We start from the raw sequence: 69,661 nt of genomic DNA, 5'->3' as shown, positions 1-69,661 counted from the left end.
CCTGAACATGCAGACAGGCACCAGGAACATGTCACTGTTGGAGCCCTCTGCCTGCGCCGTGCTGGAGCCATCGAAATTCCACTCGGGGACATCTGCGGGGCAAGAGGTGGGAGTGAGCTCGGGAAAAGGCCCTCATTCGGATTGTGCCGAGTGCTGGTGGCTCAGATCCAGGATGGAGCACCCAAGGGGTGCCGAGTTCCATGGGATGTCAGCCACAAAGGTTTTCCTGCACATCCCCAGAGCCCCTGGGTGCTTCCTGAGCATCAGCGTGCTCTCCCCACCCCAGCACCACCAGGCACGGGCAGGATCAGTCCCAGCCACTCCACCTCCCTCTGCCAAACCCCATCCAGATGCCGACACGTCTCCATGCCTGTTTGCCTGGGGGAAAGGGGCGAGGAGCTCATCCTCCCCTTCCCACCCAGCACTAATAGCAGAGATTAGCGGGTTAAGCAAACCGGAGGGACGCAGGTTGGATATTCACCCACCAGACAGCTGCAACAGGTATCACTGGTGCCACACAACCAGGGAGAGCCCGTCGCGGCTCCCACCGCCCGAAGCACCCCACAACTTTTCCCAGGTGATTCTCAGGGCCCTTCACACACCACGCATCACCCGAGGGACGAGCAGCCGCGTTACCTTCGATGCTCTTGGGCTCCTTATCGAGGGTCCTGCTCTTGCAGCGCACACCCTCGCCGCTGCCGTCGATCCAGACGTAGGTGACCTGCACCCTCCCATCCTGGGGCAGCCTCATGTACTGCTCCCGCACCAGCTTGTTCAGCCTGGAGCTGTGCGACACCGACATGGCGACGGCCCTGCGGGGGCGCACAGGTGAGTGCCACATCACCCCCGGCCCATCATCCCCAGGGGTGTGTTACAAACCAACCTCCCAGCCCACAGCGAGCCACCCCGGCTCCCCCCTCTGCCTCCCCCAGCGGGATTCGAACCCGCGACCCCGCGCTCACCGGCCCCGGCTCCCCCCCTCTGCCTCCCCGGCGGGATTCGAACCCGCGACCCCGCGCTCACCGGGCCCAGCGCTGCCCGCGCTCGCTCCGCCCGCGCTTTAAAGGCACCCGCGGCCCGGGGGCGGCGCGGAGGCGGCTCCGCCCCGGGGCGGCAGCGCCGGGCCCCGGCCCCCACCTCCGGGACACCCACTGAGCGCGTTTAGTATCGTTTTCTTTTCTTTTCTTTTTAAAAACGACAGCTATCTCACGGCTAAAGCATCGCTTTATTTGTTTAAAGTTGTGAGTTATTGGCCAAATAATTTATTGTTTATTTAAAGAAACAGGTATTGCTCATTGAAAATTTTATCACCACCTCCGGTCCCCTCTCTGCGTGTGTCATCCGTTTTGTCCCCTTGTTTGTGCAGGGTTGCCCTCGTACACGCGTGCAGGTGTTTTTCTCCCAGCGCTGCTAAGTCGGTGCCAGGGGGGGAGCTGGGGAGGCTGGTGGGTTGTGCTCCCCCAGCACCCCAAAAGCTGGCTGGGACCATGTGGATGTGTGATGGAAGGGATCTGGGTGCCTGGGTGATCCTGGGGACATCAATGGCAACGAGATCCCTGGGACAGGGACAGCCCAATCCGTCGGGACAGGGACAGCCAGATTCCGGGACAGGGACAGACAGATTCCCCCTACCATTATCTCTCTCCCCCCATCCTGCCCTGGCCATCCCAGGAACGACCCCTTCTCCCTTCCCACCTGGCTTCAGCCCCACTGTGGCTGCAGGGCTGGGTTTGCCCCGAAGGCTTTCCTTGGAGAGGAAGGGAGGAAGGGCTGAGAGCTGCTGGGAAAACACCGCAATCTCCTACTTCAGCCCTTCCCATCTATAAACCGCCGTGTTAAAGCACAATTTTAAAGCACCAGAGCGTGGTAGAGTCTCTTTAAACCCCCAAACCATCCGCGCTCAGCACAGGCTCTGCCGTGATTTACAGTCAGCTAAAAATCCTCAGCCAACAGGTGTGAATTTGAGTCGATTATTTCAATATAGCAGCAATTTCCAGCTGTTGAGCCGAACGCAGATCCAATTAGGTGAATTAAACGCATCGCTGCCTTCCCGGTTTTCCACGGATCCTGCGGGAGAGGCTCCCACGTGTCGGGGCAGACAGACCCCAAACGTGCCAGGGCACAACCAGCACAGCCAGGGCACAGCCAGCATGGGCACAACCAGAAAGGGCACAGTTAACATGGGCACAGCCAGCATGGGCACAACAGCACGGGCACAGCCAGAAAGGGCACAGTTAACATGGGCACAGCCAACACGGGCACAACCAGAAAGGGCACAGCCAACGTGGGCACAACTAACATGGGCACAGCTAACATGGGCACAGCCCGTGCTGGCACCTCCGGGGTTATCTCAAACACTCCCGGATTTTTTTCTGGGAGGAAGGCAAGATTCCAAACAACCCCCCCAAGCAAACCCGGCGGGGTGAGCGCGCCTCGACTCCCCAGCCTCGGGTTTCAAGCAGTTTTCCGACGTTACAAAAGGAAAAACAGGCTTTAAGGCATGACTGGGCTCTAAATCAGTTGGGGTTTTGCTAATTCCCCCGGTTCTTAAGACAGCCTCATGTTTGTGGCTGCCTGACTCACCGCCAGGAATGTTTTTTCTGCAAAACACCAAGGCAGCTAAAAAAAACCTGCTTCACGGCTGGCTGCCCCCCACAGGACATCTCCTCCCCGGGCGCTGACCCAAGACATCAGCGCTGTTTTTCTTCTGAAGGTGTTTTGGTCCCGCAGGCAGATAAAGAATCGTGAAGAAACCTGAAAGCCCTTGGGATTGCACAAGAACCAGGAAACGAGATTGGCAGCGGCAGAAGCAAAACTCAATGAGCGATTCGGGTGACATCAGTGGCAGCGGGCTGCGGGCGGGCCGGACGTCACCCAGCCCTCGGCCCGTGGGTGCTGCCCGAGCAGAGCCTGGGCACGGGATTGGCACACGGGCAGGTGCCCAAGGTCCCGGAGCCACGCAGGTCTGCCCCGTGTCCTTGTCGCCGCCCCGGTGACATTCAGGCTCTCCTGCGACTGCAGCTGGGGGTGCAGCTCGAAAGCAGCCGCCTCCCTCTGCGGGGTATTTTAGGGACACATCCACGAACGTGGCTGCAGAGCTCAGCATTTCCTCATTCTTGTTTGGAAATCGTCCCAGGGCGGGAGGAAGCGCACCCCTGGCTGTGCAGCCCTTTCCCGGAGGCCTTGCAACAGCGAGCAGCACCGAGGGGCACCGAGCCGGGGAGGCGCCAGCAGCTCCGGGTCCTCGGCTCCCTGTCCCATCACCATCTCCATCATCTCCATCATCTCCATCATCTCCATCCCGCCCGCGGGACCGGCCTCAGGGCTGGAGAAGCAGCGGCTGATGCTGAGCAGAGAGCTCAGAGATGGATCTGCATCCCTTGGGAAGGACACAAACCCCACCGAGGAGAGCGGAGCTCCATCATGCAGAGGCAGCAGGGGTGTGCTCAGTGTGATAGGAGGGTTCTGCCGAGACCCTGCACCTTCCTGACTCAGCTGGGTGGGGAGAGGCTCATTTTATCCCTCTGGGTTCCCTCCTGGATGTGCCCACCTGTGCACCAACACCCCGGAGATTGAGGGAGCTCAAACCCAGGGAGAAAGGGAACAAAATCCAGGCTGAGTTAACCCAATAACCTGGATTGGGAAGCTCCTCTGTGAGCAGCTGGAATCACTGAGCACCAAAACACCCAAAAGGGGAAGGCAGAACAAACACCAATAATCCCTCACCTGGTCAGAGCCCGCCTGCCCCAGGAGGGCAAACATGGTGGGTTTGTGGTGTTTGGGGACAGTGGGGACAGCAACAGCCTGAGAGGGCACAGGGGTGGAATCACAGAATTCCTAAGGCTGGAAAATGTCACTGAGCCCAGCTGTTATCCCAGCACTGCCAAGGCCACCACTGCCCCAGGTCTCCAAGTGCCACCCCCGAGGCAGCTCACCAAATACACACAATGATTTCACACCAAAAAGGATTTTGGCAAGCAGGAAAAAACATTTCTGCCATGTAAGGCTGGGCACCTGCTTAGTCAGTTTTTCCTGGGATCAAGCCTCACTTCCCCAAGCCTAATTCCAGCCATTTCCATAGCGACAACCCTGTAACACCAACAACAGCAGCACCACTCACACCTGGCTCCTGAGGCTCTGCAGTAACATTTCCCCAAACAAGCCCCGGCTCTGCAATCAGCGGGCTCCTGCCTGCTCCCCTCCTCGCCAGGTACAGTAAATATTAACCACCAGCAGCTCCCAGAACCTGCCACTGGCCCGAGGTCGGAGCCCGGGCAGGAAAGGGAGCAGGAGTGTCCTTGGAGAAGGAAAAGGTCATAGATTAAACCTCCCGAGGACTTTGTGAAGCCCGGTCAGAGCTGCAGCAGAGGGGTTTCCCCACATGGAGCACAGCAGGGAGAGGAGCTGCAAATTCTGCTGTGCTGCTCCAGCCCGGACCAAGCATCACCCCTGGTGCCACCTGGGATGTCACCCCGTGCCACCTGGGATGTCACCCCGTGCCCACAGGGATGCAGCAGGGCTGCTCCTCTTCCAGGGTCTTGTCTTGGATCAGTCTGGAGACCCAGCCTAGGGAGACCTGGCCAAGCCCTAAATTCTTCTTCCAGTTTTTATCTCTCTGACTTTGAGAGATACTTACACTGCATTTATCAAACTGAAAAGAACCTTTCCTCAGGGGTGCTTAAAATCCTTTCTGCTCCTTGCCTTATAATAAACTAGATTTAGCCCTAACCTTCTCTCCTGTATAGCATTTTGCAGACCTACTGCATATATGTAGCTTTTAAACCAAATTTGCAAAGATCCTGCTTTCCAATTTTCTCCAGAAAGCACTCCTAATGCTTTAAGGGAGTCACTTCCTACATTTCCTTCTTTACAGCTTTGTCAGCCTGAGCATTTTCCAGCCTTGCCAAAGTGCACCAGAGATATTTCTTGCTTTGATAGGATAGTAAGAAATCATTAAGAAATTTCTCAGATTGAAAATCTTCAGTAACACGGTATGTTTTACCATAAAGGGGTTAAACACGGAATAAATTACTTCTTGGGGTGGATTTTACACCTTCCCCTGGTGCTGCAGCAGAAGGCTGGACCCAGAGGACTGGGCCTTGGCTATAAGATCCCTCCATACACTTGCCCAAGAAGATCCCTGGCACAAAGCAGGGATTTTGTGATGGAGAATTCGGGTTTTACTCTAAACCACCCTCCAGGGTACAGGACGCTGCTCAGAACTGAGGGAGTCCCTCCCTGGTTGTTGAACCCCCACAGCACCTCCCAGAGCCTCTGCAGAGAGCATTCCCTCCCCGGGATCGGTGTGACCAACCCGGGCTGGCTTTTGTCCTGCCAAACAGCTCGGGGGGGAGATTAGAGGGAAGGCAAAGAGCAGCGTGGGCAGGAGGAGCCCGGCACAAACACCATAAAGGGATTAGAGGGGCTGGGGGGGAATTGTGCTGTGTGCACAGCGCTGGGAGAGAGGGGATTCCTGCAGTGGGGGACCCCGGGGGCTGGGGGGGACGGTGGTGCCCCAGTAGGGATGGGATGGGATGGGATGGGATGGGATGGGATGGGATGGGGTGGGATGGGATGGGATGGGATGGGATGGGATGGGATGGGATGGGATGGGATGGGATGGGATGGGATGGGATGGGATGGGATGGGATGGGATGGGATGGGATGGGATGGGATGGGATGGGAGGGGATGGGATGGGATGGGATGGGATGGGATGGGATGGGAGGGGATGGGATGGGGATGGGAGGGGATGGGATGGGATGGGATGGGGATGGGAGGGGATGGGATGGGGATGGGAGGGGATGGGATGGGATGGGATGGGATGGGATGGGATGGGATGGGATGGGATGGGATGGGATGGGATGGGATGGGAGGGGATGGGGATGGGAGGGGATGGGATGGGATGGGCTGGGGCAGGGGGTGGCCAAGGTGGGTCAGAGGCACTCTGAGGGGTCCAGCAGAGACCACCCAGTGCCACGAGGGCTGTGCTGGCACCCCCTGTCCCCAGTACACAGCCACTTCTACACTTTCCTGCAAAACTCCTGAACTGACAGTTTTCCTGTACAATTAAACACATTTAGGCAACAGCAAATCTCCTCAGAGTTGCACCCAAAGCTTTGCCTTCATTCAGATAGTGCTGCCATACCTTTTTCTGGGCACACATATAAAAATACATATATATGTGACATTAAATGCATATATATGGTGTATAAATACATATACATGGCATATAATTACATATATATGTATGACATATAATTACATATATATATGAATATAAGTACACATATATATGACATAAATAAATGTAGATGTGACATATAAGGCATATAAGTTAACATATATATGACACATAAATCCATACATATATGACATTTAAATACATATATACGGCACATAAATACATATACATATGACAAATACATATATATGACCTATAAATACATATATATATGACATTTAAATCCACATATATATGGCATATAAATACATGTATATTGCATATAATTACATATATATGTATGGCATATAATTACATATATATATATGAATATAAGTACACATATATATGCCATAAATACATATATATGACATTTAAATACATATATATGGTATATAAATACATATACATATGACAAATACATATACATTACATATAAATGCATATATATGATCTATAAATATATATATGGCATATAAATACACATATATATGATCTATAAATACATATATATATGCATATACACATCATTATTTATGTTATACTTGAATATGCCTGGCAAAACCACAGTCCCAAGCCAAGCAGCGCCCAGCACCAACCCTGTAAAGCTGAAACCCTCCCACCCAGGCAGGACTGGGAGCTCTGCTCCCTGCAGGGATTCCCCTGCAGCCTCAGGTCTGTGTGAGCTCCAGAGCAGGCCAGGCTCCCTCCAGCACAGAGCTGCTTTAGGGCTGTTTGCAGAAAGCTCTTATAAATCATTTTCACAGAACCTCAGAACCAGTGAGGTTGGAAAAGGCTCTGAGCCTCCTTTTCTCCAGGCTGAACATTTTGGGGGTTATTTTCAGCTTCAGGGGTGTGTTACATTTGTAAGGGTGAGGCTTTTCTGCTTCAAGGCAGCAGAAAGGGCTCAGCAGAGCTGCCCTGAGCAGCCCACAGACAGAACAAACCCCAAACAGCTTCCCCCTGACAGGCTCCCATCTGAATTTACTCTGTAATCCTGTGACGCTCACTTCAGGCTGCAGGGAAATAAACTGGGGGAAAAGCAGGGGGCACGTGGCACATCCCTGATCCCAGGAAACCAAAGTGCCAGGGACAATCTCCAGCCAAAGAGCTGATTGCCAGGGCAGGAAGGGCAGCACAGGAACGCAAACCCACTGGGCAGGTGAGCAGCTGGGCTGAATTTCACCCAAACCCCCCCGGGATCACCCACGGCCAGCAGGACAAGCTGGGCACAAAGCTGGGCACAAAGCTGGGCACAAAGCTGGGCACAAAGCCCCAGGGCAGCAGGCAGAGGGACCAGGGCACCCCAGGGCAGCCAAAGGGACCCATTTCCCTGGGATCTCTGCAGAGGAGGCCCCAGCTGGCTCTGACTCATGGGGGAACTCCCTTCTCATCTCTTCTGACACAGAAACCACGAGCTGGAGCTCCTCACACTGGAGCAGGAGCTCTGTCCCACACAGCTCTGGGCTTCAGGGAGAGGACCAGTGACAGAAGGAGAGGAAAGCTGCACCAGGGAAGATTGAGTGTCACAGACATCTTTTATGGAAAATCCTTTCCTCAGGATTTTTCCTCCTGAGAAGCCTCAGGAACAAAATGTAAACAATGATTATCTGCTGCTGTGGAATGCAACAGGTGCATCTGGGATTGGTCTCATGTGGTTGTTTCTAATTAATGGCCAATCACAGTCAGCTGGCTCAGACAGAGAGCCCAAGACACAAACCTTTGTTATCATTCTTTCCTTTCTATTCTCAGCTACCCTTCTGATGAAACTTTTCCTTCTATTCTTTTAGTATAGTTTTAATGTAATATATATAATAAAATAATAAATCAAGCCTTCTGAAACATGGAGTCAGATCCTCATCTCTTCCCTCATCCTAAGACCCCAAGACCCCTGCGAACACTGTCACAATTGAAGTTGGATATTAAGGAAAAAAATTCATTTAAAAGCTTGTAAAGCACTGGCACAGGCTGCCCCAGGAGCTGATGGAGTCACCCATCCCTGGCAGTGCCCACAGAAATGTGAGAATCTGCTCTGCAGGCTCAGTGGTGAACAGTGGTGGTGCTGGGCTCACAGTTGGACTTGATGATCTTAAAGGTCTTTTCCAGCCTGAATGATTCCATAATTCTGTGTTTTCTGCCCTGTCACATCCTTCCCCAGCTCCAGCCAGAACCCTGGGGTGCAAACTTCAACCAGCAGCATTCATTTCAGCAAAACTGAATATCAAAAGTCTCAGTGCACCAAAGCTCCCACAGCAGCAGAGTGCTCAGAGCAGAGCCTAAACAAGCAACGAGCCACCAAAAAGATCAACTCCTTTTAAAGTAAATACAATTATCAGCAACTGGTGCACCCGGGCAGCCGCAGCCTCCTTGCCCAGCTGGTTTCCCAGCCCGTATCCTGTTTGGCAACCCCATTTTGCAGCCTTACACAAATGCAAAGCTTTTTCACTTCCCTCCCTGCCCTGGCTGCTGCCAGCAGGGCCTCCAAGGCAGCCCCACTGTGTTTGTCCCAGTCAGGAGGGGATTTTTCTGAAGAAAACAGGAGGAGGCTCCTCGCTGGTGGTTTTTGTTTTCTCAGTGCTTACCCAAATCCTGTGCTTTCCTCAGCAATGTCTTCTCCTTGCAATCACATGATTTCAGGAGCTGGGACTTTTAAATGGTCAAAAAGTGAATTAAGCACTTTGAAGGCAACTTTAGAGCTTGCAGGGTTTGGCCTTTGCTACACAGGACAAGGCTGCCCTGAAGAGGGGCCACGTCTGAGGCCTCTGGTGCAGCTGGGTGGGAATTTTGGGGCAAGAAGGTTTGTTTTCTAGGGAAAACCCCCTTACTGCCAGCTTATTGCAGGCCTCCTCCCAAAGGAAAGGTAAATCCTGGCAGGTTCCTGCAGGGCAAAGCAGCCAGATGTGCTTCAGCACTCAGGGCTTGAACCTCAGAGGCTGTAACTCAATCCAGATCCTATAGGTAGAACCAGAAGTTCCCCTTGGGGGGGCTTTAATGTGAATTTAAACCAAATCAGAGCCCTAGAAATTCCTTTGTTCTGGATGAAAGAGCTCTCTAAGCACTTCATTTTGGCCCTGTTTAATTCCTTTTGCTCTCCAGCAGGGCATCCCCATCCATGCTGGTTCCCCTCCCTTTCCCAGCTGAGGTTAAGCTGACCCAGGTTTGGGGGTGTTCACAGGGGTCTCAGGTTGAGAGATGAGGATCTGACTCCATGTTTCAGAAGGCTGATTTATTATTTTATGATATATATTACATTAAAACTATACTAAAAGAATAGAAGAAAGGATTTCATCAGAAGGCTGGCTAAGAATAGAACAGGAAAGAATGATAAGGCTTGTGTCTTCGACAGAGAGTCTGAGCCAGCTGACTGTGATTGGTCATTAATTAGAAACAACCACATGAGACCAATCACAGATGCACCTGTTGCATTCCACAGCAGCAGATAACCATTGTTTACATTTTGTTCCTGAGGTCTCTCAGCTTCTCAGGAGGAAAAATCCTAAGGAAAGGATTTTCCATAAAAGATGTCCATAAAAACCCAGGTTTGCTTTCCTGCCACAGCCACTGCAGAGTTATCTCCCCCTGGATGCTCATCCTGAGCCCCCAACACAATTCCCTCTGGACAGCACCGAGCCCCAATTGCAGCTTCTGCCCCTGCCCAAAATCCTGGGGTGCTCTCCCAGCACTGGCTGAGGTGAGCTGCTGCTGCAGCCCCCCATCCTCATCCTCACCTCAGCCTCACCTGCCCCTCCTGTGCTGCCCAGCAAGAGCAGGGACATCACTGACCGTGTGCATTTACCCTGGCACAGTGGCCAGCCCATGGGCACAATGTCACCGTCACCAGCCCATGGGCACAGGTGTCACTGTCACCAGCCCATGGGCACAGGTGTCACTGTCACCAGCCCATGGGCACAATGTCACTGTCACCTCAGGGCATGTGGGATCTCCCTGCTGGTCCCCAGCCAGTGGCACAGTGGGGACAGCCCTGCCCTGACACAGCCCCAGCTGGCACAGCTGTGTCCCTCTTGGCCTGGGAAGGCTGTGGGGGCTTCAGCATCCCTGGCTCTGGTTCTGCACATGGCAGGGGGGAGGAGAAGGACACAGCTCCTCATTTAACCAGTAAAGAATGCTCAGGGTGTCCTGGCTGCAGTGACCAGGCTGGGTGGTGGCAGTGAGGGGACAGAGGTACCCTGAACAGGGAACAGCCCCATGTGCAGCCCCAGGCCCTCCTCATCCTCCCAGGGCCAGGCAGGAGGAAGAGGAGGCTGCCCCAGGGGAGCCCCCTGGGAGGGCTTGGTCAAAATCTTGGAAGGGGCAACAGGTACCCCATCACTCCCCACTGCAGAAAGGCAAAGCAACCCCGAGTTTGGCCCTCACCAGGCAGGTCCCAGTGCTTCCAGCAAGGCTCCAGCAGCACCCTGGGGCTGCCAGGGCTGCTCCCAGCTCAGCTGGGGTCACCTCTGTGCCATGGTCCAGCAGTGGGATGGGACCAGCACCCCCAGCCCTGAGCGCAGGAGAAACCCCATGTGCATTCAGGATGGGGATGAGCTCCAGCAGAGGGCACAGGGACACCCAGGGAAGGTGCAGGAGGAGGTTTGCAGCTGTAATTTCCTGCTGGAACCCTGAGCTCTGGCTCTAGGATCTGCTCCTAATTCCCCACCAGCAGCGAGAATCTGCATTAACAAAGAATGGGCTGGTCATGCTCCTTACAAGCACAAATCCATCTCAGAAAGTCATAAGGAAATCACCTTAAATCCCTGCAAGCTCAAAACCATTTTCCTCTAAGGAATAGGGACCATATTCCCAAAAACTCCTTTAAACCAAACATGTCTGGAATGGAAGGATTTTCTTGCTCCAACTGAGGAGAAACAACAGGGTTTGGAGGGTGCTTAGGGTGGGTTTGGGGGGAAACTGAGGCACGAGGATGGGCCCTTGCCAGCTGGCTGGAGGAGGTGCAGGAGGAGATAAAGAGTGATAAAGTTCTGGAATGTTCTGCCCAGGGAGGTGGTGGAGTCCCCATCCCTGGGTGTGTTTAACAAAGCCTGGATGTGGCACTGGGGGCCCGGGTTGAGTTGAGGGGTTGGGGCTGGGCTGGACTCGATCTTTAAGGTTTGTTCCAACCCAGTGATTCTGTGGGAAAGCAGGAGTTTCTTTGACATCCCCTGGGTTCCAATCTCACTGGTTTTCTTGGCTCATCATCTTTCAGTTGGCTGGGCTTGGAAAGGCTGGTACCCCCTTGGGGCAGGGAGGTGCTGGGCCAAATGAACATTGTGACCTTCTGGGGGTAAACTGAGGTGCAAAGCAGCCACTGATCACCCCACTTCCAGCAGAAATGGATTTGGGATGGTTTATGCTGGTTTTGGGGGGACTGACCCCAACAGGGCCACAAGGCAGCTCAGCATGGAGCTGAGCACAGCCCAGTGGGGCAGATTTCTATGAATATGGAAGGTTTAAACTGAAATTTGTGCCTGGGCCATCCAAGGACACCTTTTCACAGAAACCCATCTGTAAATATTTATCCTGCTCCCAGTTCCATCAGTGAGCTGCCCTGGAGGTGCTGGCAGACTCCGGAGGCCTCGTGCCAGGACAGGAGCTTTAAGAATTGCTTTTGTTTGTGCTCAGAGCAGGAAAAGCCACCAAGGTCCTGCTTGCTGGGTCACAGGGGTTGTGGCCTTTTCAGTTTCCAGCCTCTGCTCCCTGCAGGTCACCGTGATGATTGACTGAGCTGCAGATTTCCCCATGTCAATTTTCCAGCTGGTTTGGGTGCAAAATGAACCTGAAAATGCAGCTCATCCCCTCCAACACTGCAGAACTGATTTGGTGATTTGGGGTGTGAGCTGTTGGGGCTGGAGGAGCAGGGAATGAGTGGATTGAAAACTGGGGAGTGGTTGGGTGGTGACAGGTGGCACAAAGTTTAGTTGGCAGTGGCTGATTCTGCATCCCAGGGGTCAATCCTGGGAATCCTGGCTCCAATCCTAATTAACATTTAGTGCTCTGGGTGAGGGGGCAGAGTGTCCCTTTGACACTTTTTGCTGTTGCACCAAAGTGGGAGGGATGTGCAATGTGCCAGAGGGACCTGGACAGGCTGGGAGGGGGAGGCAGGAATTTTATAAAGCTCAACAGTGAGGAAATAAAAAATTCTGCTTCAGAGAGGGACCAGGAAAAGGCAGGAAAGAACCTGGGGGTCCTGCAGGACACTGAGCTGAACATGAGCCACCAACAAAGGTGACAATGGCACCCTGAGCTGGCAGGGGCTGCCTGAGGGAGGTGATGTCCCATCCTTGGAGATGCTCAAAAGCCACCTGGATGTGACAATCCTCTCTGGCTGACCCTGCTTGAGCAGGAGTTTGCATTGGGTGGCCTCATGAGGTCCCTTCCACCTCCACAGCTCTGTGGAGCAGGAATAAAACTTTCCCAAGAGCTCTCAGGCAGGGCAGCATAATAAAACAATAAAAAAAAAAAAGAAAAAAATTTAAAAAACAAAATTAAAAAACCAAAATAAACAAAATTTTAAAAAAACAAAAAACCCAAAATAAAAAAATAAAAAAAAAATTAAAAAACAAAATAAAAAACAAAAAAATAAAAACCAAAATAAAAACACAAAATTAAAAAAAAAAAAAAACAAAATAAAAAACAAAATTAAAAAAAAAACAAAATAAATAAAACAAATAAAAAACAAAAAATTTAGAAATAAAAGTAAATAAAAGTAAAGTAAATAAAAAACCAGTCTTTTCAAAGAGCCCCCAGGCAGGGCAGCATCCCGTGTGTGCAGCCAGCCTGGTGTTATATATACATATATACATTATGCTCTTTTCTGACCTAGAGATGGGCAACTGAGAGACATTTCTAAACCAGTATTTCTTATCTCAAAGTTTACATACAGATACACACCATATAAACCTCCTGTCAAACTTTAAAAATGTTCTACAGATTCATTTCCCAGAGCCCGGGCTGGGTTTTGGGAGGGCACCTCCATCCCTGGGTGGGTTTTGGGAGGGCACCTCCATCCCTGGGTGGGTTTTGGGAGGGCACCTCCATCCCTGGGTGAGTTTTGCCAGGGCACCTCCATCCCTGGGTGAGTTTTGCCATCCCTGCCCTGCTGAGCCTCGGCCAGCTCAGCAACAGGAAGCTCCTCTGCAAGTCACCACCTAAATATGAGGGCAAAAGGCCACGGTTCCTGCTGGGCAGGAGTGTCTGGGCTGCCCACACGCCCAGGCTGGCACCGCTGGCATCCCACAGCCCGGCCCTGAGCATCCCCAGCCCCAGGGCAGCAGCTGGAGCCTCCTCCCGCAGTGACCGCGGGTCTGGCATCACGAAAGCCCTCCCAGGGCTCATTATCGGTGTTAATATGCAAATTAGCTGATGTTTCTGGGCAGGAGGGGTTGTGGGAAAGCCAGGGAATGTGCACAAGGAAGCATTTGCAGCTGTAATTTCCTGCTGGAACCCTGATCTCCGGCTCTGGGATCTGCTCTGATTCGCCACCGGCAGTGAGAATCTGGATTAACAAGGAATGGGCTGGTCATGCTCCTTACAAACACAAATCCATCTCAGAAAGCCATAAGGAAATCACCTTACAAGCTCAAAACTATTTTCCTCTAAGGAATAGGGAACATATTCCCAAAAACTCCTTTAAACCAAACATGTCTGGAATGGAAGGATTTTCCTGGAGTTTCTGCCCCAGCTGAGGGAAACAACAGGGTTTGGAGGGTGCTTGGGGTAGGATTTGGGATTTAAATGTAGCCTGAGCTAGCACTGCTTGCAGGACTGCAGATTTGCTTTAATTCCTTGTTCTTTGCCATGCCTGGGAGCAATTCTGGGTTTCAGAGCTGCCTGTGCCAAGGGAATCCCTAAAGAACAGTTGGTTTAGAGTCAAAAGGTGACTGCTGGCCTGCAGAAGTGTTTAGTACCAAAATCATTAGAGTTATGCTCCCTGGTGGAATAAAAAGGGATTATCCAGATTCAGCTCCTCCCCATCTCTTGCTCAGCTGAATGTTGACATTTGAGGTTCAATTTGTTTGCTGCCACTTTGGCAAACGTGGCCACAGGGACGGAAACTTTCCCCACAGATATGTACAAATGTCCTCTTATTTATTCATCAATCACTAATCCAAAAGTATTTCCTCACCTCAGAAAGGGCCCAGACCCCAGGTGCAGTTTGCTGGGGACAGGATTTATCCAACAGGAGGGTTCTGACAGGGAACAGCACCTGAGCCTGCCAGGTGCATCAGAGACACAAATTCAGCTTCACAGCAGCCCCAGTGAGGCAGGCAGGTGGGGATTAATCAAGGAATTGATTAGTACAGAGAAGCCACGTTAGAAAACAAATCTGCCATCAGTCACTTCTGCCCTGCCCTCCATAGCAGGATAATCAGGTTTTTTGTGGAGTTACATTAGAGCAGCCCCCAAACCCAAAATGGGGCACTGGTAACAAAAGCCTTGATGAAAATCCCAACATTGCCCAGCTTCTCTTGGGAGATGAGGAATTGCTTCCTCTATCCCCTCACTCACAAGAGCATCCACAGAATCCCAGAGCAAAGCCAGGGCTCTGTGCCCAGCTCTGCTGATGCAAAAAGCAAATCCCAGCTGCTCTGCCAACTGCAGGTTTTCCATTGGCAGAGGCAAGGTGGGAAGGATAATTCAGATTTGAGGGGTGGAGAGGTGAAATGTGGATCCTGTGTCATGCTCACGGGTTGAGTTTAGAGGAAATCCTAAAAATCAACCTCTACTTCCTTGCCTGGGGAGCATTTCCTCTCTCTATCTCTGTTCTAGCCCTCATTTCATCCCTTCTCTCCCAGTTTGGGTCAGTACAGCCTCAGCTGCTCTGGGTGGCCCAGGGACAGCCAGGGATCTGAACATGGGGATTTTCCCTTGTGTGGGTGCTGGGTTCACACCTGCACAGACCCTGATCCTGGGGGCAGAGCCTTGCCCTGAGCTCAGCCTGAGCTGCCCTGGCCCAGCCCCAGCCGTGCCCTGGCTCCTGTCCCTGTGCCAGGGCAGAGCTCAGTGCCTGCCCCTCCTCTTCCTCTCATGAGGAAATTCCAGCTGTGCTGAGTCTCCCCTCAGCTGCTCCTCACAGAGGTCCTCCCAAAAACCTTTCCAACTCTTTTGGACACTCTCTGATGTTTCAACATCTTTCTTACAATATTTTAAAATCTTTCCTCTCCTGTGGTGCCCCAAAGTGCCCCCAGCACTGGAGGTGAGGCTGCCCCAGCCCAGAGCACAATTGTGCCCCAAAGGAAGGAGGAAGGGCAGCACAGGAGCTGCTCCCAGCACTCAGTGCTGAGGGAGGAGATCAAAGAGCTGATCTTGGCTCCACAGTGCCTGCACCAGCAGCTGGGGGGGCTGGCTGGGGGCACAGCATCCCCCAGGCTCTCCCTGCACTGAGGGCACTCAGGCTGTGCCAGGCTGGCAGCAGGGCACGGGGTGAGGAGTGAGGCTGGCACTGCTGGCAGGGACCCTCTGCCCCTCTTTGGGAGGCAGATTTTCAGCCCAGCTCTGAAACACCTCCCTGGCCTCTTCACAGCCTCAGCCTCACCTGTGGCTGGTCCTGAAATCACATTGTGGTTGTGTTTCGGCACTTGGAATTACACCCTGGCCCCTGTGCCCACTGCTGCTCACTGTGGCACATCCCAGCACCTCCCAAAAATGCTCAGGGCCTGTGGGATTGGGACTCTCAGCTTGCCCAGGGATGAGGGACACATTCCCAGCACGGAACAGCCTCAGGGCATCTCACACTGCCCTCAGTGTATTCAGACAGAGGCACCTTTGCTCTCTCCTGGTTTGGGCAGCCAGAGGTACCCAAAATGAACCTGCCCCTTCCTTGTGCTCCTGGCTGTGGTGACAGAACGCGTCTGGAAGAGCCCAGGAGGTGCTGAGAGCCCCTCTGTCCCCAGCAGAAGGTGACACAAGGTGACAGAAGGTGGCTGGATCAGCTCAGGATGTGCTGAGGGCTCCTCTGTCCCCAGCACAAGGTGGCAGAACATGGCTGGGGCAGCCCAGGGAGTGCTGAGGGTCCCTCTGTCCCCAGCAGGGCTCCTGCAGCACGGTGGCATTTCCTCAGTGCAGCTTCAACCCCACTTTGGTAAATTTGGGAGCCCAGAGGCTCAGGAAATGCTGATTATTGAAAAGGACAGTGGCTCCTCACACAGGCAGCCTTTAACCCTTTGCTTGCCTCTGTCTTTTACCGCCCTTCCAAAAATGAACCTTTCTAAATCAAGGATTTTTTCACAATGTTTTGTTGCTGTTTCTGGCACCATCATCCACAAAGCTGCAGAATCCCAGCCCACAGCACAGAGCTGGCAACAAGTGGGTCCTTGCTTTTCTACCCAAAACTGTGACAGCAACCAGCTCAGGGTGACAAAAATCCCCAAATAAAGCCCCATGGGCTTTATTTCCCTCCCACAGCCATAGTCTGGCTCCAATGGCTACTCTGTACAAAGCAACCTTTAATAGATTCAGTAATTTATTAATGAAAGGGGCAGAGGATCTGTACTCTGAGTGAGAGGAAGGGTTTTGAATAGCAAGATGAAAACACCTAGGAATTACCGCAGAATTTGAAATGGGATTTAACTTAACAAGGAAAAGCAGAAAGAAAGTTACTTTTTGTTTAACTTGGAGGGGAATCCCCAAACCATTAGCCACAAACTTGGGAAGCAGCAGCAGCAATGCCCCATCCCTGGCAGTGCCCAAGGCCAGGCTGGGCAGGGCTGAGAGCAGCCAGGACAGTGGGAGGTGTCCCTGCCATGGCAGGGGTGGAACAGGAACTTTAAGGTCCCTTCTAACCCAAACCAGTCAGGAATTCTGTGATTTTATAATGAGAGAATTTATAATTAGAATTTTATAATCAGAGCTGATCTGGATGTGAAGGGCAAGAATCAGGACCCACATCCAGCCCTCCAGCTCTGAGCAGGACAGAGATTTCCCCACCCTTTATGTAAAACCCTTCCCCTATTGCAGCCCTTACAAACCCCAGCAGTGCTGGGGTGACTCCATGGAAATCTTTGCCTTTAGAAATTATTCCTGTTGAGGCAGAATGGGGATAAATCCCACACAGAGCCCCAGGGGACACTTACCTGCCCTCCACGATGCCAGGCTGAGGCAGAGCAGCAGCAGCTCCTCAGAGTGCCCAGGCAGGAAGGGATGGGCAGGAGGAGCTCTGGGGCTGAGCAGGGGATGGCAGAGCTCAGCACTCAAACTGCAGGCAGTAAAAACAGCAGCTGGATTTTGCTCAAAATGCCCCAAAAGCAGGAGCCTCTGGGCCTGGAGACACCACGAGCTGAGGATGGAGGTGAAGGGGTTGTTTGGTTCTGCTGAGAGCAGGGTCCAGCCACAGAGGAGGGAAACAGAGCTCAGCAGGGCTGGGGTGACATCAGATGTGATATCACTTCCTAAAGTGCAGAATTGCTGCCATCTCATCACAGGGGTTCCATACTCTTGTCTCCTTATCGCAAAAGTTTCACACTTGGTGTTTCTCATAGGCAATTCCTCAGAGCACTGACTCTTCTTCACAACTCACTCCAGCTGCCTTTTCAAGGCCACCCCACTCTTTTATAGCATCTTCTTCTCATTGTTTACAGCTGTGCCCTGTTAAAGTCAGGCCTGCTCCTAATCTCTGATAATTGGCCCAGCTGCAGCTCCTTAGGGGTGAGATTTATCTTTATTTTCTTACATTCTCCCCCTACACACCATCAGGTGTGCTGGCCACTCAGGGTTGCCAGGTGCTGCAGACACCAATAAATGTGAGCAGCTGTGCCCTCCAGGGCAGAATTTGACACCCACAGGGGTTTAGAGCACTCTGGCTCGACCTCAGCTGCAGTGGGTGCAGTTTGCTCAGGAGAAGCTGCAGTGGTGGCACCATGAGCTGTGGGTGCAGGGCTGGGTCTCCAGGTCATGCCAAATGCCCCAAACAGCCCCATGTGGTGGGTCAGAAAATGGGGATTTCTGAAAATGCCTTCCCAGGCCAAAGGAAATCCCAAGAGGGCTTTGCTGAGGTGTTCAGAAGGTGATCTCCAGTGTCTGGACTCCAGCAGATCCAAATCCAACCTGTGAAACTGCTTCACCTTCACTGAGCCCAGCTCTGCTGTGCAAGGCAGGACACATCCACAGCTGAGGGTGAGAGCCCAGAGAGGGAAATCCCAGTGCTCCATCCTGGTGAGCTCTTTGGCTCCTGATGGAAACAGTCCCTGCAGGAAGGGTAATCCATGGATGGCCCAAATTTGATCATTCAAAGCCTCCCTGAGCAGCTCCAGGGCAAGCAGGGCTTTCACTGACTCATGTGAAAGGGCTGCAAACTGAAATTCAAGCTAAAAAGGAAGTTTCTGACAAAAGTGTGGTTTGGGGTGCAGCCCACAGAGTCTATTTTGAGCAGAGCCAACGGCCCCCACAGCCTCATGCCCCAGCTGAAGGCACAGGAGATGACTTCCCCTGTCCCTCTCAGGGACAGCTGCACGTCATGACCTGCACATCCATGGAATGCTGGCTCTTTGGCTTTTTGGGGTATTTTGGGGCATGTGTCTTCTTTTGGAGCAAATATCCAGATCAGTGCAGTGAGCTGGGATATTTGGTGCAAAACTGTGCTGGTTTGGGGTCAGAGGCACTGCTGGTTACAGCCCATGAGGAGGACTTTGGGAATTCCTGTCCACAGGCATTCCTTGTGTGTTGGGACAGCACAGCACAGCCTCTCCCTGCAGAGGAGGCTCCTGCAGGGGAAATGTGTGCCCAGGGGTGCTGAGGGGTGCAGAGCCAGGCCCCAGGCCCTCAGGGGGCTGAGGGGACAGACAGGAGCCCCCTGGGCACCCCTGGTGTGTCCCCTCACCCTGGACCATTGGGCAGCCCCAGTGCCAAGGGGAGGGTGAGTCCCTACAGGGTCTGGAGCAGTTTTGGGTTTCGGCACTCCCCAGGGCTCTGGGGTCCACACCACTGCAGGCTGGGGGTCCTGAGCTCTCCATCATCACCTGCTCACACCCCAGGGTACATTCCCTGGGCAGGACTCTCTCCAACAGAGCTGCAGAGTGACCTGAATATTAAAAATCCCAAACCAAACCCACAGCCACCCAAAACCAGGCTCTGGTTGGCAGTCCTGAGTTCCTCTACATCAAGGATGAGAACATGAACATTTGTGCTGTAAATGCAGCTTTTATCCATTCTGGATCACCCCCAGATTCCAGCCAACACCTGCCCTGGGTCCCAGCTGGGAAAGGCAAACCCAGAGAGACCCAAGGGCTGAGTGAGAACAGAGACAGGCTGAGTCCTGTGTATGCAAAAGAGTTTATTGGCAGTAAACAATTTTATATTTACAGGGATAAATCCAGCATGTGATCATCAGGGCAAGGCAGTGCTGGCCCTTCACCCTTCCTAAAGGTGCATCTCTGTCAGTCTGTCTGTCCTGCTGAGGCTGGGAGCCCAGCATGGTCCCTACCCTGCCCCACTGCAGGAATTCATCCAAACCCTTTTTCCACAGCCAGAGCTCCCAAACTCACCCAGGCTCTGGCAGAAGAGCAGGGAGAACATCCCCCAGACACACCCAGCTCCAGGGAAGCAAACTCCCCCAGCACACAGAACATTTCCTGAGCATTTTCCCTCCTGACATCTCCCTCTGCTGCTGTCACTGGTACCTGCATGGGTCAGGACAGTATCCCAGAGCTGAGGCACAATTTCAGTTTTTATGCTGAATTTCACATTTTTTAAATGCAATTTCACAGAGTTTATGCTTTGAAAAGTGCAGAAACTGTTCACAGCTATTTTTGCCTCCTTTTTCAAAACCATCTCAACACAAGGCATGAACTTCTAGGTGGAAACTTCATCTCCTCTAGGTGAAAGCAGAGATTTACATCCAGGTCACTGATCCAGCCTGCCTGGGAGAGAGGATTGGGAACTCCCAGCCCTGCGTGACTGAACAAACACAGCATCAGCCACCAGGAACCATTTGCAAACAACTGAGCAGCAGACAAATGTGCAAATGTATCTGGTGGCTACTTTTGGGTAATGAATGCATAATCTATTCCTATTCCCCTTCCTATCTGCTTCTGGATAATGTGTCTGGGAGCCTGAGTCAGGCTCACAAATGGCTGGCAACGAGGAAAACAGGCTGTGTTTGAGCCAAACATTATGTTCAGCAAATAAGGAGCAGTTTTGCCATGGGCAGCTGCTGTTGGAACCCAGTGTCAGAATCTCAGAATCCTTCCATGCTCCACAATTCCAGCTCTGTGGGCTGCTGACTTTTGCCTCTAAAATCTGATTTTATGCCTGAACAGCAGAGTCTGAAGAGCAGGATTGTATTCCTTCCCCACCTATCTGCTCATTAGAAAGTGGCTCTCACATTTATTTGCCTCAGCTGCTGGGAAGGCTCCAAAAATGCTAATTGCAAGGCCATTGCAGTAAATTGCATTTGATGACATAACTCTGAGTCACTGGCTCAGGACATTTTCCCTCCTCTTCCCTGGAGCAACCCATTTAGCGAAGGTGAGGAAAAGCAGAGAATAACTGGCAGGCTCTTGGTGCATGAGGCTAACAGGGGGCATTCCCAAAGGGCTGTGACTTCTGGGTGTCCCAGGGGAGGCAGCATTCCCAAAGTCACTTCTGGGTGTCCCAGGGGAGGCAGATCCTCCTGGGAGCGGTGACAAACTGGGCACTGAAGGTTTTCCAGCCACTTTGGGAAATGCTGCACAGTCCTGGAGAGTGAGAAGAGGAGCCTGAAACCACTGGAAGCCTTCCCAGGGCTGCCCATGCAGGAGCAAATCCCACTTTTCCCCTGGGAAATCTGCTCTCCATCCACTCAGCCCTTGGGGGAGAAGAAAGCAAAGTCACTTGGTGGTGATGGGTGACAGAACCGCTGTCTCAGCTCAGGCCATCCCCTGCTCCTGGTGGCTCCTCCGCGGGCAGGGATGATTCCCTGAGGAAGGGGCTCCTTCCCCTCAGCAGATCCCTGCAGGATGGATGGATGCTGTCCCTGTGGAGGTGCTGCAGCCCCTGGGGGGGCTGTCTGAGGCTCTGCAGCCTCCCCACGGCCCCTGGATCCCACTCAGGCTTTGCGGATGATCCTGCCCGGCTTCCTCCAGTCGCGGCAGCGCTCCCGGCGCGCTGAGTGCACCAGGGGCCGGGAGAAACTGCACGGGGCTGTCCTGGGGCTGCTGCTGCTGCTGCTGCTCGGGAACACAGCAAGGAGACATGGTTACTGCTGGGGAACACAGCAACAACACACGGTTACTGCTCGGGAACACAGCAAAGAACACAGGGTTACTGCCTGGGGCACAGCTGCACCCAGTGGGGCTCCTAAAGGACAGGTGTTGGGGAAGATGAAACAGGAAAGCCTTATAAATATGATTGCCTGGAAAAAGATTTTGAGAATATGAAAACTATAAGTGAGATTGAAATGAAAGCAAGCTTTGAGATCCCTCAGTTACTGAACAACTGGAAAACAATGGTGTGGCCAGCTGAAGGTGATCCCTTTTTGATGGAACAACACCCTCTGCTTGCAGACAGGCCCAAGGGTCAGAGCAGACCCTGCAGCTTGGCAGGAGGGGCCCAAAGAGGAGTTTTTAGGGTTTAAAATGTAACACAGGATGGTAATGTAATGATTCTTATAGGCTGTATGTAAATGCTATAGGATTTGTATCTTGTATTAGATTGGTTAGTGAGAATTAGAATATTCAACACAGAAGAAGATTTATTGTATTGTAATGAAAACTTCAAGCTCTTACCCCTTTACTCTGTTACGCTTTTGCTCTCTCACCCTCTCACCCTCTCTCCCCTCTCTTCTCTCAGTCCTGCTCTGAGCTGTGTTTGGCAGCTCCCAGCAGGGCCCTGCACCCAGGCCCTTTGCAATGAACCCCAAGTTCCAGCCCTGGCTCCAGAGATCTCTGGTCTCCATCCATCCCCACTGTCCTACCCCAATGCTCCCACAGACAGGGAATTCTGGTTCAGTGCTGCTGCTGCCGAGGGATGCAGAGCTGGATCCTGCCCTGTGGCTCAGGGGGGCAGAGTCGGGGCTGAGCCTGTCCCAGGGCTGTGCCCCTGCTGGCTGAGGGGAACCTGCCCTGTCCCAGCTGCTGGAGGGCTCGGAAAGAGCTGCTGAATACAGGAGCAGCTCAGAACCCCATAAACAGAACCCCGAAAATCCCAAAAACAGAACCCCAAAAACCCCCTAAACAAAACCCCATAAACCCCACAAAACAAAACACCATAAACCCCAGAGCCCCTCTGCCTGGGGGCCACTGAAACCAACCCCCTTCAAAGCCTGCAGTATCTTTGAGCAGCTTTCCTTAAAACCACTAAACCAAACCATGCACTCCTGGCATTTCTTTGGGATTTTTGCCGTCCTGGGTTCCCTCAGGGGTGATCCTGGGGGTGACCAGCATCCCATGAGCCAAGCACACCCCATGCAAAGGAGACAGTGCCCCAGAGCTGGCCCAGCTGCAGGAGCAGTGGGGTTGTGTTCCCCTGGAGCCCCTCTGGGACAGCTGAACACTCAGCCCCACCTGCCCAGGACATTTCTCCTCTCCCTGGGCACCGCGTCCAGACTTTCCTCCCTCCTGGATAATTCAGGCTCATTTTCACACTGAATTTGCAAAGCTGCCAAAAGGCTGGCCCAGCAGACATGCACCTTGTGCTGCCAGGGCACAGCAGGCTCTGTAGGAATTTGGGGTGACAGTCACTCAGGGTGAAGCACAGCCCCTCCCCATCCCTGCCAGGAGGGCTGATTGTCAGAACTCAGCACATCCCTCTGGGTGTCCAGAGTTGCTGAGGACCCCATCAGGAGGCTCAGAGACCCTGGCACAGAGCCCGGAACACCTGGGGATTTGATTGTGACCCCTGGAGCAAGTTACCAGCTTTGTATGAGGACATGAAAGTCACACAGGTTTGAATGGTGTAATAATAAAATGATGACAGGGTGAGAATGTAGATTTTAGGATTTTTGGTATGGGGGTTATGGGGACAAGATGGAGGAATCTGGGCGTGTCCAGCCTTTCTCCTTCTTCTTCTTCTTGTTCTCCATTTTCTGCAGTGCTGTTGGCACTTTGGGATGGGTTTAGAGTAGAAGCTCACTGTCTAACACAGGTGATGGGTATTGAGAATTAAGTGTAAATATGTTATAGGTAGTTTGTAGTATAAAAGGACAGCACAGAGTGCCTGTGGCTGCCCTGCTGAGCAGATCTCGGCTGGGCAGAAAGAAAATTTTGTAGATAAGAACTAATAAACAACCTCAAGACTGAAAAGGGAAGAGTCCAGATTCGTTCTTCAGTTGCACGGGCTGAAGCAGAGACACCCTGCACATCTGGGGCAGCAATTATCAAACAAAAACCCGAGACATGGTGATCCGTGGTGAGCAGAGACCTCTCCCCTTTCTGGATCCCGCTCAGTCACTGTCCTGTGATCCCCAGTGGCTCCATCAACAAACATTGTCCAGAGGAGCCACAGAGCTGCTCCAGGGCTGGAGCCAGCCTGGGAGAGCTGGGGGTGCTCACCTGGAGAGGAGAAGCTCCAGGGAGAGCTCAGAGCCCCTGCCAGGGCCTGAAGGGGCTCCAGGAGAGCTGGGGAGGGACTGGGGACAAGGGGTGGAGGGACAGGACTCAGGGAATGGCTCCCACTGCCAGAGGGCAGGGATGGATGGGATATTGGGAATTGGGAATTGTTCCCTGTGAGGGTGGGCAGGCCCTGGCACAGGGTGCCCAGAGCAGCTGTGGCTGCCCCTGGATCCCTGGCAGTGCCCAAGGCCAGGCTGGACACTGGGGCTTGGAGAAACCTGAGTGAGAGGAATAGCAGATTTGTCTTTCCAAACAAGCTGTGGGTCTGCTGGTAGATAAAACCAGCACTGGGAGATAAAAGAAACATTGGGAAGGATTCCACTGATTGATGAATGGAAAAAGATATTTGCTTTTACAAATAAACTTTGGGTTTGCTGATAAACGAAATTAGACATTTAGAGATGAAAGAAACAATGGGGAAGAAAAACCCCTAAATTCAGTAAGAATTAAAAATTAAAAGGGAGGGTTATACATTACAGGGGAATCTTTGATATCAGGTGTGTCAGCCTGTACCTCTCAAGTACCTCAGCCAATGGGAAAAAAACCCTAAATTCCATAAGAATTAAAAGGGAGGGTTATACATTGGAGGGAAATCTTTGGTATCAGGTGTTTTGGGAAGTCTGTACCTCTCAAGCACCTCAGCCAATGGGGAAAGAGAGAAGGGAAACGTGGCTGGAAATTGGGATAAAAAGGAGGCTGCGACCTCCGAAAATGTGAGAGACCCCAGGGAATGCCCCATGGCCTCTCCCTTTATTGGAATAAAGTAAAAGGACTCCTCTGTCTCCATTTTGGACATAAACCTCTGGTGTTAGTGGATTCATTTTCTTAACACGAGTGACCCCGTGGGGACAGTGAAATTGTCTTTGTGGTCCCTCACAGTCCGGGGCTCTGGGCTGGGCTCCCCCTGCCCACAGGGCCTGGGGAAAGGGGAGCAGGAGCTCAGGGCTGGGGGAAAGGGGAGCAGGAGCTCAGGGAAAGGGGAGCAGGAGCTCAGGGCTGGGGGAAAGGGGAGCAGGAGCTCAGGGAAAGGGGGAAAGGGGAGCAGGAGCTCAGGGAAAGGGGAGCAGGAGCTCAGGGAAAGGGGGAAAGGGGAGCAGGAGCTCAGGGAAAGGGGAAAGGGGAGCAGGAGCTCAGGGAAAGGGGAAAGGGGAGCAGGAGCTCAGGGAAAGGGGAGCAGGAGCTCAGGGAAAGGGGGAAAGGGGAGCAGGAGCTCAGGGAAAGGGGAAAGGGGAGCAGGAGCTCAGGGAAAGGGGAAAGGGGAGCAGGAGCTCAGGCCCAGGGAAAGGGGAGCAGGAGCTCAGGGAAAGGGGAAAGGGGAGCAGGAGCTCAGGGAAAGGGGAGCAGGAGCTCAGGGAAAGGGGAGCCGGAGCTCGGGCCCAGGGCTGTGAATGGAGCGGGGCGGGGGAGCCGCCAGCCACGCCGGGAGCGGAGGAGGCCGAGCTGTGGCAAAGCTGTGAATGTGAGAAAAAGCTGCTCACAACAGAGCCTGTTACTATTCAACAGCCACCAAAGGAGGGAGAGCCCTGAAATCTGCCTGGGCTGAGGCTACACTGGAGAGAGAGCACCCTCCTGTCCTAATTAGCTCGCTGTTTATAACTGAATTTCCTAATTGGTTTGGATATTAATTACCTTTACCAGTGGCAGGAATGGAGGCTCAGCTCCCAGCGCTGGCCCAGCTCCAGGCTGTGCTGGAAGCAGAGCCCTCACACCCTGCTCATCCAGGGAGCTCTGCCCTGCTCTCACCTCAGGGTTCAGCCCTTACAGGAAGGTTTTGGGTGGCTGCATTGGCAGTGTCTGCAAATCCTTCCTAAAATCCTGTAACCCTCGAGTCCCAGAGCACAGCAGCCCCTGGTTGTCCCTCTCCTGGCTGGAGATGGCACCTGCTGTGGGAACCTTTAAAATTAGAGGGTTTTAGGAAAATTGTAAAAGGTAGGCTTTAGAAATAGTAGAAATGTAGAGTTAAGCAGTAGCTATAAGATTTGGTAGTAAAATATTCTATGAGAAAGTAAGGACAAATAAAATAATTATTTGTGTATTAACACTTGAGATAACATTGAGTTCTTTGTCTGCTGCTGGGGATGTGAGCTGATGGCATCTTCCCATTGTCATACCCATGTAATGAGACTGATGCTGGAAAATAAAACAGCTTGAGACACGTCCCACAGTAGCCCCATCCTGTTGGTGATTTGCACACAGACCCCCTCAACAATACACTGCCACTGCCATCAGTTCAGAGCACCTCACATTATTGCAGCAGGAGAGAGCTGCAATGTGAGCCCAAGCTACACCAGAACCAGCAAGGACAGCCTGACACGGGACAATCTTAATTCCTCTAAAAGGATCCCAATTCCTCCTGTGACTCTGCAGTTCTCTAGGTCACAAAGCTTCACCTGCTTGTGGTGCAACCTGTGAATCATCCAGGTGATCCACACAGACCTGCTGGCTCTGCTTTGCAAGCAGAGCCTGGAAAAGCCTGGAAGAGCCTGGAAAACCCCCTCTGCTTGGGGAGAGGGCTGTGACAGCAGGGTGGGCTGCACACCCAGCTGGGATGGAGAGGGCTGGGATGGCTCCAGGACGGCTCCAGGATGGGGAGCCTTGCACAGATCATCCAGCTTGGTCCCACATCCCAAAGGTGAAGTGGCAGCTCTTGGGGATTTTTGGTTTTGATAGGGCACCTAATTCTCTTTAAAAACCCCAGTCCTGATACATTATCCTGGCTGCTGGATCCAGGTTGTTTGGTGGCTCTGAGTAACCCAAATTACTCCATTAAGTTTTCTCTCTGGCATCAGGGTGTCCCCGAGCTCAGTGCAAGTTGTGTCCCAGTTCCTCCCTGCACTCTGCCTTGGAGACAGCGAGGAAATCTGCCTCTCTGACCTCGATCAGAACCCAGCCAGCCCCATCCCTTTCAAGCTATTTCTGTGCTGTCTCCACCCATGGCAGTGCTCCCCATGCTGATCATTTCACTTGCACAAGGTGCAGCTGAGCTCTGCTGGCCTGGAGATCCAGCCAGGGATGGTGTTCCTGAATTGTGGAAATCCAGAGAGAGATGGTGTTCCTGATCTGTGGAGATCCAGCCAGGGATGGCATTCCTGAGCTGTGGAGATCCAGCCAGGGATGGTGTTCCTGATCTGTGGAGATCCAGCCAGGGATGGTGTTCCTGAGCTGTGGGGATCAAGCCAGGGATGGCGTTCCTGAGCTCTGGATGAAGGGGCTGGAAGCTGCCGATTTCCAGCCAGCCATGGGTGCATCCTCACCCTTTCTTTCTCACCTCATTCTTTCTCTGGGGTTTCATGGATGGAGCCACCTCTGGGGGTGTTTGTGCAGCACAGGCACAGCAGGGCTGGAACTGGGGCTGGGAATGATGCACATCACAGGATTAGGATCAGGACTGAGCTGACAGCTCTGTGCACTCGAGCTGCAGCAGCCAGACCTGGAGCAAACTGGGTCACAGGCTCATTTTTAGATCCAAAGCTCTGAGAGGTCCGTGTGCCATGGCCTGAGATCTGGCAGGAAGTGGATTTGGGGGTGTGATTCCCTAATCCCAGGGCTGATGGAAGATAAGGAATATCTGTATCCAGATAGTCTTCCTGATAAGACCCCAATGAAGCTGATTACAACCCCAAACGCTGTTACATGTAAATAACGTTTGCAGGAGCAGATCTGAATTTTAAAAATATGCAGCATTTTTCATTAATCGCCCTTATTTCTCCAGCTCATTTTTGTTGTTGTTGGGCAGAAAACAAGGGATTGGTGTAGTGGGCACAGCCCAGTGAGTGGGAGGAGACAGAGAGATAGTGACATGCACGGTAGTGGTTTAACATGAAATACTCTGATTGCAGTCTCTGGAGCTTTGTGCCTCATTGATGAATATCATGCATGAAGTGTAGCTCCTTGTGCTACCCACATTTTTCTCTTCCAGGTCTGATGATTGGGAACCTGAGTCACAGCAAATATGCTGAGTTACAGCATATTTCCAGTGAAAAAAATCTAAAAAAAAAAAAAAAAAAAACCAAAAAAACCAAAAAAACACCAAACAGGGAAAGGACAGGCAGGCGTGTTTATCTGCAAGGGTGTCAAATGCACGGGATGCTCAGACAATGCAGGCTTAGAGGATTAACAGACCTTAATCCCCCTCAGTGCATAATGCCCGGCAGATGAGACAGACACACAGACACATCTCTCAGGACCGGTGGATGCACACAAAAACAATCTCCCCATGCAAGCATCCCCTTTGGGAACAGCAGCTCACCTGGAGGACCACACGGGACCCGCCTGCTTCTTGGGCTTGGCCATCTGCTTCTGGTACTCCATCCAGCCGCTCACCAGCTCGTGCAGGATCATCACGTAGAGGAGGAAGATGAGAATCCTGGGATCCATGCGCGGCACCTCGGGGTCTGCTCCATTGGGCACCGGTGACATCGGCTCGGGGGCAGCCGCTGGTGCTGCGGGAGCCGCGGGGTGCGAGGGAGGCTGCGGGAGCGGCTGGGCTCGGTGCGGAGCGAGGAAATCCCCGCGGATCAGAGCCCGGCGCTGGGCTGGGTCACAGCCAGCCCCCGGAGCCCCCCTGGCTGCCCGCTGGGGCCGCAGCGCTCCGCTGGAGGAGGAGGAGCAGCAGCAACAGCAGCAGGAGAGGAGCAGGAGAATGAGCAGGAGCAGAGCTGGAGCAGGAGAATGAGCAGCAGCAGAGCTGGAGCAGGAGCAGCAGCAGAGCTGGAGCAGCAGCACCAACAACAGCAGGGGCAGAGCAGGAGCAGCAGGAGAAGGAGCAGAGCAGGGGCAGAGAAGGAGCAGGAGCAGAGCAGGAGAAGGAGCAGCAGCAGGACCAGAACAGGAGCAGCAACAGCTGGAGCAGGAGCAGGAGCAACAGCAGCAGCAGGAGAAGAGCAGGAGCAGCAGGAGAAGAGCAGGAGCAGCAGGAGAAGCGCAGGAGCAGGAGCAGAGCAGGATCAGAGTAGGGGCAGGAGCAGAGCAGGAGCAGCGGCAGAAGCAGGAGATGGAGCAGAAGCAGCAGCAAGAGAAGCAGCAGCAGGAGCAGGGGCAGCAGGAGAAGGAGCAGAGCAGGAGCAGCTGCCCCTCTGGGGCTGCAGGGGAGCCGGGGCTGCCGTGCCCAGCAGCATCAGGAGCAGGAGAAGGAGCAGAGCAGGAGCAGGAGTACTGTCTGCTGCAAAGAATAAATCAAACCCTGGGCACTGCCTGGGGATGCTCCGAGCTGGCTCTTCCCAGTGCCTCAGGATTTGGGGCTGCACTGAGCTGATATTCAGGAGTGTTACTGAGAATTTTGCAGCTAAGAATTTTTTCTCCTACTGTTCTCTCACTCTCTTATTTTATTTTCCTTGCTGTTATCCCTTACCTGAACGTTCAGCTGCTGTTTTTCCGGTGTGAGGCTGCTCTGATGTGCAGGAAAGCTGTGGCCACAGCCCCCAGGCTACCCAAAGCACAGCTCCTCTCCCAGCCCCTCGAGCTCCTTCCCTTGGAGTGGAGGATCCAGCTGAGATCACCAGATCACAGAATCCCAGACTGGTTTGGATTGGAAGAGACCATAAAACTCATCTCATTCCATCCCTCCCACTGTCCCAGGTGCTCCCAGCCCTGCCCAGCCTGGCCTTGGGCACTGCCAGGGATCCAGGGGCAGCCACAGCTGCTCTGGGCACCCTGTGCCAGGGCCTGCCCACCCTGAGAAGCCCTCAGCATCTCCCTTTTTTCCTCAATGGACACAATGCAATACTTGTGCCATTTCTAGCAGGACAAAAGCACAAAGTGTCTTGCTATGACACTTGTATGAACAAAAAAAAAAAAGCTCTCCCAGGAATTGTTTTTAAAACCACCTTAGTCAAAATTCACCTTCTTCCAGAGCAATACTTCCATAAGTGAAACAATAAACCCTCAATAACTATTCATGGTTATCCAGAACCAGACCTGTGCCAAATGGAGCTGTGGGGCTGCAGAAAAGATGCCCAGAGGAGGGGCAAACCAAGGGACCCCCAGGATGCCCATCCCACAGCTCCCACACAGACAGGGAGAGCTGGGCAGTGCAGTTCAGGTGTGACAAACACATCACAACCCTCCTGTGACCGTGCTCACAGGGGTCTCAGGATGAGGAAGAGATGAGGATCTGACTCCATGTTTCAGAAGGCTGATTATTTTATTATATATATTACATTAAAACTACACTAAAAGAATAGAAGAAAGGATTTCATCAGAAGGCTGGCTAAGAATAGAAAGGAAAGATCACAAAGGTTTGTGGCTCGGACTCTGTCTGAGCCAGCTGACTGTGATTGGCCATTAATTAGAAACAACCACATGAGACCAATCACAGATGCACCTGTTGCATTCCACAGCAGCAGATAATCATTGTTTCCATTTTGTTCCTGAGGCATCTCAGCTTCTCAGGAGGAAAAATCCTAAGGAAAGGATTTTTCATAAAAGATGTCTATGACACCCTCCCACCATAAACTCACCATGGGGAAGGTGCTGCCCGCCCAGCCCAGCTCACCTCACCCACCTGAGCCAGAGAAACTTTTGCCCTTGGGTGTGTAAGCATAGACAAGTGTGCAGCAGCCAGGGCTTTGTTAATTTTCTATTAAATAGCAATTCAACACACATTAGGGAATGATAATTCCATGCTAGATCTGCACATGAAATCAACCCCAGGGTCCCCAGACACCTCCAGGTGCTGTGGGACTTTCCCTCAGGCAGCTCATGAGCAGCCCAGAAGTGCTGAGTAAAGGGAGGAGAGGAGCTCCGGGAGGGAGTGAGCAAGTGAATGAAAGCAGCCAGGACTGGAGGTGTTGGAGCAGCTCTGAAAATGGGAATATTTAAGGTTCTCCATGAAGGGATAGTGGAGCTGCTGCCATGGCAACAGAGAGAGCTGCCAGGCTGTGGGTGATGGGTTCCCATGTATGGCAGAGTCAGACATGGAGAGGGGGGGACACCAAGGACAACACTGATATTTTATACACGTGCAATTTTTGATGAGTAAACCCAACGTGACTCCTTTGTTCCAGGGGAGAGAAGCTTCTCCCACAGGGAGAGACATTACCAGGGCAGGAGCAGCAGAGTAACTCCTAACAACTCACTCAGCTCTGTAAGAGATGCTCCAACAGCTGAACAGAAATACTACTTAATACTACATAAGGCAGAAAAGCCAACCATTCGTGAGCTGAGAGCACAGCAGCTGATTTCCAAACTGTGACTAGCCATGAGCAGTAAGTTCTTGGACAAATGAGTAAAAAAATATTTACATTCTAGAGAGATTAAAGCCCAGTTTGGGAGGGCAGGGTGCTGCTGAGGGACCCCTGTGGTGGCCATGGGCTACAGGGGGTACAGAACACCCCTCACATCAGTGGGGAGCCCTGGCCTGTTGGTGTTTCCTCTCTGCCTGAAGGGGATTTAGATGAGATATTGGGAATTAGGAATTGTTCCCTGGCAGGGTGGGCAGGCCCTGGCACAGGGTGCCCAGAGCAGCTGTGGCTGCCCCTGGATCCCTGGCAGTGCCCAAGGCCAGGCTGGGCAGGGCTGGGAGCAGCCTGGGACAGTGGGAGGTGTCCCTGCCATGGCAGGGGTGGGATGGGATGAGCTTTAAGGTTCCTTTTAACCCAAACCAGTCTGGGATTCTGGGATTCCACAAGTTCAGCCCAAGGGCAGAGCCTCGGTGTTCTGAAGTCTGGTGGGAGCAGAAGCCCCTGTGAGGACCCTTCATGTGTCCAACACTGCCAGCAGAGCCCAGCAGGTGTCTGCAGGCTCCCTGTGGATACCTAAGGGTTGGGAGCAATTAACAGCTGGGCTCTTGCCCTGTTTGATAATCATCTGTTCCCAGAGATAAGCCAATAAAATGTATATTCAGCGTTATCACACAACACAGGCACCAAACAGAGCTCACTTGCAGAGCCTGGAGCTGCTCCCCAGCCCTGCAAAGGGCTCTGGTGGAGAGCAGCACTCCTCACCCTGTCCCTGTCCCTGCTGCTCTCACACAGCCCCTCAGCAATGACAACCCCTGGGAGAGGCACTGGGACAGGAGAGAACTCCCCAGCTTGAATGAGAGGGAAGCAGGACCAGAGCGAAATAGGAGCTGCTCTGAGCCAGGTCACACAAGCTTTTGGAGGTCTATTTTACACTTCAGATAGTTCAGCTACTTTAGAAGGCATAAAATCAGCAGGATGGCTTCTGTGGCAGTGTTGGAAACACAGAGGTTTTAATAAAAGGCAAAATAACAAACTCTTTATAGGGAAAAACTGATTTAGGTGCAAGTGGCCCTCCTGATAAAACACCTCACAAAAGCCATTGGTTTCTTTGTTCTCTTCTTTTTGTAATAAATTGCCCAGGTGGGACTTTTTTGCTCCTGTCCAATTGGCCATCCTTACATTTGAGGTGAAGCCCCCCAGGTCCTATAAGATGCTTTTTTCACCTAATCCAGGAGAGAAACTTCTGGGCTGTTTTCCTTTTTAAGAGGACAAAGGAAAGTTTTGTCACTCCCTCAACAAGGAGCACATTCCTACATCAGAGGGGCTGGAACTCAGGCAGGTTTGGAGAGCAGGGAATTAAATCAAACTTTGGGAAACAAAAACAAAGCATTGTGCCCCAGCTCTGGTGGGGCACAAAGCCAAGCAGAGAAGGTTGAAGCAGGCACAGCAGGGATGCAGCTGAGCCCTGAGCAATGACAACACCTCATTCCTAAGCAGCAGCAAGGACAGGTTGGAAATTCCTTTGTAAAACCAGGCTGGACATGAGGCCAAGCTGCTTTGTCCATGGCTCAGTCCAGCTGGTTGGGCTGAATTAAACCCCAGAATAATTCACCAGCCCTTGCAAGCCCAGTTGCTGAGCATTCCCACTGCTTGGGCTGGGGAACAGGACTGTGTCCCTGTCTTGGTTTGGAAAGACAGGAGTCTGCTAAGGAAGGCAGGAGCCTCCCCTGAAATGGAGAATATAAACCCTCCCCACCACTCTGAATTGCTATAAATTTTAAATTAAGGGGCTCTCAGGCAAAAATATGGGAGCAGGAAATAACAGTTCTTTCATAGGGAAGGAAAAAAATAAAAGGATAAAACAAACAATGCAGTGCACTGAACAACACTGCCAGAGTCAGAGCCCAACCTGACACCCTGTGGGTCAGGGTGTTGGTGGCAGTGCCATTGGAAATGTGGCTGCAGCCCTCCTGCAGTGTCAGGGGTGGTTCTGCTGGAGCAAGGGGATCCTGTAGAGAAGGATGTATTCTTCCTCTGAAGATCCAGTGGAAGGAGAGGCAGCTGCTGTTCCTCTGGGGAATCCAGTGGAGAAGCCGTGCTGGTGTCTCAAACCTCTGGATTATATCTGGGTAGCAATGCTTGGCTCCTCCCTCTGGGCGGGGCATCTCCCAATGGGATGTTACCGTTCTTATCAGCCATGCAGTGACGTTCAATAGCTGTTATCAGCAATGTCCCCTCCCGAGGGAGGTGTGATTGTGGTCACTCAAAGAGAGAGATAAAACAAACTGCCCACTTGACAAAGGTAATCTACCATACAGATGGTAATGGAAAACATCTTGCATTGCAATCTGGAACAGTCCCTCTGCTCCCCAGGGCCCATTTCCCTCAGTTTGGTATCAATCCAAGCCTCTTTACTCCTCAAGAGATTTTAACAACCAGAGGTGGAGGTGCCAGTTAATATTTATATTCACTGCAGCCCCAAGGGCACCTGCAGCACCAACAATCACATTCCTCCAGGCTCCTGGGAAGCATCCAGCATCCCATTGTTCCTCCTGGAATGTGGTGTGGCTGAGTAACAAAGGGCAAATCCACCTTTCTGAAGCTCACCATCGACCCAGAACTCTCACAGCCCCCAAGGTGCATCACAAAAAGCCAGCAACAACTGGTTTGTTACAGTAAATCAGGCTTGACCTAAACCTTGCTGCAATTTTTGGCTTTTTAGAAGGAATTCCTGAGTTTCACTGCAAAGACAATGATCTGCATTTCCCTTTTGAGGCCCAAAGGCTGCAGGATCCCTCCAGCTACCAGGGCAGACAAGATTTGGAAACACCAAACCTCCCATACAGAGGTCAAACTGAAACATCAGGACAAGGAGCTCTTGCAAGAGACCATGAGGTCATGCCCCAAAATTCCTGTGTCATCCAAAAGGTCCAGTGACCCCCCCAGGCAGAGCCAGGCCACAAACACCAGCAAGTGCAAGTGCCTCTGCTTAGACACAGCCCTGGCCAAGGTGCACTGGGGGTCCTGGTGTCCCCTGGTGTCCCCAAATCCCCCAGCAGGGCCCTGTTGGTTGCAGGTTCTTTCCTGCACCTCCACAGCCAAAGCCCATGAATGTTGTCCTGCTGGGTATAGGTGAGGTAGAAAACTGATTCCCTTCCTTGCCCTCTGGCTGCCCTTCAAGGAACCACCTGGAAAAATCCCTCTGGAATTCTGGGATTATTCAGAGACCTTGGTGCTGGTTTGGAGAAGGTGGGCTGGGAACAAACCTGTCTGTGACCCATTGGAGCAGATGTTTTGTTGTTTGTGGCACCCAGGCTTGGTTTCACAAGTCCCTGGTGACACCTTGACCAAGGTGTGAGCTCAGGGCAATAAAAGAATAAGGCACTGCAGCCTCAGCTCTGTCTCTGCTCTCTCAGCACACCAGGGACAGAGAGGAGAGTGGACACAACCTGCCAGAGCAGCTCTCAGCCTGCAGAGCAGAGAGGAAAATGGAGTTTCAGAGTTAAAAAGAACAAGGGGCTCTGCAGAATGTGTCAGCTCCTTCCACAGGCTCCCATGAGTCAATAATTAACAGAAGAAAGAACAGATGCTATGAGACACGTTTCTTCTGAGGGTATTTACTTGCTTCTACCTACAACTGTGCCTGAAAAAGTGGTAATATGAAACTGCATTCCTAATCACTGGGTTGTTTTGGATCAGATTGGTAATGATTCATTACCAGGGTTTGGTACACATTTCCCCACTTCTTTGTTCTGTTAACCCTCATCAGGCAAGTCAGCTTTGGCACAGCAAACTGATGCTGGCCTGAGGGGAAAAAATTAATATTAAAACTACAATAACAATTGTCTCCTGAGTCCTGAACTGGTTTTTATGACAATAGCACAAGAACCAGCACGGTTTATTCTGGCTCAAGCTGGAGGGCTGGTTACAGGAATTACAAATATTACAGGAATATCTGAGGGTGTGAGACCCTGGCACAGGGTGCCCAGAGCAGCTGTGGCTGCCCCTGGATCCCTGGCAGTGCCCAAGGCCAGGCTGGGCAGGGCTGGGAGCAGCCTGGGACAGTGGGAGGTGTCCCTGCCATGGCAGGGGTGGGATGGGATGGGATGGGATGGGATGGGATGGGATGGGATGGGATGGGATGGGATGGGATGGGATGGGATGGGATGGGATGGGCTTTAAGGTCCCTTCCAACCCAAACCCTGCTGATTCTTTCTCCCTTTCCTGCCACAGAATGACATTCACCAAGCTGTTGAAGGACAGACCCCAGTTCTCACTCCTGGGCTGCTCTCTCCAGCACAGCAGATGTGAGGCTGTGAGATGTGAGCATCTCCCAGGGATGATTTTCCCCTTTCCTGGGCCCAGGCCCTGCTGAGGAGGAGAAGCAGAGCTCAGACTCAGCCCAAGGCAGCTCTGTCAGCCCAGCTGAGACACCTTTGCCCCTTGTGCAATTGTTTTACTAGAAAAGGAAGCAGGTTTCACTGCCTCCAGGTGTGCAGCCTCATCCTTCTCCTCAAACTCCCCTGGCAGGTCCAGCAGGCTGAAATCCACCCACTCAGATGGTTCAGCTGCTTTGGTGAATTCTCCTTCAGCTGCACTGACCTTGTTATCTTTGCTGTGGGCTCCCTGTGCTGCTGGACTCTCCTCAATTTGCTGATGGTCATTTCTGCACCACAGAGGGCAAGAACAGGGAAGGGCTTGGGAAAGAGCAGGGAATGCAGAGGATGCCCATGGACTGTGTGATGTGTCTCAGCACTGAGTGGCCAGGGTGGAGCTGCCCTCAATCCAGGTTTTACACCCACCTGAAGCTCTAAGATGCTGATTTTCCCTTTGTTTTTAATGCTGAGCTTGGCTCTGGTGGAAGGGGAGTGCTGGCAAGGACACCCAGAGCATGCCTGGGGTTCAGAGCCACAGAGAAGGAGCTCGGTCCTTGTTAACAAAACAGCCTGGAGGGGAAATTAAGGTGAGAAAGGCAAGTGGAGAGAGCAGGAGGTCACAGAAGGATCTGCCAGAACTGCAAGGACAGAAAGTGCAGAAATACTTCTTCCTCCTGCAAAGCTGCTCCAGCAAGATTCTCATCCACAGGCACATCTGGAGGAACAGTGGCATTTGTGTGCCAGGACAGGTCACATTGCTGTACAAAAGGGAACAGAGAGTTCTGACATCTGTGTGCCACCCATCAAAACTGGAATAAAGGCTGAAGAGCCCTGTGTGCTCTGCCTCTGCCCCCAGAGAGACTCAAACACCAGGCCCAGGTGTGGCACAGCCCTGCCCCACACAGCCCTGCTGCTGGGCACCTCCAAACACTCCTGAGACAGCCCCAGCCTGAGAAGAGCTCAAACAGCATTTAGAGCAGATAGAAACACCTGTAATGCACCTACAGGCAAAATCAAGGATGTTCTCTACCCTCAAATGGCTGAATTATACTGAAAAAGTAATTAAATAACTAAGAAACAATTACCTCTCTCCCAGCTGAAACCAGGACAGGAGTTAAGAAGATTTTTCATGTCACTTCATTTTCTGGGCTAGATGCAGTTCTGCCAAAGTTGAAGACAGACATTCATCCAAGGAGCTGGACAAGGGGAACTTCTCCTCCTTTACAGGGGAAGTCACAAACCAAATTCCCCACCATGTACAACTCATCAGAATTAACCTCAAGGAGATTGCAAAGCCTGAATCCTGTAGCAGCACTGCCAGAAAGGTCCCTTGGAGGGAGATCACTCAGTTTTCTGCAGTGCAGCATCTGCTCTAGCCTTTATCAGCCACTCCTTTCAACGTCCATCTTCCCTCCAGCCACCTGCACCACTCCCATTCATTGTTCCCAAGCATTTTCCAGTGGGTGCAGTGCCCACAGCACCAGGACAGGGTGTTGTGCCCAGGAGCAGATGCTCTGGAGCATTCAGAGGTGTGAGGATGCCTGACAATGGCTTCAGTTGTTATCCTGTAAATCACAGCCCAGCTGAGCCTGAAGAGCCTCACTGAGCTCCTCTGATCCCTCAGGAAAACCCACAGACCTGAATTGTTTGTAAAAACTCTCTCTGCAGTCAGGCTCAGTGGGTTTGGAGAGAACTCATGGTTTGTTCGTGCCACAGGGATCCCACCCGTGCTGCAAGGACAAACTGTCCCCTGAGTGTGAGCAGGGAGCGATTCCAGCTCCGGGAGGATCTCAGGGCAGGCAAGGCTGCACCACCCTCTAGTGCACACCCACAGCAGTGCCTGTGCTCAAAGGATGGGAAAAATTCCTAATCCAGCCCGGCTGAGCCTCCCGGAGCTGGGCTGGCACCAGCCGTGAAACAGCAGCTGGGAGCAAAGGGAGAGAGCTCCTCTGAGAGGGAACCCCAGGGCAGAACCAAGGGCTGGCCTGGCCTTGGCACGGGGAAAAGCCACTGCCCTGCACCCCAGCACTGTGCACATGCAGCACCCTGCACCCAGAGCCCTGGCAGCCCAGATCCCTGGGACCTTACACCCTCAGATCCCTGGAATCCCAGACCCCACACCCTCAGATCCCTGGAATCCCAGACCCTACACATCTAGCAATCTGCAACCCATATCCCTGTATTCCTTGGAATTCCAGACCTAGCACATCCAGCACTCCATACTCCTGGAACCCTGGTAGCCCAGATCCCTGCACCCCACACCCTCAGATCCCTGGAATCCCAGGCCCTGCACATCCAGCACCCTGCATCCCACACCCCTGGACCCCTGGAATCCCAGACTTTGAATATTCAGCACCCTGCACCTCATCCCCTCTACCCCAGGAATCCCAGACCCTGCACATCTAGCACCCTGCACCCCATACTCTGTATCCTTGGAATTCCAGACTCTGCACATCCAGCAATCTGCATCCCTGGGATCCCTGTAACCTGAATCCCTGACACCCCAGCACCCTGCACCCCACACCCCTAGATGCCTGGCAGCTCAGATCCCTGGAATTCCAGACCCTGCACATCCAGCACCCTGCACCCCACACTCCTGATCCCTGTCGGCCAAGACCCTGGAATCCCAGGCCCTGGACCCCATATGTATCCCCAGAATTCCAGACTCTGCACATCCAGCACCCTGCACCCCCTATCCCTGTATCCCCAGACTCTGCACATCCTGCACCCCAGACTCCAGGATCCCTGGCAGCCCAGATCCCTGGAATCCCAGATCCTGCACCCCATATCCCTGTATCCCCAGAATTCCAGACTTTGCACATCAAGCACCTTGCACCTCATACCTGTATCCCTGCAATTCCAGGCTCTGCACATCCAGCACCCTGCACCCCACACTCCTGGACCCATGGGATGCCAGACCCTGCACCCCACACCCCTGGATCCCTGGCAGCCCAAATCCCTGGAATCCCAGATCCTGCACCCCATATTCCTGTACCCCTGGAATTCCAGACTCTGCACATCCAGTACCCTGCACCCCATATCCCTGTATCCCCAGACCCTGCACATCCTGCACCCCACACTCTTGGACCCCTGGAATCCCAGACCATGAACATCCAGCACCCTGCACCCCATACCCCACACTCCTGGATCCCCAGCAGCCCAGATCCCTGGAATCCCAGGTCCTGCACCCCACACCCCTGGATCCCTGGAATCCCAGACCCTGAACCACATATCCCTGAACCCCTGGAATCCCAGATCCTGCACCCCACACCCCTGGATCCCTGGAATCCCAGATCCTGCACCCCCTATCACTGTATCCCCAGAATTCCAGACTCTGCACATCCAGTACCCTGTACCCCATACCCCATATCCCTGGCAGCCCAGATCCCTGGAATTCCAGACTCTGCACCCCATATCCCTGTATCCCTGGAATCCCAGATCCTGCACCCCACACCTCTGTACCATTGGAATCCCAGACCCTGCACCCCATATCCCTGTATCCCTGGAATCCCAGATCCTGCACCCCACACCCCTGTACCATTGGAATCCCAGACCCTGCACCCCATATCCCTGTATCCCCAGAATTCCAGACTCTGCACATCCAGCATCCTGAACCCCATATCCCTGTATCCCTGGAATTTCAGACCCTGCACCCCACACCCCTGAAACCCTGGAATCCCAGCCCCTGCACCCCATATTCCTGTATCCATGGAATCCCAGCCCCTGCACCCTCAAATCCCTAGAATCCCAGACCCCATACCCCCTGTACCCCTGGAATCCCAGCCCCTGCAGCCCATATCCCTGTACCCTGGAATCCCAGCCCCTGCAGCCCAGTGCAGCCAGCTCAGCTCCTGCCATGCAGGGTTCACCTGCACAACAGGGCTCTGTGTCATTCCTGGCACAGGAGTGAAACTTTTCTCATCTCAAAACATGGAAGAGTTTCACTACCAAAACAGGCAAGCAGGAAGAGATGTTCACTACTAACATTGTTTTCTGGAATTATGTCTCCTTGAGCAGCAGCAGACTGGCAGCCACTTCCCCTCAGCTGCCCAGCTCTCCCCTCCTCAGCCAAACTTGCCACAAGCACTGGGAATGGCCAGTTCATATTCTGGGATTCAGTTTCTTCATGGATGTAAAAAACTGGGAAAAATCACCATTGTGTGTGACAGTTCTGCAGGTACAGGCCTTTGTACCAAGCAGGAAAAAAATAATCATCCTGGATGACAAATTCCTGCTGCAAGAGAGCACAATGTTAGACTTGGGACATGGGGAACCTCAAGTGACCAAAAGAATCCCCAAAACAATCCTAAAATTACCTCCAAGTCTGAGCAGAACATGGGCCTGAGCAGGTTCATGGCCAAGGTTTGGCAGCAGTGTGGGATGTTATTTGGTCTAAGTTACCAGGACAGTTTAAACAGTTTGAAACCAAAACTCTGCAGGAAATTGTTACACCCAGCTGCTGTTTCAAATAAATCCAGTATCAGGAAATTGTTACACCAGGTGCTCTTTCCAACAAATCCAGTATCAGAACTGCTGAGAGGCTCCCAAAAGCAGCCCTGACCTGGGAGCTGCAGTGGAAACAAGAGAACACAGGAAATGTGGGGTACAGGACAGTGCCCCTGAGTCAAACACAAACACCTCCCACCTTTCCTGTTCCTGCACCAAAGGAGAAATAAAGCACCAAGGTGGTTAAAGGAGGGTGTCACTGCCCTCACACAGCATTTCTGAGCTCAGGAGGAAGAAACCACACAGAGGGGGAGGGAGCAGCACTGGGGAGGGAGTTCCACCCCTCCACTTAACTACTGTGTTTGTTTGGGTGTTTTGGACACAGCTTCAGGAAACAGAGGAGTCTCCTGAGCGTGACTTGGCACTCAGAGCTCCAGTCCCAGGAAACAAGAGCTGATGGGGGAAAGAAGGAAGGTTTAGGTTGGGTATGAGGATAAGGTTCTTTCCTCAGAGGGTGGCTGGGCACTGAACAGGGCCCTGCACACTCCAGCTGAGGCAGAAGCAAAAGCAGAAGTGGAACAGAAACAGTGACACAAGGGAGCCATGAAGGACAGGCCTACCAGCCTGGAGGAGAGAAGCTCTGGGTGCCCCAAGTGCAACCTGCCAGGGCCTGAAGGGAGCCTTCAAGGAAAGGGGAGAGACTCTGTACAAGGGCCTGGAATGCCAGGAAACAGGGAATGGCTCCCACAGCCAGAGGGCAGCGATGGATGGATATTGGGAATTGTTCCCTGGCAGGGTGGGCAGGCCCTGGCACAGGGTGCCCAGAGCAGCTGTGGCTGCCCCTGGATCCCTGGCAGTGCCCAAGGCCAGGCTGGGCAGGGCTGGGAGCACCTGGGACAGTGGGAGGTGTCCCTGCCATGGCAGGGGTGGCACTGGATGATCTGAAAGGTCCCTTCCAACACAGGAAATTTCTGTGATTCTATTTTTTCACAAACTAAATATCACTGCACCTACACCCAAGCCCTGCTGTCACTGAGGAACATCCCAGCCTTGCTCTTTGTAATTGGCTCCAGGACTCACTTCAAGCTACTCCTTTGGAGGAAAGCTGGGAGGAAAGGGGAGAGTTCCATTTCTGGCTCTCTTTGTGGAAGCCCATCTGAGAAGAGGCTGCTGACTGCTGCTCAGATTGGTGGCAGCACTGGACACTTATGAGAGTGCAGCACATCTTACCATGTACCACATGAGCTGGAACCTCAGACAGGAACTGCTTTCAGTGGAGCTCATCTCCTCTGAGTCATCCTCCTCTTGAGCATCTTGTCCAGAGACCCCGAGGGGCAGACCAAGGCCTTGATCAGCCTCAAGAGCCCACAGCACCTGCTCAGCCACACCAGGGCTCCACAATCACTGAGCAGAGCTTAAAGACACAGGATGCTAAGCTTAAAAATATGCATTTTCTTCTTTTTCTTTTAAAAATGTACAGTCAGATTTCAAGTGGATCTACAAGAAGACACTCAGCTATGTTTAAGAAAAGTAAACCTTGCAATGCACTGCATACAGTTTTCTAACCAGCCAGAGCCAGTGAGCTGGGTGAACTGCAGCGAATCCTGAAGGAGCTTCAGTGGCTTTGTTTTTGTCTCCACCCCGTGGGCAGAGCCACTCAGAAGGCAGCAGAGGCTCAGCTCCTCTCCCCTCAGGCCTGCCCTGCAGCCCAGCTCAGCGTGAGGCTGGGGTGGGCACGGTGGGCAGGGGCAGCTCCATGGAGGGAGTCTCAGTCACTTCAGCCGGGCTGGGCTTGCGCAGCTCCAGCTTCTCACTGAGCTGGTTGTAAAGCTCCTTCACAGCTTCCCCACTCTGCAGGAAAGAACCAGGGACAGGCAAACAGCACAGTCACACTCCATTCCAGCCAGAGCACCAAGTGTGCTTCAGCCTGTGTGTTTAACACAAACCAACACAGGAGGAGGAGCCACAAGGTAATTAATTAGGCCACAGCTTGGTAGCCTTGGAAAGCAGAGCTTGTGTTCCATTAAACAGTTTCTGGAAAGGCAGCTGCTTTCACTTGCAATCAGAATTCCCTTTCTCCTGCTTCCCCTCCTACCTGCTTGGTGGGCTCCAAAGCTTTCTGGAGAGACTCCAGCTTGGCTGGGGCCACTTTATGATGCAGATGCAGCAGCAGCCTGAGCACATGTCTGTGCACATTCTCCTTCCTGCAAGAGCCAATTGAAAGCACAGTAACCAAGACAAACAAACATCTTGAGAACAAGGAAGCCGGAGCAACAGAATAATTCCCCCCACCACAGGCTTTGTTATAATTATCCAAAACCCCTGAGAACTGGAGCTCCTGGAAGGAGCTATCTTAGTGTAAGCACTAACACTGCCTTAGACCTTCAAGGATTCAAGGCACTGTTCAACAGCAGTGGATTACCTGCACAACCATGAGGAGGGAGGGGGAGATTTTAAGCACAGAGTGTGTGGAGGAAGCAGCAGAAGCAGCAGCAGATGCTGCTGTGCTCCAGCAGGAATTTCAGCCACTTTTAGAGAAGCTTTCTGGAGGCTGAACTTGTCTGCAGGCCACCAGCTAAACCAGAGTGAGGGACCAGAAGTAACAACAGATTTTTGTGTGCTGCTGATAACTTCAGCTCTTTGCAGTAACTCTACACAGCCAGAGCTACTGCAAAGCCTGAAGGATATTCTCCTTTGCAACTCCACCTTAAGGATAATGAATGAAATAATTCACAGTCAAGACATATCCATTTGGCTGACAAAAACTTCATCCCAAAACATTCACCTTTCCTTAAAGGAAAACAGCATCAGGCTGATATTTCCACTGCTAGTGAAGAACTGGATGAACTATTAAACTATTGCTTAGAGCAGTAAAACTCTGTCAGGCATTCTGTGAACTCCCTCTCTCCAGTGAGAACAATCTGCTTTACCTGGAGCAGGCAGTGAGGAAGAAGCCATCAAAGAGACTGGTGCAAAACTCCTCAAGTGCAAACTCATCACTGAGAAGGGTGAGGTTACCAGTGAGCAGGTGCAGGAAAATGTCACTGAAGGCCAAGTCACTGAATGTCTCAACTATCAAACATGGAAAGGAAAGAGACACAGACTAACAAGGATGTGCCAACACCTGTCCACACAGCTCCTGTTCCTGATGAAATCCCTGCAGTGAGGTTTCATCATGGAATGGTTTGGGTTGGAAAGGATCTTAAAGCCCATCCAGTGCCACCCCTGCCATGGCAGGGACACCTCCCACTGTCCCAGGCTGCTCCAAGCCCTGCCCAGCCTGGCCTTGGGCACTGCCAGGGATCCAGGGGCAGCCACAGCTGCTCTGGGCACCCTGTGCCAGGGCCTGCCCACCCTGCCAGGGAACAATTCCTCCCCAATATCTAATGTAAGTCTACTTCCTTTCAGTCATTTTTTCTCATTTCCTTTGCTAACAGGCAGCCCAAGCAGGTGGCTTTGATCCTTCAGACATAAAAGATTAGGAGCAGATTGCTCCAGAGCTCTCCTGCAACTCATCCCAGAGGAGTCAGTGAACAAGATAATACCGGTGGAAAAATTAAGGCTGTGTTCAGCCCTATTTTGTTACTTATTTTGTTACTAATTTTTCCACCACACAAAGTCAAGTCCCAGCAACTTCTGGCCACCTGCAGTCACTGTGGGCAGCAGCAGAATTGGGGCACCTGCTCTGCTATTTTTCAGATTGATTCCAAATAGCTCTCAACTGATCTCATTGTTAATGGAGGCCTTGATGAAAGGAACCACTGACCTCAGCACTGCCCCCAAACTCTCACATCAGCAGAAAATTGCAGAACCCAAACACTCCTGCAGGGACTCACAACTAAGTCACCAGAAGAGCCAAAGGCAGAAGAACACCCTGTCCCTGGTCTGACATCCCTGTCACTCCAGGTTCAGTGGCCTCCTGAGTGTCCAGTACAAGGCAAACAGAAGACGAGACAAAAACTTACCTAGTGCTGGCAGGAGCCTCAGAAAAGCATTCTTGTTCCTCTGTTTGGTGATGTGAAGGATGTAATACAGCCCAATCTCACAAGCTATCCTGTTCTCCTGCAGGAACCTGTTATGGCACAAGCAAAGTTTATTCATCAATAAAGCAATTTTTTTTTTTAATTTTTAAGAGGCTTAAAGTACTTGTGGGATGGCTATCAAGCAGGTACAGCAGTGGCTAATTCCAAACCCACTGAAGAGCAGCTATTCAGTGAGGGAGCAGATGGATCATCCCTGTGTTCACTACCACACTCCAGAAAAACTGAACATTCAGCAAACAGCTGCATTTAACTGTCAACATTTATAATGTCTTCCTGATTAAAGTGCTGCTCAAAATGGCCTTTAGAAGAAGCCCAAATACTCAAAAATTCTACAAAATCCAATAATGTTTCAGTCTCCCAAAAGTCAAACATAACACTGTGATAGAGGAGAGCACAACTACCAGGACCCAGTATCCAGATTCTGGCACACAGACAAGAATTGTGCTAGAAATCAGAAGATCTGAACAAAAAAGAGCAAAGAGAGGTTTTCATTATCCTTTTGATGTCCCTGGAGTGACAGGTTATCAACAGACAGAGTGTGGGTGCCAAAAATGCCAACTTTATGATTTCCAATAGTGCTCTTCAACATGGGCACTCATCCAGCTGCACCCAAATATCACCCCAAACTCAGCATTCAGTGCCTGGGAAGCTGAACAGAAACACCAGAAAGTCTCATATTCAATGACAGAATAGTCCGTTATAGGACCATTATTTATGTAGATAAATTGTATTTGAGGGAGCACAAGGGAAACCTGTTTTGTTAAAGTTCAAACTCGATGGATTAGCACTGAATCTCACCCCAGGAAGCCCTGCCTTTAGCACAGGCAGTTTTCCCTGCCAGGTCTGGCTGGCTCCTGCTGCCTTGGAGCCAGAGCCTGCAGAGGGTGGGGCCAGGCACGTACTTGGTGAAAGCCTCGGGAATGGCGCTGGGGTAGGGGATTGGTCCCTTCTCCTCCGAGGGCAGCTTCTGATCCACTGTGAAGGTGTGGTCATCCACCACAAAGGACATCAGCAGGGGCAGGAACCTGGTGATCAGCTCGGCTTCCTTGGAGGGAGGGAAGGACAGAGGGAAGAGAACAAAGCCATTATCAGTCACTTCATGCCACCTGATGGTCCTGAAGCGCTGTGACAAAAGCAAGGCAGTGTGAGGAGCCTCATCCTACAGTGAGGAAAACCAGCTGACAGACATCCAATTCCAGTCAAAATTCCTGAATAATTCACTTCCACACATTCCATGGTAATTAGGAAAACTCTGCTTCATCTCACTACAGAAACACTCCTGCTCAAACCCTTTCTTTGGACAATTGTGTTGCATTTCTCCTGAGAGGCCCCTCCCAGCCCTGCTGCAGGCATGGGATGTGTTCAGGATGACATCAAACTGCTGATATCAACAATCACTGACTCCCAGCGTGGCCCAGCTTATTTGAGGTAACAAAAGCACAAATAAATCAGATTTTAAAGACTGATTGAGAGACTCCCTTTGGAAAGAAACGGAGCATTTTCCCTTATAGGTTCATAAGAGAGCACAAATGACAGCACCACCTTCAGAATTACTTGTCCCTCTCACTGCTAGTCCCAGTGCTATGCACACCCTCCCTGCGTGAATTTAAACATCCTAGCAGCCAGGAGTGGATGCATTTTAGAGACTTCAAATGTGCCCCCAGGTGTTTATAAAACATTTACTGCTTTATAGTTCAGAAGAGAAACAGCAAATTCCTCCAGAGGAACAGCCCTGCTGTGCAACAGCAGGGTTGGCCTTCCTGCCCTCAGCTGAGCCACACCAGGGATTCCTGTAACACTGGGAAAGGATTTCCAAAGCATGGAAAGATTACAGCTCAATGGGGCACTACATTAAACTGCTGTAACAGAGAGCTGGGAGGGGAAAAAACCATTTTTCTTGTCAATGAAAAGTTTCTGAACTGCTACCAGAGTTTGAGATAGTCCTGGAAATCCTGCTTTCCTCATGCAAGATGTGTTCTACAAACCCATCAGTTGTATGCAAGACTCCAGAAAAAATGAGAGAGCAATGAGAAACCAGTGGAGTATTTAACAGAGGTACAGGCTGATTTTAGAACAGTAAGGACTAGGCACCCATGGAAATAAAAAGGTAATGGAAGCTCCCAGCATGTCCAGAACAGCTGCTCTCTGACCACTGTTTTTGTCAAGAAAGCTCTGATGAGACATTTGGAGAACAAATGTTTAATCAGGAATGCAATAAAATAATAAACAAGTCTAAATTTGATTAATTGTGTTAAATTCTTAACATCAAAAGGGCTCACCATTTTTGGTTCCTTGAAGACTTGGCTGTCAATCATGTCCCAGGCCCCCTGTCCCAAAGACAGCATCCTAAGGAGCAGCAGCAGATCCGGGCTTTCCTCCAATTTTAAGGGGAGAAGAAAAACAGCTATTTTAATTTTCACATGAGATATTTATTTGGAAGAAGTGGTTTATATTCAAAGCTGTTCTGGATTAGCAGTTTTGTCCAACACTGCTAAAGGCATTCAGTTCAAGTTAATTGAAAACTGATCCTCAAATGGGCATCAAATAACTGCCACACCTCAGGGTTTGGGGAGGGTTTGTAAATTTATAATGCACCAGGAAGTTTGCAGTCATCTGAGAACATCTTTTTAAAATGTGTCCAGCCCAATTAGTGCAATAAAATGTAATGTGTGAGAGCATAAACCAAGTCACCTCAGCAGAAGAAAGGAGGAGAAAGGGTGTGTAAGAATGGATTGTTTGTGTCCCGAAACCCAAACGACTTTCAGTCTTAAACTGTCACAAGGAAGTTGCTCCATGCAAGAACATTTAATAGCTCAGGGATAAAACAGCAAGTGGCTCCCATTGTTCAGACACCTGTCAGGGTGCCCTTCTTTAACCCTTTGGCACCTCCTGCAGACTCCAACTCCACTTGCAGGAGCTGTGTTTTATCTCAGCCACCAGACCAGAGCTGTGCAAACAAACCCATGGCATTCACCATGGCAGGAGGAAGGTGCTGCTGTCAGACAGACTGATGGAGGGACAAAGCAGGGAGGCACAGATTCTACACATTATTCTGTATTTGCACAGCTGCCAGGCAGAATGAGCCATGCAAAGAATTCGTGGTCAGTCTGGAGAGTGCCAAAACGTCCAAAGAGCTCCTGCAGAGCTCTGCAGCAGGAGCTGCAAATGGACAGCAGTCATGTTTCCCTTGTTCCAACTGCCACATTTGGGAACTTAATGAGCCTTGGATGGTGCCAGTCCTTCCCTGATGGCTGTCAGTCAGCCTGGAGCATAGTCCAGGTTAGCTACACAAGCTGCAACGCTTACCCTGGGTAAGGTGTCCTGCCCAACCAGGTCCTGCAGGTGCCTTATGGTGCTCAAGGCTAAGGTGTTAATGGCAAAGGGATCACACAGGATCATTGATAAGTCCCTGAGAAGAAATAAAAACCAAACACTTATCATACATAGCCAACCACCCTATTGTACAGGTCCAAACCCAGCTGTGTGCACCTGATGAACCTTGTCCTGCCTTGTAAAAAATAACATTCATGGTGGTTTCAATATGAAAGAGCAGAAATAACAACTGCTGAAAGTCTTCTGCACTGAGATCAAGCACAAAATCCCCCACAGCCAGCTGAAGGTCTGCTGGGAGAAAGCCCACAGGTACTGGGGCTCTGGTGGTCCCAGCTCTTTGAGCTGGCAGGTTTTAACCATCTCTAGAGTGCTGAGGACAGAAAGGTCTCAGAGGCTTTTGAAAAACAACAAGTAAAAGTGAATTCTTAAGTAGTTTTAAATACAAATGGACAAATCTGAAAGTACCAGCTAAATAAAATACTAAGAGGGCAACCTTCCAGAAATGTAAGTGTACCAGATCACAGCAAGGTTTTCATTTGAAGCTAATGAAATACTTCAACTGACAAACATCACCAGCCCATTTTCTCTAGGTTTAAAGCCAGACAAGTCATTCATATTAAGTTATTCTGACTCCTTAAGAAAGACTAATGAATTTTGTTATGAGGCCACAGGGGAGACTCAAGGGTGGCAAGTGAAGCAGTGCAAGCTCTGCCACCACGATGTGCTTGGCTGTGACTCTGTAAGTGCACAGAGGGGCTGCTGGAGATTTGCTGGCTTCAGGGAAGAATTAACACCTGTCAGATGTTATGAGTGCCAGGAAGCCAATTTCAGGTTCCCAATGAACAGCCCAAGTGCCTTACCCCAACACTTGTTCTTGTCCTTTCTTCACCCCATCCAGGAATCCTTGCAATTCCCGAGCTCTCTTGTTATCCACGAACTTCTCCCGAATGCAGGCGTCGAGGCACCAGGTGAACTGCAAAATGGAGGGAGCTTTAGGAACTCATCAAACAGCAACAGAACACATGATGCCAGAGAAAACAGGCTCAGAATGACCTCAAAATATCTGCAGTTGAGATGCTTCATTAGTGCACCTAGGCACAGTACCACAGTGGTGACAAACACAGAAGTCAGAAAGGCCAACAGCCCAAAAGCAGGTTGGGAATGCCCAGGGAAGTTAACCTGGGGTCATTTTCTCACTTCCCTGGCAATTAAAGAGCAGGCATTTATTAAATCCACCACTGCCCTGCACACCTGTGGATTTACACAAGGAGGAGACTGAGAAAGAAGCAGCATCACTTAGAAGCAAAAATGTGGTTTATTTTGGCCATTGCAACACCACTCCCACTCACTAAATAAAGGACTATTCACAGTGGAGGTGTTCCTGCTTTAGAGCTGTATTACTGAACTATTTTTTAAGCAGAATACATGTAAAACTTAACAACTACTTCAGAGAAAAGGCCTTGTTCCAGGTCAGAGTGATGCTACCATGAACAAGGGGCCAGTAACAAGATGCTGCTGTGACATTATCACATCTGTCACTTCCCAATATTTGAATCGTTTTTTCATGTTTTCATTCATGGTTCATGTTTTCATTCAATATTCAATGTATTTACTGTTACAAACACAGTTTACTGACAGATAGAGCAAATCCACAACTGGGAGGGAAGCCTGGAGTAAGAACCTGGGGCCAGCTGATGTTTTTTAGTTTTGCAGCATCCACATAGAATAGATGTCAGATTAGACATTGCTGTTAACACTTCCAAAGCACCCTAAATTTGAATGATGCATGGATTATGAAATGAAAGCAAAGTGCTGGTTAACCAAGATGAAGTTTTCACCCAAAGGTCTAAGGAATGCAAGATGATGTTTAGATTCAAGGTCTGAACTCTCTTTACAGAAAGGACTCATCTTCTTTGGGCTTTTTCCAGTAAATTCTCCACAAATACCCCCATGTGACAGGTACCTTGTGGCAGGGATCAACAGTGCAGATCTCACTGATCTCCAGGTCGTGCAGGGACATGAGGAGCTCAGCCCTGAGCGTGCAGTAGTGGACGTTCCTGGTGCGCAGGAAGAGCGTCCTGAGGAACTGCAGCACCATGTCATAGAGCTTCACGTTCTTGCCAATCATCTGGGTCAGCTTCTGCACCACCTGAGCTCAGGGGAAACGAGGGCTCAGCACCACGAGGTGCTCTCATTCTACACACACACAAATGTGAATTAATTATCTGATGTGATTTACCAAGATTGAAACACAAGCAGGGACATGAGGTCCTGAAGAGGAACTGTTTACACCAAGATTTCCAGGAGCATTTGTTTGAGACATTCACCAAATCTTCAACACCCATAACCTGGTTTTGTCTCAGCCACTGGTTTCTTTTTTCTATCCTTCTGATTCTCCCCCCATCCCCTCAGGGAGTGACCAAGAGGAGGTGTGGTGCTGAGTGTCCTGCTCTGCAGTGCAAACCTGGAGTAAATTACACCAGGGCACTTACACCAAATGATTTTGAAAACAAAACAGGTCGAAACAACCTCTCATGTAATAAATGTGCTGCCCTCTCTGAAATTAAAGCTTTATCCTGCCTTAATTTAATTCAACTTTTCTGGATGCCAATTAACTACAACTTTCTACATCTTTTAAAATAAAAAAGCAACTTCAGTTAAGCTATGTCCACTAAAAAAGTTCCCAAGAAAGCAAATTTAACATATCAGCATACTCAAACTGATGTGATAAGACATGTTCAGCCTTAAGAACAGCTGAAGTGAATTAAAACCAGACTGACAAACAGAGAAAAAAATCTGCCCTTTCTTTTTTTGAAGTGCATAATCAGCTTAGAACATTAATCTTTTATTACACAACAACTAAAATAATTCCTGCTGTTTTCATCAAGATGTGTAGGAGAAAATGGCCTGGTGTTTGTTGCAAAGAGTTTGTTCAGCTAAACAACTTCAGCAGTGAAGGTGGGGAGAAGAAAGCAGCCCAGGTTATGTGATGGTTGACTGAAAGCTGATAAATTCCCCTCACACACACTGTGAGGGTTTCCTTGTCCTTACCTCTCCCTGGCGTCTCGTTTTGGGAGACGGACTGAAGAAATTTTGCAAGAAGGAAATATCATTGCTGAAGAGAATGTTCTCCTTCTCCAGGATGTACTGCTTCAGCAGGGGTGACACCTCATCCCCAAAGAGAGCCTGGTTGTCCTGCCAGATCTGTCTCTTCACCTCCACAGCACAGGCCTTGTACAGGTCCTTATCAGCCATCACCAGCTTCAGCTTCTTCTCAGGGACCTGCAATGCCCAGAGCAGTTACACAGTGAGCAGCTCCTCACCTGCCTGCCACTGTAACCATTCAAATCATGGAATCACAGAATGTCCTGAGCTGGAGGGGCCCACCAGGATCATCCAGTCCAGGCCCTGTCTCCCACAAACCAAAGGAAAAGGAAACTGAGGTTGTTCTGTACTTGAGAAATCCATGTGAGCTCCTTTTTATCCCCCTGGCGTTTGCAAACTGATTGATTCTGAAAGGCTGCACAGTGAAGCATGAAATAAAAAGCCAGGAGAGCACAGTGCTTCTGATTTGAGGAAATATCCACATTTTCAGCTCAGGTTCCTGGGGAGTGGTTGCCTGCACAATTGGCCTGTGCCACAACCAGCTGCAGCATGGATGATGGATAATTCAGCTCATCCCTGGCTGATCTCATGGAATCACAGAATGTCCTGAGCTGGAGGGACCCACAGGGATCACCTGGAGCTCTGGCAGCCTCGGGGCCGTGCCCATTCCCTGGGCAGCCTGGGCAGTGCCAGCACCCTCTGGGGGCAGAGCCTTGCCCTGAGCTCAGCCTGAGCTGCCCTGGCCCAGCCCCAGCCGTGCCCTGGCTCCTGTCCCTGGCCCAGAGCAGAGATGGGAGCTGCCCCTTGGGAGGAGCTGCAGCCCCGGGGAGCTCTGCCCTCACTCTGCTCCAGCTGAGCAACCCCAGAGCCCTCAGCTGCTCCTCACGGCCCCTCCAGACCCTTCCCCATCCTTTTAACATTTTCCAACAGCTTTAGATGTTTTTTATCTTGTGCCCAAGCAGCCCCAGCACAGAGCAGAGCAGGACAATTCTCTCCATGCCCTGATCCCCACCTCAGGCAGTCTGGACATACACCCACCTGGTGTAGCAGCAGAGCAGCCTTAAGAGACTTCAACAACCAAATCACAAACCATTAATTCTTTCAAGGAAGAAAAAATATCTACTTTAAATCTCCAGTGCTGACATTTAAGGTGATATTTCCAATATCAATAAATTACTGAAGTTCCAACAGTGTTTTGATTCCATTACCTTGAGTGCAACATGATGCTTCTAGAAAGGACACTCCTAGAGATTTTTATTTCACTGATTCTGAGATCTGATTCTCCCTCCTGCCTACTTTTAATTGCACTCTTCAAGTCTTGCCTTCCACTTGTCAGAGATTTGTAAAACAGCTGTGGAAAAATTCACCTATCAGCAAACTTGGCTTTTTAGGAAGATGCATGGATTGAAAGAAATAGAGAAATAGTCTAGTCTGATTATGAAAATGTGAAAATCTTTTTGAATTAGTCCACTGAGGTATTAGCAGACACAAGAATGTACTGAATCCTCAGTCAGTCCCTGACAGTGAACAACACACTTGCAGAAGGTGCAGAGGGAGCAGAGCCCACCTGCCAGAGGCACACCAGAGATGTGACACCAGGGATATCACACCAGTGACACACCAGTGACACACCACACCAGGGATATCACACCAGTGACACACCAGTGACACACCACACCAGGGATATCACACCAGTGACACACCACATCACACCAGGCCAAGCAGTGCAGTGCTCCCACCTTGGGCAAGTGCTTCATGACACACATGACCACGGGCTGTATCGAGGGCATCTTGACCAGGGAAAAGCTCTTCTCTAGGAGATCTTCCAGCTTCTTGTATCTGAAATCATGGAAAAAACACCACACTAGGTACAATGCAGCAGTAAAGGAACAAAGTGGCCACCTCAAAGCCACTGGAGCTCAGTCCCTGAGGAACCTTTAGAGAAGTCACTGCTGACAAACCTCTCCTCGACCTTCCCCTCCAAAGCGATGGCCGAGACTCTCTCCAGCAGCTTCTCCCGCAGCTCATCGAACACGGACTGGTGGAACTCGAGCCGGGGGGTGCCGTGCAGGTCCAGGAAGGGCAGGGCATACTGCAGCGAGGGCAGCAGCACCCCGTTCTCCGTCTGCAACACGGCCAGAGGCACTGACAGCGGCACTCGGGATAACAAACAAAGCCAGGAAAAGCCCGGCCAGCACTGCGGACCGTGCCGTGCTCCCTGTCCCCGCTCAGCCCGGCCCCAGACGGCCCCTAACGCACCTGGAACTGCTCGATGGCCTTCAGCGGCTCCGTGCAGTTCGTGAGGGTCTCCTTGAGATCCTCGCCGTTGGCCACTCCCAGCTCCTGCAGCCCCGCGTACATGTCGGCCTGGCCGGGCCCGCGGGGCCGCTCCCGGCTCAGCTCCCGGCTCAGATCCCGCTCCCGATCCCGGTTCAGTTCCAGTTCCCGGCCCCGGCCCCGCTCCCGGCCCCGGTCCCGCCTCAGCTCCCGCCCCGGCCCCGCGCGGTCCGCCCCAGCCCGGCCCCGCCCCGCGCGGGCCCCGCGCCGCAGCACCAAGGTTCCGCCGCACCAAGGTTCCGCGGGCGCTGCCCTGGCTGTCCCGGGCTGCCCGCGGCCCGAGGAGCTCGGTGCGGCTCGGCTGAGCGCCGGGCAGGGCGGACGGCGCTCAGGGAGCGTTTGGACAGCACTGTCAGGCACATGGAATCACAGAATGACAGCATGGTTCGGGTTGGAAAAGAGCACAGAGGGTCATCCGGGCCCACCTTCCTTTCCAAGCGGGGCCATCCCAGAGCACACAGCACAGGGTCGTGTCCAGAGTGTGAAAAATGCATGCATTTTATGATTGGCTTTTCACAAATATTGAAATTAATATTATATGTGTTGTGTTATAAAGTAATGCTGTATTAATTCTCTTAAGTACTGTGTTAAATATAGTTTTAGGTTCTAAAAATTGTTAAAATATAAACGATGCTGTGTAGGATGCATTTTTAAAGAAAGGACTTCCAGCAAGATAACAGCCACAGGACACCTGAATCTTTTAGAGGAAAAGAATTTATTGCCCTCTTATCAGAAGAAACTAATTTCTTCCCGCCTCGAAGGCGCTGTTAGGATTTGAAGGAAGAAGTTGATGATGACCAGACAGAATCCTGTGTTTGAATGGAATTTATGCATCATGTATGAAGTGTATGAATATGCAACAGGCTATTGCTTTTAAGGGTTAATCCTTTGTTAACGTGGGTCCTTTTTTGGGCTCGTGCTGCCCAGTAAAAGGTACCCGGACGTCTGTAACTCTGTTTCTATTGTCTCATATTGTCCTAATTCAAATTGTCCAAATTATTATTATTCTGATTGTATTACTATTTTTATAACCATTTTATTACTATTAAACTTTTAAAATTTTAAAAACAAGTGATTGGCGTTTTTCACACAGAGGTTCTGGAATATCTCCAGTGAGGGAGACTCCACACCCTCTCTGGGCTGTCTGTTCAGTGCTTGGTCACCCACACAGGAAAGAAATTGTTCCCCATGTTTGGGTGGAACTCCCTGGGTGTCAGTGCTGCCTCTTGTCCAGCAGAGGCTGGTCCATGCTCTGGCACTGCCCTTCAGACACTCATACACATCGATATGGTGAGAGATCCCCTCTGGGCTGTCTCTTCTCCAGGCTGAACAGGCCCAGCTCCCTCAGCCTTTCCTCACTAGAGAAATGTTCCAGAGCCTTGACCAACTCAGCAGCTCCCCACAGGACCTGCTCCAGGAGCTCCCACATGGTGGGACTTGTGGAGTGTCCTGTGCAGAGCCAGGGGCCGGACTCAGTCCTTGTGGGTCACTTCCAACCCGAGAAATTCTGTGATTCCATGTTCCTCTGCAGGGCTAGGGGTTGGACTTGATCCTTGTGGGTCACTTCCGAGAAATTCTGTGATTCCATGTTCCTCTGCAGGGCCAGGGGTTGGACTCGATCCTTGCGGGTCACTTCCAATCCAGGAGATTCTGTGATTCCATGTTCCTCTGCAGCAAAATTCAGGGTTTCTGGGGGTGTCTGAGGCTTCCCTCCTGGCTGATCATGGGCAGACAGGAATGAAAAGAGGAAATGTCACCAAAACAGAGAAGTGGCCTTTTTCTATTCCTGGTTTGATTTTCAGATCCATGACCAGTCTGTGGACATGAGCAATCAGCCAAATGCCTCAGTGTGAGCAGCCACAGAGTTTTGTTCACAATTTCCATTTCAGGGATGAGACTTTGTGGCGCTGTCAGGAGAAAGCAGGCGTGTGTTTCATGAAGCCTGAGCCCTGCTTATTTTCCATAGGGAGGCTGTCAGGAAGGGGGGCTCAAGCCCTCAGAAACAAAGTAAATCCAGTGACAAGCAGTTTCCCCAACTTCTAATGTGGAAGCTCACACTGCCAGACGTGGAATACCAAAGGGATGAGTTTTGGCTGCTTTCTGCTCATTACCCAGCTGAGCTAAGCCCACATTTGTGTTTACCTCAGCCCCGGTGCCTGGGGCAGTTTCGAGGTTGCAGCGGTGCCGTTGCACGGGCCGGGCACGGAGCCCTCCTGTTATTTCTGGGCAGCAGGGATGGAAGGGAAAGCAGAGCAGCCTGACACATCACAGCCAGGCCCACGCTCCCTGCGGTCCCTATGGCTTGGGGCTGGGCTGAACTCAGAGCCTGGCCCCGGCCACGCCTTTCTGCTCTTTTTAAAGGCTGTACAAGCAGCCGGTTTGGTTCCTCTGTGGGGAGAGGAGAGAGCAGCTCCCTTCATGTCCTGGCGAGAGCTGCTGCCCCCCTGGCTGGTGATCGTGGCGGGGCTGACGGGCATCGTGCTGCTCTGTGTCTCCACCAAAGATGTGCCCATGGCCCCACTCAGGACCAAGGTAAGGCTGTCCAGGGGGAGACAGGCAGCTAAGCTGGGCTGATTTGTTGCTTTGGGCATTATTTTATTATTGAACTGCTTACAAACTGAGGAGGGAACTGGGACAACACTGTCAGGACAGGTTGGCATCTTTTAACATGCTGTAGGTTTTCAAACCAGAAACAAGCCCAGCACTTTGGTCAGGGAATACAGGCTGGATATGGTCCATGGATCAGTGGGGATGTTCAGGGCAGGCTGAGGGGAGGCAGCCCATGGCAGGAGCTGCCCCAGAGCAACAAACAACCAGTGGTGTCAGTGCAGGGAAGTGCTAGGTCCCTCTCCAAAGTCAGTAGGAATGTGCCCCTGAACTGCTGCTTCTGTCCTAAAAACAAATGGGCTTTCATGCCTTCTTCTCTTTGGTCCTGTCTTGATTTCAACCAAAGAGCCAGCGTGCTCCTCACAGCAGGGTCAGGTCTGGGGGGTTTAATGCCCACCTGCTCTGTCTCTTGATGCTCCATTGCTGAGGTGAGCTCAGTGGCACACATGGTTTAACCCAACAGAAGGAGGCTATCCTGTGTGTTTAGAGATAGCACCCCTCCTCCATGTTCCTCTCAGAAACAAAACTGGGCTAAACCCCCCCTATTTCTCCTTGTTCTGTGCCCTTTCCTGCTGTTGAGCTGGACATAAATGTGGTGATGGTGATCCCTCCCCTTCTCCCTTGCGCTCCCAGCAGCAACCTCTAATTTTCTGAAGAAGGAAAAAAAAAAACAATCCATATTTCTCCACCAATGCCATTCCTTTCTTCCTCTTCTGCAGCAGCCAACATGTCCCTGCTAGAAAGCCGAGCTGTCACTGGTGTGGGAGGGTGCCAGCAGGCTCGGGCAGGGAGCTCCAGCTCCTTCCCTTCCGCATTGCTGCTCCAGCCCAGCCCCAGCCCCTGGCCTGGGTGCCTAGACTGGTGCAACTGGGAGCTCCAGGAGGGCAGCAGGCAGCCAGCCTCACTGAGAGCCTGCAGCCAGCTCAGTCTGCTGCTGAAACCCTTCTGGTGGCATTAACATCAACCTCTCAGGAGGTTTCTCCTCCCACTCAGTCCCAGCTCTGTTTGTGGGTGAGATCCAGCTTCGACCACGCACTGCCATGCAGCTCATGGGTTTCCTTCCTGCCTGGGTAGGAGATATCCCAAACTGGGGTCATGTAATAGGAGCAGAGGAGCCCCAGGCTGCCCCTGGGGCTATTTTGGGGGTGGGGACATGCAGAGGTGTGCTGCAGGGTAGTCCAGTGGCCTCCGCTTGCTCATCTTCATATACTGGGAGCAGCAAGGCTGGGTCAGCAGCAAACAGACAAACATTGAGGACAATGACAGAGAGCTGTGAGGGGACAAGGAGCTGAGCTGCTCATGTCCACTGCTGCTGCCCTTCCTGCCAAGACATCATCTCTGTCTCTGAGGGCTGCTGTGCAGTACAGTGTCTGTGCTGGTTGCTGCAGCTCCCACAGCTCTGCACACATCAGGGCAAACCCAGCCTGTGTCACACCATCACTGCAGTGGGACATCGAAGAGACGCAGGGCTCCTTGGGACAAGTGAGCTGCAGCTCTCCAATCCCTGCACAAAAGCCTGAGCAAACCAATCAGCAGCAGTTTGAGTCCCAGAATCCGTGGAGAACTCGTACAGTGCCATCTCCCACTGCTTTAGGACCTGTTTTTCCTGAGCTCCAGGTGGCTCAGCTCTCAGGGGAAGCCCTCTGCCTGGTTTCAGGAGCAGCTCCAGCACATGCCACTGTAGGGCTGATGTATTTCTGGGCGTTTCTCCACTCCTGCTGTTCCTCATATATATTCAGAAATGCAGATGGTTCCCTGCAAATCTTCATCATCTTCTGGCTTTGCCTGCTCTTTGAATGTTAACAAGCAAACTCAAACACTGCAGTGCAGACCCAGGGGCCACCCAGAATACCTGTATATGCTGGGTAACCCTACAATATCAATCAGCATGCATTCAGTAGTGTTTTTCAGTGGAATGTTCTGGGGTTTTTCCAGTATGGCATTGTTCTGGACGCTGGCCCATCCCGCACCATCCTCTTCATCTACCAGTGGACAACCACCAAGGCAAACAAGACCGGCGTGATCAGAGGATGCAGTTCCTGTCCTGTGCAAGGTAAGGTGCCCATTTCCTGCTCAGTGGCCTGTGAGACTGCCATGGAATGGATGCAAAAACAGAGACCTGTGCATGAACCAGTGCCATAAATTCCTTGGCTCCTGCACCACCCAGCTGTGCACAGAAATGGTGGAGCACAAGTTGCTTCTTTTCAGCATGGCTCTTCTCCACTGGGCAGATTTAGCCACACACAGCTGGGCATCAGGCACTTGACAGTAGCAGTGTGAGGATTTGGGGGCTGCTGCGGGCAGGGAAGCATGGAGAGAGGCAGAGGGGATGTGGTAGAGCCAAGGTTGCTGGAGCTTCTCACCCAGGAGAGGCAGTGAACAGCAATGGAGACAAATCTGACTGCAGGATGACTCCTGGTATCTTCTGCCTCCTCCTGGCTGTGCCCTGGGCAGTGAGTGGGGTAGCTCCAGGACAACAGAGCTGAAAAGACTCCAATCCCCCATATGGCACTTGACAGCACAAGCATGAATTCAGCTTGCCTCCAGGTGTCCCATTTCAGAGAATTTGGGGGTTTTCCTCACAAATTTGGATCAGTTTGGCCCTGCCAATGCCAGCTGAGAGGGTTTCATGGATTAATGCATGGGGTTTTCCTTCCCTATCTCCTAATCTTGCTTTGATGTTAAAGCCTGGTTGTAGTGGGATGCTGGGAAGGACTGAGCCCTCAGCAGCAGTGTGCTGTGGGAGGGCAGCTGCACAGCAAGCAGGGAGCAGGGTTTGTGCCCTTGCAGGCTGTAAACAGCACAAATCACCCACAGAAGATGCAAGAATGGCTCCCTGAAGCCTTGTTCATGTCCCTCATTCAGTGGCTGGGTTAAGCAGCAGCTCTGTTTGCTGCCAGCAGCAGCACAAGAGGCCCAGGCAGGGCTGGAGCCCAGGTGTGAGTGGCCCTGCCTGCATGGCAGCACAGCCACAGAGAGCAAAGCACCTGCTGAGGGAGTCAGGAGGGTGGGGAAGGGACACTCTCCTTCAAAACCAACATTTAAGACCCCATTGACTTGCTGGAAAAATGAGTCAAGGCTGGCACACAGTTTCCCTCTGCAAAGCCCTGGCTTCCTCTAGGAAGGGGCCAGCAGGGCTCAGTGGCTGGGGGACAGAGGTGACACATCAGCCTCTGTGTCCTTTGCTTATTTCTATAGCAACTGAAGCCACACTTCTTCCTCTGTGGGCTGAGACAGCCTCAGGTGTTGCAACAGTCATGTGGCTGGTATAGATGTCTCAGCTGCAGAGCTAGGGTAGTCTTAGTGTAATTTGCGATTTCTATGCACATTTTGGTCTCACTTCCATATTTTAGCAGGATGGATACCTGGAAGACTGTAATGGTGTTCACAGGCGTCCAAGGATGAGGGAAGAGACGAGGATCTGACTCCATGTTTCAGAAGGCTGATTTATTTTATTATATATTTTATTATATATATTACATTAAAACTATACTAAAAAAATAGAAGAAAGGATTTCCTCAGAAGGCTAGTTAAGAATAGAATAGGAAAGAATGATAACAAAGGCTCTCGCACTCTCTGTCCAAGCCAGCAGAGTGTGATTGGCCATTAATTAGAAACAACCACATGAGACCAATCACAGATGCACCTGTTGCATTCCACAGCAGCAGATAATCATTGTTTCCATTTTGTTCCTGAGGCTTCTCAGCTTCTCAGGAGGAAAAATCCTGAGGAAAGGATTTTTCATAAAAGATGTCTGTGACAGAAGACCTCCTTCATTCCACCTGTGACAGGTTCTGTCTTAACCATGTCCTAGGACAGCAATCTCTGGGGTAACAGCTCTCACAGTTCTCCCATAACTTTCCTTGAAATTCCATTCTGTTCCATGGTCCTCAGGTCCAGGAATCTCCAGCTACTCAGATTCTCCTCAGAAAGCTGGGAAGAGCTTGGAGCCATGTTTGAACTGGGCCCAGAACGAGATCCCAGCAGAGCAGCACAGCCAAACCCCCCTGTACCTGGGAGCCACTGCCAGCATGAGGCAGCTGAAGTGAGTGAATGTTGCAAATGCACACCCAGAGATCAGCACACATCACAGGATCATCCTGTAACAGCTGCTCTGCAGGCTGAGCCACCCCTAATGTGCTAGCCAGGTAAACCTTCCTCAGGCCCTGAGGAGAGGAGCATGGCAGGGCTGTGTCTCCATGTGCTGCCCCAGGCAGCCATGAAGATGACAGTCCTGCAACTGCTGCCAGGCTGGCAGTGTCTCCTTCACAATTACACTTTCACAATTAGTGATTGGGAAAACACCCATCAGTCTGGAAGCTCACGTGGTTTCAGTTTGTGTGACAGCCCACGCGGGCTTGCAGGAGTGTTTCTTGTCAGCACACTGGAAATGGTGGTGGGAAGGTTCCCCTTATCCCACACTCTTGTGCACCCTCTTCTCAGTCGCATCACTGGGACATTTATCTCCTTTTAGACACTAGGGAAAAGTGAGGTCTGGATGGGACCAGGCCACTGGGATAGGGCCAGAGGATTTCCTCAGTGACAGAGGGTACTGAGGTCCTAAATTCTTAAATGTTGGCACAATTGTTCAAACCATCCCTCTGCTGCTCTTGCCCCCAGTGCCATGTGAGGGGAGAGGGAAGCAGCAGCAGGAGTGGGATTGTCACTGTGGTTTTGGGGCTACTCCCAAAGTAGGGAACACAGCAGAAGCCCTGCAGTGTGGCCCCACTGCAGGCAGCTCCTGGCAGGGTCCTGTAACATCAAATGTGCTTTCTTTTTCTTTTGTGTTTAGCCTCACCCACCCCATCCTCTCTGCCAGTCTCCTTGCGGCTCTGACTGGCACCCTGAAGTCATCCCCCTTCAGCTTTCAAGGGGCACAAATCCTGTCCAGCCCAGAGGAAGAAGCATTCAATTGGGTTGCTGCTAACTATGTCCTGGAGAACTTCTTCAAGGTAAAGGATGATTCTCCCTGGGGCACACAGGGCTGGGCTGAGCAGAGAGAGCCACAGAGACAAGTGGTGGGATGGGTAAACCCCTGTACTTAAAACAATGCTTCAGCACAACTCCCACTGCCTTTCAGAGGAGGCACCTTAGATCCAGCACCAGCTGGTTGAGGTGAGGCCCTGGCACAGGGTGCCCAGAGCAGCTGTGGCTGCCCCATACCCCCAGCCCTGAAAGTGTCCAAGGCCAGGTTGGACAGGGCTTGGAGCAGCCTGGGACAGTGGGAGGTGTCCCTGCCCACGGCAGGGGGTTGGAATGAGATGGGCTTTAGTATTCCTCCCACCCCAAACCATTCTGTGATTCCATGATAATAACTAGGCTGAAGAACCAAATCTCTGCTCTGGCCTTCCATGAACTATCCATGCATCCTTCCATGAACTATCCATGATAGTTGTCCCATCAGACCTGGGGCTTTCTGGCCAGCACATCCAGGATGCTCACTTGGATGACCTTACACAGCCTGGCCATGGGACATCACCAAGAATTCCACTGCAGCTGCAGCTCAGTGCCTCTGTCAAACAGGAGCTGCTGTTTGTGCTGTGGGATTCCCACTGGAGTCCAGCTGTCCCATGGGGAGTCTTGTGGATGGTAGAGAAGCAGATTCTGTTGCTGCCAAAGAAAAGCCTCTCTCAGAGTGAGACACCAGGGAGGCCTGCTCTGTATTTAGAAGGCAGTTGCTAAACAAAAAGAAAATAATTTCAGTTTTCTTGTTTCACCCATCACTTCTCAAGCCAAAGGATCTCAAAGAGAACTCAGAGGATGAGAGAAAGGTGGGTTAGACTGAGTTATTCCTCATCAGGGATATGAAAAGCAGCTCTGATAACCAGCAGCAAGCACACTCTGGTTAGGGGATGGTCAGACCTCCTCCAGCCAGGCACAGAGTGTTTACCCCATTAAACTCTCCTGCCCGTGCTGTGAACTTCAGCATTGCCAAAGTCAGTTCTGCAGGACTGCAGGAGATGATGCCACAGGGTTCCTCTGACAGAAAGATCACTTTAGTATCAGGGCAGCACTTGAAACCCATATCTGCCCTCTTGGAAACGTCCCTGTCACTCCCCACCACCCTCTCCACCTTCTCCTGCCTGCTGGGACCAGTGCCAGTGCAGCCAGCCAGCCTGGGCAGCCCTGTTTGTCCCCACAGGCTGTGGGAGGGCTCTGTACACTGGCTCCTCTGTTCCCTCCAAAGCCACTGCTTCAGCATCCTTGTCCTGTGGGCAAAAAAGAGGTGGGCTGTGGGCACCATGGAGCTGCTTTCCCTCTGTGTGCAATAATGGTGGCACTGGCTGTGACTGAGATGCAGGAGTCTCAAGGATTGACCTCTCTGGTTCTTTTTGGGTCAGTATGACTGGCAAGGCCAGTTGGTCCCCTCCAGGAAGGGCATGGCAGGAGTCCTGGCTGTGGGAAGAAGCTCAGCACAGCTCACATCCAAGCTGCCAGAGGAGCAGCAGAACCCAGAGGAGGCAGTGAGGCTGCAGCTCTACGGGCACACACACAGGGTGCACACCCGGCACTGCCCCTGCCACGGCACCGAGCGGCTCCGCAGCAGCCTGGTGACCGTGCTACTGCAGGTGAGTGTGAGTGTGAGAGTGAGTGTGAGTGTGAGTGTGTCTGGTGACCGTGCTACTGCAGGTGAGTGTGAGTGTGAGAGTGAGTGTGAGTGTGAGTGTGTCTGGTGACCGTGCTACTGCAGGTGAGTGTGAGTGTGAGTGTGAGAGTGAGTGTGAGTGTGTCTGGTGACCGTGCTACTGCAGGTGAGTGTGAGTGTGAGAGTGAGTGTGAGTGTGTCTGGTGACCGTGCTACTGCAGGTGAGTGTGAGTGTGAGTGTGAGTGTGAGAGTGAGTGTGTCTGGTGACCGTGCTACTGCAGGTGAGTGTGAGTGTGAGTGTGAGAGTGAGTGTCTGGTGACCGTGCTACTGCAGGTGAGTGTGAGTGTGAGTGTGAGAGTGAGTGTCTGGTGACTGTGCTCCTGCAGGTGAGTGTGAGTGTGAGAGTGAGTGTGAGTGTCTGCTGCCTGTGCCTCTGCAGGTGAGGGGGAGTGTGAGGGGGAGTGTCTACTCATCCAGCTGAGTGTGAATGTGAGAATGAGTGTGAGTGCCTGCTGTCTGTGCTCCTCCAGGTGAGTGTGAGTGTGAGTGTGAGTGTGTGTCTGCTGTCTGTGCTCCTGCAGGTGAGGGGGAGTGTGAGGGTCTGCTCATCCAGGTGAGGGGGAGTGTGAGTGTCTGCTGTATGTTCTCCTCCAGGTGAGTGTGAGGGGGAGTGTGAGTGTCTGCTGTCTGTGCTCCTCCAGGTGAGTGTGAGTGTGTGTCTGCTGTCTGTGCTCCTGCAGGTGAGGGGGAGGGTGAGTGTCTGCTCATCCAGGTGAATGGGAGTGTGAGTGTGTCTGCTGTCTGTGCTCCTCCAAGTGAGGGTGAGTGGGAGGGTAAGTGTGAGTATGAGTGTCTGCTCTCTCTGCTCATCCAGGTGAGTGTGAGTGTCTGCTCTCTCTGCTCATCCAGTGCCTGCTCAGGGGCACAACACCACAAAATGGCAGCTGCACAAAGTGTGGGTAAAGTGTCGATCACTTTAAAGTCAATTCCTCTTTAGCAGAGGCTGTTTACATATATTGGAAAACCCCAGTGCATTTGTAAAGCAGACACACAGGGACCAGTTCAAGGGTTTCCTCCTTACAGGTTCTGTTTGGCTCCTACTTAACACACACAAGCAAAAAATTGCTCTTCAGAGGTGTCAACATCACCTTCAGGGTGAGGAGAGGCAAGGCTTGCCTTGGCTCCCAGGAACTGCTCCTCCATCCTAGAATGGAAACACCCAACTGGGACCTTCCATTTGGGGTATTTCCTTTGCTGACTTTAACCCTGAAGCATCTTTAAAAGAGCAGTATTTCATTTTGAAAACATGCCAGTGTTTTGGTTCTTCCAAACTTTATTTCACTTGGGGAATGGGGAGGGAGGAAAAGAGTAGTATAAAATAGTACAAGCTCAAGAATCACCATAGTCCTCATCAAAATGATTTTTTTCAGGAATTAACTGCTCCCTGCCCATTCACTTTTTTCCTTGTAAACACGACTTGCCCTTATTTGAGACCTGAATATCACACATTGGACACCAATTTCACCACAGTTATAGGGCTAAATTACTAGAGATAAGAACCACTGATTCTTGTGGGGCTGAACCATCTGGAAGGCAGATCAGAACAGCCTCCTTCTTGCAACTGGAAAGAGCACAGGATGCATGGAATTGTATTTGTGCTCTAAGGGAGGGTGGTCAGGCTGGGACTCATCACCTCTCAGCAGCTCCAGTCACTGACCCTGAGCCCAGCTGGGACCTGCCTGGGCCTTGTGGTTGACTCAAGATTTGCCATAAGATTTGGCAAAGCTTTCACAGCCTCCCTGCTTGATCTCAGTGCTGTGGTGCTTGGGGAAGGCTGTTCCTAACCAAGTTACATTCTGTCTTCCTGTGTGAAGACCTGGATGCCAATGTCCTCTCTTGCTCCTTGTTTTATTCTGCCTCCAGGATCAGAGAGGTGCTAAAACCGTGTCCAATCCCTGCTGGCCCCTCACCTACTCCCAGGAGGTGCAGTGGCAGTCGGTGCATGCTGGGCCTTGTGGTGCCAGTGGTGACACACAGGACATCCCTGGCCCCAAGGAGGTCTTCAACATCACGGGCTCCAGCAACCCCACAGCCTGCATGAACCTCATGCAAAGCCTGCTCAACTCTTCCTCCTCCTGCAGCTTCTTCAGCAGTGGCCTCAAGCCCCTTCAGAGCAGGCTTCTGGTGAGTTCTCATTTACACTGGGGTAAGCAACTGGCATGATGAACCCATGAAATGGGACCAGTTTGACCATTAATCAATACAGTGGGAACATCCAGACCATGACACTTCTACCCTTTCCTCCTCACTGCCACACAGTTGTTCAAACATGGACCACTGGCTTCCCACAGGGACTGGGGGGAAGCTTTTTCCATCTGTGTGTCTTCAATGTCTGCTGCTGAGACCAACTCTAGGGCTCCATGGAGCCAGCAGGGATGGGACAGTCAGGAGTGAGTGCTGAGCAGGAGCCAGCAGGGATGGGACAGTCAGGAGTGAGTGCTGAGCAGGAGCCAGCAGGGATGGGACAGTCAGGAGTGAGTGCTGAGCAGGAGCCAGCAGGGATGGGACAGCCAGGAGTGAGTGCTGAGCAGGAGCCAGCAGGGATGGGACAGCCAGGGGCTGAGTGCTGAGCAGGAGCCAGCAGGGATGGGACAGTCAGGAGTGAGTGCTGAGCAGGAGCCAGCACCACAAGCACCTTTCTGCCTGAGAACTTAGACTTAGTGGCCAAAGTCATTGGATTGTTAAGCCAGGAGTAGCTCAAGATCCTAGGACAAGCTGAGGGCATTTCCAGGGAGGGTAACGGGAAATTTCCCCAGCTCCCTGCTCCTGAGTCTGCCATGGACATGGTACCGAGGAGCATTGGGATCATCTCCCAGTCCTCAGCACTGGTGAGGTTGCACCATGGATATTGTGCTCAGTTTTGGGCCCCTTGCTGCAAGAGGGACATTGAGGGGCTGGAGCATGTCCAGGGAAAGGTGTGGAGTCCCAGGAGAGGCTGAGGGAGCTGGGCAGGGGCTCAGCCTGGAGCAAAGGAGGCTCAGGGGGCCCTTGTGGCTCTGCACAGCTCCTGACAGGAGGGGACAGCCGGGGGTCAGGCTGTGCTCCCAGGGAACAGGGACAGGAGGAGAGGGAACGGCCTCAGGCTGTGCTAGAAGTTTAGATTGGATATTAGGGAAAATTCTTTCACCAAAAGGGTTGTCAAGCCCTGGCATGGACTACCCAGGGCAGTGGTGGAATCACCATCCCTGGAGGGATTTAAAAGCTGTGTAGGATGTGGGACCTGGGGACATTGTTTAGTGGTGGGTTTGGCAGTGCTGGGTTAATGGCTGAACTTGATTTTAGACATCTCCTGCAACCAATGATTTTTTGATTCTATGACCAGTCTACTTATCCAGGCAGGCCCAGGAATGCTGCTGGATGCACACTGGGAACAGAGCTGTCTCCATCTCCAGACAGCACCAGCTCTGCTCATGTCCCTTGAGCCCTTCCAAGGCACTGGAACCAACCCTGCACCCCAAGGGCACCCTGGCAATGCTCCGCCACTGCCCCTCACTTCCCTAGGGGCACTTTCTGGTGTGCAGGGCAAGGACACAGGGCACAGTCCCACTGATTATTATTTCTGCTGCTCTTGTAGGTGGTTTCTGAGGCCATGGACTTCCTGAGAGGAACTGCACCTTCTGCTGACTTGGGCCAGGCTGTCCAGAGGCTGTGTGGGATGTCTGTCAAAGAGGTAACTGTGGAGTAACTCAGTGTGCAGGGACGGGGGGAAGCAAGGAACAGTTTGCTGCAAAAGCCCTCAGGGCTCAGACTGACAGAGCTGTAACTTACTGGCTCCCTCAGGGAAAAATTTGGATTTGTCTGGATTTTTTGTGTTTTGTTTTTTTGTGAAGCTTTTCTTCAGTTTTTTTGTTTGTTTGTTTTTACTTTGAAGAAACAGTCTCCACTTATTTTCCTTCCTCTCAAATCCCAGCTGCTGCTGGTAACACCTGGACCTCACAAAAGGAAAAACCACAAATACCTTTTACAGTATTTTAAGGAGTAAACATGAAGGTTGTCTACTCACTCCTGCACATCGCCTTGGTCTTTCTGTTATCCTTCTGTCCTTAAGTGCAGGAGACACATCCACTCAGATTCCAGGGTTGCTCCCATTTCACCTGGGCTCATGGAGCCCAAGCCAGAAGGAGTTTGTCACTTCTTTCCCTGAGTTGGTGGTTATGAGGTCACCCTCATTCGCATTTACACTGATGGAGCATCCACAGTAACATTCAAATGGGGCACTTTCTCCAGGGTTTGTTAATGAGCCATAAGCAATCCCCTAAAGCATTCTCTTCTGGAAGGAGGAGTAAGATCCCAATGTTCCAGTGGGAGAAAGGCTGCAGCATCAGCTCAGCCTAATTAGAGAGCAGGGAATCAATCCTACCAAGCAATTCACCAGCAGGACAACCTGGCTGTCAGTCCTGCTGCTCTTGGATCTGGCTTAGTCAGATGGGAACAAAGGAACAGATGACATGGATTTCTACCCCACAGCCCAGTGAGTGCAGGAAATGTGGATTCAGTCTGCACAGGACACAAACCCCTCCTCCAGTCCCACAGTCAGTTTTAGACCAGGAAAGGAGAGGCTGTAGCAGGCCTGAAATTCAGCTATTGAGTAATTACTTCTTTCATTTTTCTCCCCCATCTTCTTTTTTTTGTTGTTCTGGAAATGGCACCAGCTGATTAAGGAGTCCCAAGCAAGCCTGGATACACTTGTTGATTACTGCACTGTGTCTGCCTTCATCCTCCATCTCAGTACAAGAGGATACACACTTGACTTTGAGCATCCTGCCTGGACTGCATTCCAGAAGGTCAGTTCCTACAGCCCAGTGCTCCCAGTGACCAGGAGGCTGCTCCCAGCACAGCCAGCCTGCTCCCACACTGACAGGCCCTAACCAGCTGGGCTTCTCCAGCAGGACAGTTTTGTAAAATGGATTCAGAGTTGTGGTAAACCAGTGTCAAAGAACCAGAGATGACACTTCGCCTCTCTGAAAAACACATGGGTCAAAAATCTTCTCTGGATCAGCACCATCTTTAGAAACCTCTGTTGACAGGGAAGGAAGTATAGCTTGATCTCCACTTAATGCTAAGGACAAGCTGCTGGTAACATTTCCTGAGCCAAAAGGTGCTTCCCAACCTTTTTGCAACCACTTTCATACTCATGAGGGTTGATAAATATCTTATAATCATAGAATCCTAGACTGGTTTTGGACTGGAAGGAAACTTAAAGCTCTTCCCATTCCACCCCCTGCCATGGGCAGGGACACCTTCCACTATCCCAGGTTGCTCCAAGCCCCAATGTCCAACCTGGCCTTGGACACTTTCAGAGATCCACAGCTTCTCTGGGCACCCTGTGCCAGGGCCTCATCACTGTCCCAGAGAAGAATTTCTTCCTAATAACAAATAATCTAACCTAATCTCTAATAAGGTCTGAAATTGCTCCATGATCTGGAGGCCCTAAGGACAGTGGGATTTGATTCAGATCATTCCCTTCACAAAAGAAAAGAAAGCTTGTTCCCAGACCTCTTCACAACTGACAGTCACAGCCATGGTCCCTGAGCAGGGCCAAGTAATGGCCATCAGAAAAAGCAAGGTAATGAGGTAGGTCCAGGACCCCCAGGGAGCCCAGCCTGGAAAGGCAGACACAAGCAACCTAAACCTCACAGGTGTGAGGTTCAGCCAGGGCTAGAGAGACAACTATCCACAATGCAGACTTGAGATCCACTACAACAACCCATCAGTAAGCAGAGAACAGCACTCCTCTACAGCAGAGCTCAGGAGAGAGGGGGCTGCCCAGAGCTGACATGGAGTGCCCATGCCTGTGGGCAGAGGTGTGGGTGGAAGTGCCATTGAGGCCTGTGGGTGCTCTCAGGGCACTCAGAGTGGGAGAGCTCCTCAGTGCAAGCCAAATCCTTGCATCAGTCTCAGGTAATACATCCAAAGCCTTGGGGCCATGCACACAAACACAGCTGGGGTCCAGGCCACCTCCTTCTCTTCTGACCTCTCCTTTTTATTTCAACAGATGGGTGACAGATCATCTGCCTGGACTCTTGGGTACCTGCTGAGCCTGAGCAGCAGCATCCCCCAGGACAGCCCAAGCTTCCTCAAGGGCATTGAGCCGGGGGTCTGGTCCTTGCTCCTGATCCTCTTTGTGGTGCTGCTCGTGGGCTCCTTCCTGCGCATCTCGTACCGAGTGATGGCCAAGGAGAGCAGCTCCAGCCACAGGAACAGCAGCGTGTTCGATGACTGATGGCTCTCTGTGACTCAGCACTTGTCACAGCACAGTTAACAGGGTCCAGACACAAATCACACTGGAGGATGCAAGTGATTTTCCTGCAGGGCTCCCAGCAACTTGCTGGTACTTGCACTGCTGTACTTTGAGACAATGGAGCTGCTCCACAGGAAGTCTGGAATTCCTGGTGGATGGCAAGCTACTCATTCTCCAAACAAGAACAGCCTGCATGGCTCTTCCTTGGGCTACAGCTGGGATTACTCATGTCAGACCTGAAATGATGCCTCTGAGCAGGCAGGCCCTGAGCTCTTGTGAAGCTAATGCTGTATAATCCTCTCCAATCAGAAGAGGTGGTGTCTGAAAAATGTGCTCTGTCCTCTTCTGTGGCCTCTTGAGAGATGATACCTGCAGTATTGCCATTAGTGAGGACTGGAAGGGCATTAAAACACAGTCAGAATGTAAGAGCCAACTGCTTCCAGATATCTTCTGCCTGATCTGTCTGTGCTTTCATGTCAGTGATGATGGCCATGTGTCCCTTCCAATGAACGCTCCTTGCTGACCAGGAATCCTTCAAAACCAACCCTTCTAAGTCTTGGCCTCTACAAAATGTGCAGAGGATCAAAGGAGAAACAAAGGGCACAGACACAGAGCTGAGGTTTTGTCTCTCAGCTGAGTCATGGCCACACAGGGTTAAATTGCCAATTTAAACTGTTTAGCAAGGACTCAAATGAACACATTTAATTTCACATTTGCTAAAGCTGGGCTCATGCTGGGCTGAGGCTCACCTGTTTGTTCATTTGCACTGACCTGCTTCTCTTGCTGACTCTGGAAGTGTCTCAGCTGACACTGCCCTTCAGACCAGAGCAGACTCAGGAACAGAAGCTTTCCTAATTGTCACTTTCATATTTCACCATGACCAGAGGTACTTTATGATCTAATAATCAGGATTCCCCTGGGACCTGCAGTCATTCCAGCTCCTCTGGTCTGTTCTGCACATCTGAAAGATGAGGTGCTGTACAAATTCTGAGTTACTGTGAAGAAAAGGGATCAATTCACAAGCACTGTCCTTTGACTGAGGCATTTAGAGCTCTCTTCTCAACTGCTTCAGAGCCTTAAAACACACAGACTGTTAAGAGCCTCAGGGATGAGTGTCTCCAAGGCTTTTCAGACCACTTTAAACAGAAATGTAAATGCTCACAGATGCAGTGGTGAGCCTTGCAGGATTTTTAAAGCTACCATGGCACCTAAATCCTTTCAAATCTGATTATTCGTCCCTTGTGCTCCCAACTGATAATATAGGACACACACACCCCATAATATTGGGGTATTCATGCATTTTCAGACCAATTAATGAAGGTTTGGAACCTGTCAGTCAAGTTTAGAGGGCTGTGGAAACAGACTTAAGCTTCATATTCATTTCTTTGAGTTGCACGTTAGATATTTTTAATTGTATCATGTCATTAAAGATGTTTGAATAGACTGTCTGTGTTATTCTTGGCAAGAGATCAAAGCAGGGGGGTTATTGTGAACACAGAGTGCTTCAGGGAGCAGGATGGGGGTGCTGCTGCTGTTTTTACTCAAGGGCTGTTTTGCTCTGTACTTTTGGGGTACACAATGAGAACCCCTGAAGGCACTTTCCA

General features: G+C 51.5%; 3 protein-coding genes across 5 annotated transcripts in view; 1 reads left to right on the top strand and 2 right to left on the bottom strand.

Annotated features, from left to right (window-relative positions):
* LOC132082163 (glutamine synthetase) overlaps positions 1–17,308 on the bottom strand; it is a 22,703-nt gene extending 5,395 nt beyond the window's left edge. Inside the window, exons 1-3 of one of the 3 annotated variants that reach the window (XM_059486279.1) lie at positions 17,291–17,308; positions 637–812; positions 1–92 (exon numbers count right to left, since the gene is read on the bottom strand). The exon at positions 1–92 is cut by the window's left edge and continues 70 nt beyond it. In XM_059486279.1, coding sequence (XP_059342262.1) covers positions 1–92; positions 637–802 — 258 coding nt within the window. In that variant the 5' untranslated portion in view covers positions 803–812; positions 17,291–17,308. Of the gene's footprint in view, positions 93–636; positions 842–962; positions 1,002–17,290 lie in introns of those variants that run through there. The other 2 variants (XM_059486278.1, XM_059486277.1) reach the window with 2 other exon arrangements.
* A 23,872-nt stretch (positions 17,309–41,180) lies between these two features.
* NELFB (negative elongation factor complex member B) lies at positions 41,181–52,713 on the bottom strand. Its single transcript, XM_059486471.1, has 13 exons — positions 52,484–52,713; positions 52,186–52,349; positions 51,964–52,063; positions 50,171–50,401; positions 49,083–49,268; positions 47,980–48,092; positions 47,093–47,195; positions 46,066–46,161; positions 44,689–44,831; positions 43,709–43,815; positions 42,674–42,815; positions 41,839–41,947; positions 41,181–41,594 (listed from the first exon to the last, which is right to left on the bottom strand). Exons 1-13 carry the CDS (start codon positions 52,583–52,585, stop codon positions 41,457–41,459), a joined length of 1,734 nt encoding a protein of 577 aa, XP_059342454.1. The 5' UTR covers positions 52,586–52,713; the 3' UTR covers positions 41,181–41,456.
* Positions 52,714–54,963: 2,250 nt separating this feature from the next.
* LOC132082347 (ectonucleoside triphosphate diphosphohydrolase 2-like) lies at positions 54,964–68,039 on the top strand. Its single transcript, XM_059486593.1, has 9 exons — positions 54,964–55,093; positions 57,104–57,221; positions 59,063–59,213; positions 59,961–60,120; positions 61,510–61,737; positions 63,680–63,940; positions 65,391–65,486; positions 66,469–66,600; positions 67,812–68,039. The coding sequence occupies exons 1-9, from the start codon at positions 54,980–54,982 to the stop codon at positions 68,037–68,039; spliced, it is 1,488 nt and encodes a 495-aa protein (XP_059342576.1). The 5' UTR covers positions 54,964–54,979.
* Positions 68,040–69,661: the final 1,622 nt, after the last annotated feature.

This window comes from Ammospiza nelsoni, chromosome 20 (assembly GCF_027579445.1).
Source record: "Ammospiza nelsoni isolate bAmmNel1 chromosome 20, bAmmNel1.pri, whole genome shotgun sequence".
Taxonomy (NCBI): domain Eukaryota; kingdom Metazoa; phylum Chordata; class Aves; order Passeriformes; family Passerellidae; genus Ammospiza; species Ammospiza nelsoni.
Note: the sequence above shows the minus strand (reverse complement) of the source record. Positions and strands in the feature narration are given on the sequence as shown.

What these genes read in the sequence shown, in the direction of transcription:
- LOC132082347 (XM_059486593.1), top strand. Translation starts at nt 54,980, where the DNA reads ATGTCCTGGCGAGAGCTGCTGCCCCCCTGGCTGGTGATCGTGGCGGGG. An exon ending in GCCAGCATGAGGCAGCTGAA is followed by an intron (nt 59,214 to 59,960) that starts GTGAGTGAATGT and finishes TTTTGTGTTTAG; the next exon opens with CCTCACCCACCCCATCCTCT. An exon ending in CCCTTCAGAGCAGGCTTCTG is followed by an intron (nt 63,941 to 65,390) that starts GTGAGTTCTCAT and finishes CTGCTCTTGTAG; the next exon opens with GTGGTTTCTGAGGCCATGGA.
- NELFB (XM_059486471.1), bottom strand. Translation starts at nt 52,585, where the DNA reads ATGTACGCGGGGCTGCAGGAGCTGGGAGTGGCCAACGGCGAGGATCTC. An exon ending in GGCAGGACACCTTACCCAGG is followed by an intron (nt 46,162 to 47,092) that starts GTAAGCGTTGCA and finishes TTAAAATTGGAG; the next exon opens with GAAAGCCCGGATCTGCTGCT. An exon ending in CTTTGGAGCCCACCAAGCAG is followed by an intron (nt 41,595 to 41,838) that starts GTAGGAGGGGAA and finishes TCTTTCCTGCAG; the next exon opens with AGTGGGGAAGCTGTGAAGGA.